The sequence below is a fragment of the Pistacia vera genome, unplaced genomic scaffold (genome assembly GCF_008641045.1).
Source record: "Pistacia vera cultivar Batoury unplaced genomic scaffold, PisVer_v2 Contig461, whole genome shotgun sequence".
Lineage (NCBI taxonomy): Eukaryota > Viridiplantae > Streptophyta > Magnoliopsida > Sapindales > Anacardiaceae > Pistacia > Pistacia vera.
In genome coordinates, this window is record NW_022196292.1 from 1571242 (window position 1) to 1643330 (window position 72089).

General features: G+C 36.0%; 5 protein-coding genes and 2 pseudogenes across 5 annotated transcripts; 5 read left to right on the forward strand and 2 right to left on the reverse strand.

Annotated features, from left to right (window-relative positions):
* Nucleotides 1-11073: 11073 nt before the first annotated feature.
* LOC116145446 (germin-like protein 9-3) lies at nucleotides 11074-11899 on the forward strand (the record flags this gene model as incomplete). Its single annotated transcript, XM_031430902.1, has 1 exon — nucleotides 11074-11899. A coding segment is annotated over one exon (648 nt), but the record flags the coding sequence as incomplete, so codon positions are not given.
* Nucleotides 11900-29694: 17795 nt separating this feature from the next.
* LOC116145316 (germin-like protein 9-3) lies at nucleotides 29695-30315 on the forward strand. Its single transcript, XM_031430763.1, has one exon. It carries the CDS (start codon nucleotides 29695-29697, stop codon nucleotides 30313-30315), a length of 621 nt encoding a protein of 206 aa, XP_031286623.1.
* A 608-nt stretch (nucleotides 30316-30923) lies between these two features.
* Nucleotides 30924-33041, forward strand: LOC116145448 (annotated as a pseudogene).
* Nucleotides 33042-35728: 2687 nt separating this feature from the next.
* On the forward strand, nucleotides 35729-39402 carry LOC116145449 (annotated as a pseudogene).
* A 404-nt stretch (nucleotides 39403-39806) lies between these two features.
* On the reverse strand, nucleotides 39807-42142 carry LOC116145376 (transcription factor DIVARICATA-like). The gene is made up of 2 exons (XM_031430831.1): nucleotides 41678-42142; nucleotides 39807-40403 (listed from the first exon to the last, which is right to left on the reverse strand). The coding sequence occupies exons 1-2, from the start codon at nucleotides 42028-42030 to the stop codon at nucleotides 40064-40066; spliced, it is 693 nt and encodes a 230-aa protein (XP_031286691.1). The 5' UTR covers nucleotides 42031-42142; the 3' UTR covers nucleotides 39807-40063.
* A 14684-nt stretch (nucleotides 42143-56826) lies between these two features.
* Nucleotides 56827-57471, reverse strand: LOC116145450 (uncharacterized mitochondrial protein AtMg00810-like). Its single transcript, XM_031430903.1, has one exon. It carries the CDS (start codon nucleotides 57469-57471, stop codon nucleotides 56827-56829), a length of 645 nt encoding a protein of 214 aa, XP_031286763.1.
* A 6899-nt stretch (nucleotides 57472-64370) lies between these two features.
* Nucleotides 64371-68107, forward strand: LOC116145381 (cationic amino acid transporter 6, chloroplastic-like). The gene is made up of 4 exons (XM_031430847.1): nucleotides 64371-64827; nucleotides 64930-65498; nucleotides 65603-65837; nucleotides 67539-68107. The coding sequence occupies exons 1-4, from the start codon at nucleotides 64446-64448 to the stop codon at nucleotides 68105-68107; spliced, it is 1755 nt and encodes a 584-aa protein (XP_031286707.1). The 5' UTR covers nucleotides 64371-64445.
* Nucleotides 68108-72089: the final 3982 nt, after the last annotated feature.

Genomic DNA, 72089 nt, shown 5'->3' on the forward strand with positions numbered 1-72089 from the left:
AAATTCATCTACAAACTCTTCTACACAGCCACCTGTCCAGTTTGCCTCACCTACATCTCCCACACAAACCTCACAGTCCCTTGCACACTTACCTGTTTTTTCTTCACTTATTGATGATCTACCTTCTCCTCCACAACTTTCTACTTCAACCAACCTACCTGATTGTATTCACCTTATAGTTGAGTTGCCTTTTGAGCCTAAGCCCTTACCTACTCATCCCATGATTACTAGAAGCAAAGCCAAACAACATAGTTCTTTAACTGTTTCCTCCACAAATCACTCTTCCACTCTTGACACAACTGAACCAACCAATGTTACTGAAGCACTCTCTCATCCCTCTTGGAAAGCTGCCATGGAGAGTGAGTTCAATGCTTTGCTCTTTAATAATACCTAGAAACTTGTTCCTGCTGAGTCAAACATGAATGTTGTGGGGTGTAAGTGGGTCGTCTTTCGACTTAAACATAATCCTGATGGTTCTATTCAAAGATACAAAGCTAGATTAGTAGCTAAAGGATTTCAGTAGACCCCTGGTGTTGATTACCTTGAAACCTTTAGTCCGGTTATCAAATCTTCCACAATTAGAGTAGTATTGAGTCTAGCTATTACCTATGGTCGGGATATCCAACAAGTGGACATTAATAATGCATTTTTGAATGGAGAACTAAGTGAGATAGTTTACATGACTCAACCCACTGGTTTTGTTGATACTCAGAATCCACTTCTTGTTTGTCAACTAACTAAAGTATTGTATGGCCTAAAACAGGCCCCAAGAGCTTGGTTTGAAAAGCTTAAGACCGCCTTTCTCAAATGGGGTTTTGTCTCTTCTATAACAGATTCTAGCTCATTTATTTTTAGGCAGAATGCTCAGGTCTTATATGTAATTGTCTATGTGGATGACATTTTGTTAACTGGAAATGATGCTGAGTTAGTACAAAATATTGTCCATAGGTTAAACATTTATTTTGCTCTTAAGACTTTAGGTTCTCTTAAGTATTTCTTGGGTTTTGAAGTCCACAGAACAGATTCACACATCTACATGAGCCAAGAAAAATATGCTAGAGACCTGTTTTCTAAGACTGGTATGTTAGATTCAAAACTTTGCTCTACTCCCATGGTTGTAGGCAACAAGTTAACCTGCACAGATAGTGATACATTTGACAACCTAGCTCTATATAGAAGCACAATTGGGGCTTTATAGTATTTAACACTTTCCAGACCCGATATTGCTCATTCAGTCAACAAGTTAAGCCAATTTCTCAAAGCTCCCACTCAACTTCATTGGCAAGCCTACAAAAGACTTCTAAGATATCTTAAAGGCATTACAAATGTTGATTTTTTAGTTGACTAAAGTTAACATGTTTCATTTGGAGTGCTTCACTGATGTTGATTGGGCAGACTCTATTCAAGATAGAAGGTCCACAAGTGGTTGCTGTTTGTTTCTTGGTCCTAATCTGTTACAGTAGAGCTCTAGGAAGCAAAACGTAGTGTCTCTATCTTCTACAGAAGCTGAATATAGAGCACTTGCCCAAGGGGCAACTGAAATAGCTTGGTTTCGCAGTTTGTTTTCTGAAATTGGTCTAACACTCAATGAGATACCTGTTATTTGGTGTGATAATCAAAGTGCAAGGTCCCTAGCTTCCAATCCAGTTTTTCATGCTAGGACAAAGCACATTGAATTGAATGTCCACTATGTCGAGGAACAGCTTGCTGCTCAACATCTTAAAGTACTCTATCTTCCTACTGATCACCAAAAAGCTTATGTGTTTACCAAGTTTTTGTCCACTGCTAAATTTGAACATTTTAGAACCAAGCTTATAGTTGGAGCTTGCCCTTAGAATACTGGTGAATCAGAATTTTCTCTTTCAACTACTAAAATTGGCAGTTAAAAGGTTATGGTTGTGTTTTTAACTTCTGCTCTTATATTGGTTGTTTTCTGATGAGTAATGAAAATGATTATTTCTGTGGCTGACTTATATTGGTTGTCTTTGATGACTGGTGAAAATGTTGATTTCTGGCTGGTATCCTGTGGTGAAGTAAAAGATAGCTGTGGTACTGCAGTCTGTTCTAACAGACCTGTGAGTATGATTAAGACTAGTGAAATTTATTCAGCAATATTCTAGTGTCATTTGCTCGAGTACAGAAGTTGTTTGTTTGTCCTTAAAAAGAAGTGTGGATGTTGTGCTTGTGAAGAATTTTCTTATGACTAGTGAAGTTAGTTTAGTAATGTTTTGATACAGAAGTTGGTTGTTTGATCTTGTGAAGAAGTTTGGTTGTTACTCTTGTGAAGATGCTCTTGTGAGGAAGTTTGGTTGTTGCTCTTGTGAAGATGCTCTTGTGAGGAAAAGATGCTCTTGTGAGGAAGTTTGGTTGTTGCTTTTGTGAAGATGTTGTGAATCATCAAAGTTGGTTTACTATTAAAAACTATAAATCTATCAATATTAATTCTTGTTTGAAGATATATTTGGGCTTTATTTGGTATGCATACCACACACACACACACACATATGTGTGTGTGTGTGTGTGTGTGTGTGTGTGTGTGTATTGATGTATAGCCAATAGGGTACAATGCCAATGAGTGAGACATGCACTTTTTCTACAATTAATTGATTGTATCATACATCCGTTTTACGAAAAATTATTTTTATCGGATATTAACAGAGTTTGTTATAATAATAAACTAATAATGCTTAAAGTACTATTTTTTTAATTTCCCTTTCCATTTGTGTGATAAGGGCTTCCCTTGTTTACTAACTTTGGTGTTTAACCACAACCGAATATAAGTGCAATTAGCAACTTTGCTAAAAAGGAAAAATAGAGCTTAGCAAGACACTAACAGAAAAACTATAAATTTATGTTCTAGCATGAAATAAATATTACGTTACAAAAACAATAAACAAAAACTTTTATCACAATCATCTCTCATCGTTCTCTAGCTGGCTACTCAATACGTCGTCATGGTCTCAAATTTTCTTAAATCAATTCCGTATTTTATGCAGATATCACCACGGACTTTGTAGTTCCAATGAATTATAGCTGTTGATGGAAATTTCTTTACTTTCACCGGCCTGCGCAATGTAGTTGACTCCGACTACACCCAAACCTTCATAGTGACTAAAGCCAACACGACAAACTTTCCAGCTTTGGATGGTCAAAGTGTCTCTTATGCTTTTTTACAATTTCCAGCAGGAGCTATTAACTCACCTCACACACACCCGCGTTCAGCTGAGCTACTCTTGGTATTAAAGGGATGGCTGAATGTTGGATTTATTGACACCAATAACGAAATTTATAAACAAACTCACAGCTGGAGACATGTTTGTGTTTCCAAAGGGATTGATGCACTATCAGTCTAATGATGATCCAAAACAACCTTCTGTCACTATTTCTGCTTTTGGGAATGCTAATGCAGGCACGGTTTCAGTTCCTCTCAATGTGTTTACTAGTGGCATTGATGATAACATTCTTGCTAGGGCTTTCAAAATTGATGTTGCAACTATCCAAAAGCTCAAGACAGGCCTGACACCCATGGCTTAAATTCAAACTCATTAATTTTTATGTTTTTCTATCCTTATATTTTATTATTTTTACTATGATTTTTTTGTGTTTTATCTCCCAAAAGTCCATAGGGAGTAGCATCTCAAATGTTGGAATCTGTTGCAATAATACACAAATAATCATCAGGCTGGAAAATCAATTTGGATGTCACTTTATATTTATGAATTCCATTGACGTATATTTCATTTGATACAAATTTTCATTACAGGAAGTTTCTCAAATTATTAATAAGATTCTTATTTTAAGTTTTAAAACTTTTCCACGTTAAAGGTACATAAACCAAAGGTTTACATTGCTTTTTTTGTATCTTTTTATGAAAATCTGAATCATTGAAGAAGACTTAACTTCAAGTAATATCAATAAACTTTAGCCATTTAGTTCTAATTTGATTTGGTGAGATGAGATATTGTGTTCTTAAAGGGAACGCCAACCTTAGCTTAGATGGTTGAAGGAATTTCAATATGAACTATGAAGGTACAAGGAAGTATTTATCTGAAAATTAATCAAGATAAAAAGAATTTGAAAGAGTTATTGAAAACATAATAAGTCAATTAGGTAAAAGAATCTGGATGACGAAAAATTGTAAATTTTGCCAAACATTTTCAACTTTGTTTATACTGTTTCATTGGGGTAGGAAACTTTTGGCTTACATGGATTTCCTTCACAACAGTATCTCACTTTGAGTTTTTCATTAATCCAATGTATTCATGGTTGAAATTACATCTTTTATATCCTAAGAGATGTGGTTGGCGGTGTATCGATATTACCACATAAATTATAAGTTGATGTGACAAAACATTTAGTTCATTGTAATTTATATAACGTTTGCAAGTCATCGATCACATTAATTAGGCTGCAAAGTTTGGATCCAACTTTGTATTGAAAAGTCTATGAGTGGCATGCGTGTCAAAAATTGTTAATCTACATGAACTTATCGATTTTAAATTCTAATGCATTGAAATTCAATGCAATGATTGACGATTATATAAGAGAGCAGAGGTTAAGAATATTATCAACCGCATGGAACTCGGCCATGCCTTATGAAAGTACAAAACTAATAGTTTGTGATTTATGAACATATGTGTTGATGCTTGATTTTGACACCAACGACTCGCATGTGCAAAGTGTTAAGCTGTTCTTAAAAATTACACGTGAATGCTGTTCTTAGAAATTACACGTGAATGATTAGGATAATTGAATGCAAAGACTAAATAATAAATGAGAGATAATTTTTAAAGTGGTTTGGATGCTTAAAGCGAATCATATGTCCACTGTTCTTTTATTTATGAGAGGTTACAAGAGGTCGTATATAGCGAACAACGAGCAGAGATACAATAATTGAGTATTTAGATAAAATATCAAGTCAGTCTCTTTCTCGCAGGTTATCTTTACTCTGAAAGTTAAAGATTACAATCAGAATGCGGGTTCAATATCAGAATCCTAAAAATGAGAGGGGGAGTCCTCTATTTATAGTGGAGGAATTCAAGGTAATGATTACAAATCTGCAAGTGGGTAGGTGTCGTGCAAGTCTTTCCTTGCCTCCCATTGGCTGATAACTTAGAAGATATCCTCAAATTACCTAGGGCTTGGGCAAGTGTGCGGCTCTCATTCACTCATAGACAAAACTTGAATCTGCCAAGTTGATGACAACCATATTCTTCCTGTCATGGAGCGACGTGACAACTCCTGGATGGTGCAAAGCCTTTCTAAACTTTGATTGGTGTTTACTGATGTGGGCTTACGCCAGCCTTGATTTTTTAGGCATAATAGAAGCTCTCCAGTCCCAGTTCTTAAGGTTCAAGAATTGAATCTTCAAAACTTCATGATTATGTCGCGACCTGACTTGTTACGAGGAATATTTGCTCAAACCAACAGTTGAGGACAACCATATTGTTACAAACGACATGAGGCTGATGGCTTAACTCGACCAGCGAACTGGGTAAAGGTCTCGACATTAATCTTCAAGAGTTACACAAACGACCTAAGGTAATCATTTTGAAAGGTTCAACGACCCATGTTGGAGCTTACTCAGTGCTATAACGACGTGTTTTGAACTTTATTTGTCTTTCGCGACCTGAAAATACTTAGGACATTTTGCTGTCGAAAGTTGAGAATCACTTTGCTTTGAGTTTGACACGTGCAGAAGAGTGTTTTATTCGAACGACCTCTTCAGATGTTATCCGTTGCGCTTGATAGCTGTTTTGGTCAATAAAATGAGTTTTATCTGACAGACGTGTCTTTCCGTAATAAGTGTCAGCCATGGGCATTAAATGCAAGTCATGCTAAAACGACATTCTCTTTTGGAGCATTAAATGCGAACAAGGGCACATTTAATGTGGAGGAGATAATCAAGCCGAGGTTTGGCGATTTCAATGAAGGGAAACGCTGGTTGATCTCCACGAAGTGTGAAAGTTTCTCTTTACACAAATTGATGACACGTGATCATGATCAATGGCTGTTAACACGTCCCACCCAGACGTCGCTTATAAAAGAAACCAAGCGTCGTCTTCCTCCCTATAAAACCCTAAGCCCATTTCAAGTTTTTCACAAAACTTAAACTTTCAGAGAGAAAAACAGTGTTTTTACACTCAAGAGATTAGTTCATTCTCTTACCGGTTGATGCACACTCGTTGCTATCAAAACACATCCATTCCCAGCAATCAAGAGGTAAAGAAAATTCTTCTCTTTTTCTTTTTTCATTCCTATTAAAAAACTTAGTTATTACATTAATGGTGGGTGTAAATGTCTGGTAGGCTCAGAGAGTGAACATTTCCGGGTAGCGTTTAAAAAGAAACACTCTTAAGAGTTGAAACCTAGGGCGTAGATCCTTACAAAATCACCCTTAAGAATTTTTAGGGTTTTTAGGGTTTTGGCGGCTATGGAAGAGAAACCAGGGTTTCTTTTACTCTTTTGAGTCGTCAGACGGGGTAATGTAAACGGAGACCAACTCACCTCTACATGTCACAAATTTTCATACTCTAAGAGAGATGGACATCCCTGAGGTGAGAACAGCCAGAGAGGGAAACTCTCAACCATCGGGCACCTCAGGAGGTCCTAGGCAGGTGGTACGAATAACAGTTACAAAGAATGAGGTGCAAAATGCGATAGACCAATACGCGTTAAGTGTAAACGTCTTCCAACACAGGTTGCACACTGCTCAGGATCCTCCCGAGGGAATGGTTACGATCTCAGAAGCGATCTTCAAATGTGGAGTGAGGATACCCCTTCACCCCTACATCAGGTCGATCCTTGATCACTTTCAGGTCGTGTCATTCTAGTTGACCCCAAATGCATATATGATAGCGGTCGCTATGTATTTCGTGTTTGGTAAACATAACCTCGGTGGGCAAACAATAGTGAAACTCGGCTGCGCCTATTACCTAAAGAAGAGTAAAGACAATGATTCATACTACCTCTCCAAGTGATCAACGATCGAAGCAGGGATATTTGGTTACCCTAGCAACGTCGGAGCTTATGAAACCAAGTATTTCTTCTTCGAGTATGATGGAGTCTGTAAATTTATGGAGTCGAGTAGGTTTTCCTTTTAATTTCTAGATTACTTATCCTTTATCTTTAACTCTTTCTTAATAAATAAGGCTAACGAATTTTTTTCTTTCTCGCAGAAAACAAAATGACCAGATTGTCGGTGCAAACTGATTTCAGCTACATTGAGGCATTTGGTCGATTGCCCGACCAGAGTCGCGACGCGAAGCTGCTTGTGACTACTGCCAATCTTTGAAAGTACGGGTTTTCAGTCTTGAGGCGTCTTTGGAAGCTCCAGCTCATAAATATTTCTCACGCAGAAAAATCTTAAGTCTTTATTAACAAAAGAAGACTTTCTTTGTTGATGCCTTTTCATGCCATGCAACAACTATGCCACCAAAGGTCCCAAAGACATCGAAGAAATCTGAGGGGTTCACATTCCCCAGGATTAACCCGACTGAACCAGTTGGAGCGACTTCCAGCAATATCCCAGCGAAGGGGATACAAATTGATGTTGAAAGGCAACAACCCCCTAAGCGACGTATGGAAGCTCCCTGGCCCGCAGCTGCTTGCACTTCAAAGAAGAAGACCATGGGCCAGACGACCAAGAAAAGAAAACAAATACCCATCGAAGAAGAAATTGAGTCTAAATCAGAAGGTTTCGAGGTATTGCTAGACAAGCTTCAGCCTTATCAAGTCCTCTCTATGGGACGTCTTGAAGGGATGTTCCTGGGACTTCGACTGCTCTCGATAGTTCGCAAAGGGAAAAGGGAACGACCACGACTACTCAAGGGGAAGCAGACGAGCAACGGGTCGGAGGGGTTCCTACCCGTACGAGGCTAGACCCATTCGTGTTGGATCTATTAGGGCAACTATCGGACCATTTACGGTCGATGGTTTACACCCTCTTAGAATGCCAACTAGCCACAACCTTTGACAGGTTTGTGGCTTCTCGACCCGCCGACCTGGTGGCCACCACACTTCAAATGCAAAGTCAGGTAAAATGACTTGCTCTTTTCGAGAACTCTTCCATACAAGTCGACCTCTTAGTTTTTTAAGATCTTAAAAAACTAGCTTTTTATTCCTTTTCAATGCAGTCTTTGCTCGCCCTAAATGTGGTCCAACAGAAGATAAAGATCGATTATGCTGGCAAACTCCACGAATTGAAGGAAAAAGTTGCCAAATTGAAGCAAGATCTCGTGGCTTCAGATGCAGAGGCAAAGGCTTCCTACATTCAGGCGAACGTGTACCTGACAAAAAGGAATTCTACTATGTGAGCAGTTGACTTTTAGAAGACTGAGCTCGAGAAGAAAGATATCGATAACAAGAAGCTCGAACGGACAGTGGTAAGGCTCACCAAAGAGTTGGGCTCGAGAGAAAATGAGCTGCAACCGAGCTCGGAGCGTGAAAAAGTAGCAGAAAAGACTTGAGCTGAGTTATAGGAAAACTCAGAGAGAGAGAAAAGGGCGTTGCGAGCAGATCTTGAGATAGCTCAAGGGAGAGTCACTTTGCTGACCGAGCAGATGAAGCGACAGAACCTTGAGCTGGAGAGAAAGGCTGCTTATTGAGCACTAAAAGCTATTTATAGCTTATGGGCGAGAAATCCAAACATGGATATCTTCAACCTCCCCGAGGACTACGAAGCCGCTATTGTTTCTATGGTCAAGGTCGCTGAACAAGAAGAACAAGAGCCTGCCCCGGAGGACGATCAGTAGGAATCAGATATCCCTGAAGATCGAGAAATCGACTTGGAGATCGGTAATCAGCGAGACGACCAAGAGGTCTCAACCAGGGATCCTGAAAATGAAGACCAATGATCGTTCTTTTCTTTGCTTGAATAGAGTCTTTTTTGCTTATCTTTTTTATGTGGCTCCTAGTCGTCCCTTGTACTTATTTCTGGAATATATAAAAAGGAATTTTTGACCAATTGTGATAGCACTTTTATAACTTAAGCACTTCACAAAACAAATATAGCATATACGATCATTGAACTTATAAAATGTTACAAATAATAAGATTGTTAAAAACTTGTAATTACGACACAAGTATTTCCTTAAGGAGAATTAAGACAATCTTATTCATGATATTTACAACAATGAAAACTTTATAAGTAAAAAAATGATCAAGCTATAAGCAAGTTCGGAATTACTGATAATAGGGGCGAATATGTTCAGCATTCCAAGCTCGTGACACTTCAAAACCATTAAGCCTCTTAAGGTGGCACGTTCCAGGTCGTATTACCTTAGCGACACGATATGGACCTTTCCAATTAAGTCATAATACCCTTGCACTTGGCTCTTTTGTGCTGAGAATGACTTCTTTCAAAACCAGCTCGCCAACCTGGAAGTTTCTTCTCTTGACTTTAGAGTCGAAGTGTCTTTTAGCCCGCTGCTGGTAGGAAGTTATCCTTAACCGAGCTTTGTCGCGGTCTTCCTCGATTAAGTCCAAACTTGCTCGTAAGAGTGCTTCATTTTCTGTTTTAAGTAGAATTCTCTATAAAGTGAACCAGCTCCTACTTCCACTAGAACCATTGCCTCGCAGCCATATGCTAGCGAGAAGGGTGTTTCTGAAGTAGAGGTTCTCGAAGTTGTTCTATATGCCCATAGAATTTATGGAAGATCATCGGCCCAATTGCCCTTGGTTGCGCTAAGCTTGGACTTCAATGTGTGCTTGATAGTCTTGTTGACAGTTCAACCGGACCATTAGCCTGGAGTCTTGCCACTAAGGCAAATTTCATATGAATCCCCAACTCTTCGCAAAACTGTTTGAATTCCACATTGTCGAATTGTTTCCCATTATCAAAGATGAGTGTATGAGGAATCCCATAGCGGCACACTATATTGTTGAAGACGAAGTCTTTAAGTTTCTTTGTAGTGATCGCGGTCAAAGGCTCTGCTTTGACCCACTTAGTGAAATAATCCATTGTGACCACTGCATATTTGACGCCCCATTCACTAGTTGGCATGAGTCTGATGAGATCAATTCTGCACATAGAGAATGGCCAAGGACTGGTCATCATTGTTAACTGCTCTGAAAGTTAAAGATTACAATCAGAATACGGGTTCAGTATCAGAATCCCGAAAATGAGAGGGGGAGTCCTCTATTTATAGTAGAGGAATTCAAGGTAATGATTACAAATCTACAGGTGAGTAGGTGCAGTGCAAGTCTTTCCTTGCCTCTCATTAGCTGATAACTTATGAGACATCCTCAAATTACCTGGGGCTTAGACAAGTGTGCGGCTCTCATTCATTTGTAGACAAAACCTGAATCTGCCAAGTTGATGACAGCCATATCTTTCCTGTCATGGAGCAAAGTAGCAGTTCCTGGACGGCGCAAAGCCTTCCTGAACTCTGATTGGTGCTTGTTGATGTAAGCCCTGATTTTTTAGGCACAATACGTATTACTAGTTGGGCAACTAAAGACTAGATTATAACAAGATATGTCGAAAATTTTATAAAATATAGTGTAATTATTTGGTGAATGGAAACCCAACAAAATATGGAAGATATTCACTCCTGGGTACTGGGTAGTGATGGGATCAATATAACCTGCAATATATAAATCAATTAATAAAAAAATTTTGTCACAAATATTGAAGGAATAGTAACCGAAATGTATGAAAATTAAATAGCTTTTTCAAGTACAATGTATTTATAAAAGAATAAAAAAAAATCACCAAATAGTTAGGTTCCATTAAGACGTGTCAAATATGTTTTTTTATCCATTAATATAAAAATTATGATATTGATTCTAGAAAATTTTATGTGGATGAATCATCAAGCTATTGATTTTTGAATTTCTTTGTAAATATATAATAAGAACATAGCATCGATTGCAACAAATGTTCGAGAACTTATCACCTAATTTATAGCTATAGTTTCATAAAGCAAACAATCTAGCATAGAAATAATCTTCAAGCTCAGCCGGCCATAAGGAGAAATAACAACTTTGTTGAAAATCAGGAACAAAGCTCAGCAACACAACCACTATAAATTTGCGTTCTACCGTGCATTATTACACCACAAAACACAATAAACCAAAACTTCTCATTTTTATATAATCATGGCCTCAAATTTTCTTAAATCAATTCCATTTTTTCTCTTACTTGCAATGGTCATGGCAGGTGATCCAGATATCACCACAGACTTTATAGTTCCTGCAAACGCTAGCGGTAATTACAACATAGATGGGAATTTCTTTACCTTCACAGGCATGCGCAGTCTGGTTAAGTCTGACTACCCATCAACCTTCACTGTGACTAAAGCTAGTCTTGCAAACTTTCCAGCTTTGGATGGTCAGAGTGTCTCTTATGCTGTTTTACTGTTTCCAGTAGGAGCAATTAACCCACCTCACACACACCCACGTTCTGCTGAGCTACTCTTTGTAGTAGAGGGGAGTCTGAATGTTGGATTCGTTGACACCAATAACAAGCTTTATACACAAACACTTGAAGTTGGAGACATGTTTGTGTTTCCAAAGGGATTGGTGCACTATCAATCAAATGATGATCCAAAACAACCTTCAACCGCAATCTCTGCTTTTGGAAGTGCTAATGCAGGCACAGTTTCAATTCCTCCAAGTGTGTTTACGACTGGCATTGATGACACCGTCCTTGCTAAGGCTTTCAAAACTGATGTTGCAACTATTCAGAAGCTAAAGGCAGGCCTTGCACCCAAGGCTTAAATTCAATCAATCTCATCTTGTTCTATTTTGTTGTGCTTGTTTTTACTTTTTTATTTTTTTAATATTTATGTTGTATTATTCTCTAGCTAGGCTATACGCGTCAGGTCAGCATCACTTATTGGTAAATAAGTGGAGTTTATGTAATAACACTAATAATTTGTCAAAATTAATTGTAACTCTAGATGCCGTTAAATATGAAGTCGATCAATGAAGTAGTTATTTTATCTTGTTCGGTTAAATTTAAGTGGTCCGCGACATTTGATAAAAATATTTGCACGCATAGGTTTATTATTATTAAATTTGTTAAGTTGGTTAGAAATGTGAACATTACTCTAAAAGTATATCGTATAATCTCGTAGGAATTTTTATAAACTTTTCATGAGGGTCGTTAATATAACATACCATGAAGATATATGTGTGCTTTTTATAAGCTTATCATCGAATATTATGAATTTTGTGGTCAATTTGTTATAGAATTGTTATGCCTGAAAAAGTAGGATTGACGCGGAGTCTTGTCAGCATGGGGTGGTCAGAACTTGGGAAGGTTTCGCGACCGTTCAGACGCGGCCACGTCACATAATGACGCAAGTGGCATGCCACTGTCAGTACAGTAGGTGAGTGTCAGGTTAGCGAATGGTTGGAAATCGTCCACGTGTCTGATCCCTGTGAGAGTCGAGGAAATCACTGGGGCAGGTGAGCAATGGGACGCAGAGAAAGATTTGCACGGTATCTACCCACTTGCAGATTTAGTAATCATTACCTTGGTTTATCCCACTATAAATAAAGGACTCCCCTCTCATTTGCAGGATTAGCTAATTTCACTCTAGAATAGCTCTCTCTCTCTCTCTCTCTCTCTCTCTCTCTTTTGTATTCTCTGAGCTGTAACTCAGTTCGTTGAATGCGACATGACCTTACTCTCATTAATACAATATCAGTGGACATATGATTCCTTTTTGAGGATCCAAACCACTTTAAACATTGCTTTTCACTCTTTATTTAACTAAATATTCTCACATCACGTGTGACTTCTAAGTCCACTTAGCATTTCTCACATGCGAATAGTTGGTGTTAAAATCAAGCATCAACAAGAATCAATACTTTGACATGGTACTTGTTAGGTTTAGAGCAAAAATAGAGAAGAAAAACGATAAAGAAAAAGTAAAGGAGAGTAAACTGAATATACTTTGTATTTTGTCTAAGATTCTCTAAAGAATACAGTTTACAATGTAGCTTTTATATGCTATAGTCAGCTTAGTAAAATAGTTGAAATATAACTGCATTTACCGACAGTAACAACCTCTTAACAAACTAAACAGGGCAGTTTAATAACTACTGTAAACAAACTTAACAACTTATTAACAACTTAACAGATTCTTAACTTCCTAACTGATATCTTCCCTTAAACTAAACTGAGTAAGATTCTTCCAATTTCTGATACTAATATCTTCCCTCAAATTAGACTGGGAGGTTTTGACATTCTTCTTATGACAGATATTCTTCTTGTAATTCTTCATAATCTTCATAAGAGTAGAGGACTGCTTGCTTAGAACACACATCATCATTGCCTCAAAGGAAGACCAACAAAGAAGGGCTCACAAAAGCATCTTCACAAGAGCAACAACCAAACTTCCTCACAAGAGCATCTTCACAGGAGCAACAACTCACAAGAGCATCTTTACAGGAGCAACAACCAAACTTCCTCACAAGAGCATCTTCACAAGAGTAACAACCAAACTTCTTCACAAGATCAAACAACCAACTTCTTCACAAGATCAAACAACCAACTTCTGTATCAAAACATTACTAAACTAACTTCACTAGTCATAAGAAAATTCTTCACAATCACAACAACCACACTTCTTCTTAAGGACAAACAAACAACTTCTGTACTGGAGTAAATGACACCAGAATATTGCTGAACAAATTTCACTACTGTCAATCATACTCACAGGTCTGTTAGAACAGACTACAGTACTATAACTATCTTTTACTTCACCACATGATACCAGCCAGAAATCAACATTTTCACCAGTCATCAAAGACAACCAATATAAGTCAGCCAAAGAAATCATCATTTTCATCAGTCATCAGAAAACAACCAATATAAGAGCAGAAGTTAAAAACACAACCATAAAACTGCCAATTTCAGTAGTTGAAAGAGAAAATTCAGATTCACCAGTATTCTGAGGACAAGCTTCAACTGTAAGTTTGGTTCTGAAATGTTAAAATTTAGCAGTGGACAAAGACTTGGTAAACATATCAGCTTTTTGGTGATCAGTAGGAACATATAGTACTTTAAGATGTTGAGCAGCAACCTGTTCCCTGACATAGTGGACATCTAATTCAATGTGCTTTGTCCTAGCATGAAAAACTAGATTCTGCACTTTGATTATCACACCAAATAACAGGTATCTCATTGAGTGTTAGACCAATTTCAGAAAACAAACTGCGAAACCAAGCTATTTTAGTTGCCTCTTGGGCAAGTGCTCTGTATTCAGCTTCTGTAGAAGATAAAGACACTACCTTTTGCTTCCTAGAGCTCCATTATAACAGATTAGGACTAAGAAACAAACAGCAACCACTTGTGGACCTTATATAAAAATTTATTAAGCATTTCTAAGTTTACTAGAGACAATAGTGTAATTGTTGAGTTCTTTGCTGATCATTGTCTGGTTAAGGACAAACACTCCAAAGTTGTTCTTCTTCAAGGAAAGCTTAAAGCTGGCCTTTATCAACTTCAAACACCTGCTGTCACTTCTCCACAGTCCAATCTGCCTGTTGGTCATTCATCTGCTCCAGTCTCCAACTCACTACGATTCACTCAATCTAAAGCTTCACGGTCTTCTAAATCATGTCCTAATAATACTAGTACATTGTATGCTCCTAAAGCACCTGATATTACTAATGCCTTGTCTGATTCTGTTGTTGCAAATAATATGTCTGGTTCTGATATTTCCAAGTTTCCTACATTTGTATCCAATTGTAATATTGCTACTAATGCTAAAGAAAGAAGCATAATTCAATCTTTTCCAGTAGAAAAAACTAATAGCATGCTGTGGCACAAGAGGTTAGGACACCCTAATGCAACTGTTCTTACTAAAATTATGCATGTTTTACAACCTAACTATTATGTAAAAAACACAATTGAATTCTGTCTAGCATGTCAGTTTGGTAAGCTTCACCAATCAGTTTTTCCTCAGTCTAAGTCTAGAGCTTCAGATCCATTAGAATTAGTCTATTCAGATTTGTGGGGACCATCCCCTATTCCATCTCCTGAAGGATTTAAATATTACAAACAGTTTCTAGATGACGATAGTAGGTTCACCTGGATTTTTCCATTGATAGCTAAATCTAAAACACAATTAGTCTTCCAACAGTTCCACAAATTAGCTGAAAGACAATTTAACAAACCCTTGAAATGTGTCCAAACCGATTGGGGAGATGAATATAGGAGTCTAGTTCCTTACTTTGCTAACCAAGGTATTGTCTTTAGGCATCCATGTCCCCACACTTACTAGCAAAATGGAAGAGTAGAGAGGAAACATCGACAAATAGTTGAACAAGGCTTAACCTTGGTAGCTCAAGCCAACATGCCCTTAAAATATTGGTGACATGCTTTTCAAACTGCTACTTTTCTCACCAACAGATTAGCTACACCAGTTCTGTCTAATTCTTGCCCATTTCAGGTTTTGTTTAAGAAAAATCCTGACTACTTTGTTTTTAAAGTTTTTGGTTGTGTTGTGTACCCTTTTATCAGACCATATAATTCTCATAAGTTTGGTTTTCACACCAAACAATGCACTTTTGTTGGTTACAGTATGCATCATAAATGTTAGAAATGTATGGATTCAAATGGAAAGATTTATGTTTGTCAAGGTGTCAAATTTGATGAGTCTCATTTTCCCTTTGCTTCAACCTAATCTGTTTCCAGGGACAGTACCTCTATTCCTTCCTCCTCTTATGATCACACTCCTATTGTTCCATTTTTCTCCCTTCCCAACTTGTCTTGTTTATCTTCTGATGTCGCTACTGGTTCTTCAGACTTATCCATTACTGATCCGTAGAACTCACCAACATTAGAGTCTCTTAGTAATACTTTACCTGCTCATAACCCTAGTGTATCTGCTCCCAACCCTTTGTGCACACTGCCTGTTCAGTCTACTAAGATTGCCTCACCAAACTCTCCTGAATGCACCTCAAATTCATCTACAAACTCTTCTACATAGCCACTTGTCCAGTCTGCCTCACCTACATCTCCCACACAAACCTCACAGTCCTTTGCACACATACCTGTTTTTTCTTCACTTATTGATGATCTACCTTCTCCTCCACAACTTTCTACTTCAACCAACCTACCTAATTGTATTCACCTTACAGTTGAGTTGCCTTTTGAGCCTAAGCCCTTACCTACTCATCCCATGATTACTAGAAGCAAAGCCAAACAACATAGTTCTTTAACTGTTTCCTCCACAAATCACTCTTCCACTCTTGACAAAACTAAACCAACCAATGTTACTGAAGCACTCTCTCATCCCTCTTGGAAAACTGCCATGGAGAGTGAGTTCAATGGTTTGCTCTTTAATAATACTTGGAAACTTGTTCCTGCTGAGTCAAACATGAATGTTGTTGGGTGTAAGTGGGTCGTCTTTCGACTTAAACATAACCCTGATGGTTCTATTCAAAGATACAAAGCTAGATTAGTAGCTAAAGGATTTCAGCAGACCCTTGGTGTTGATTACCTTGAAACCTTTAGTCCAGTTATCAAATCTTCCACAATTAGAGTAGTATTGAGTCTAGCTATTACCTATGGATGGGATATCCAACAAGTGGACATTAATAATGCATTTTTGAATGGAGAACTAAGTGAGACAGTTTACATGACTCAACCCACTGGTTTTGTTGATACTTAGAATCCACTTCATGTTTGTCAACTAACTAAAGCATTGTATGGCCTAAAACAGGCCCCAAGAGCCTGGTTTGAAAAGCTTAAGACTGCCTTTCTCAAATGGGGTTTTGTCTCTTCTATAGCAGATTCCAGCTTATTTATTTTTAGGCAGAATGCTTAGGTCTTATATGTAATTGTCTATGTGGATGACATTTTGTTAACTGGAAATGATGCTGAGTTAGTACAAAATATTGTCCAAAGGTTAAACACTGAATTTGCTCTTAAGACTTTAGGTTCTCTTAAGTATTTCTTGGGTTTTGAAGTCCACAGAACAGATTCACACATCTACATGAGACAAGAAAAATATGCTAGAGACCTGTTTTCTAAGACTGGTATGTTAGATTCAAAACTTTGCTCTACTCCCATGGTTGTAGGCAACAAGTTAACCTGCACAAACAGTGATACATTTGACAACCCAACTCTATATAGAAGCACAATTGGGGCTTTACAATATTTAACACTTTCCAGACCTGATATTGCTTATTCAGTCAACAAGTTAAGCCAATTTCTCAAAGCTCCCACTCAACTTCATTGGCAAGCCTGCAAAAGACTTCTAAGATATCTTAAAGGCACTACAAATTTTGGTCTTCAGTTTACTAAAGTCAACAGGTTTCATTTAAAGTGCTTCACTGATGTTGATTGGGCAAGCTCTATTCAAGATAGAAGGTCCACAAGTGGTTGCTGTTTGTTTCTTGGTCCTAATTTGTTACAGTGGAGCTCTAAGAAGCAAAAGGTAGTGTCTCTATCTTCTACAGAAGCTGAATACAGAGCACTTGCCCAAGGGGCAACTGAAATAGCTTGGTTTCGCAGTTTGTTTTCTGAAATTGGTCCAACACTCAGTGAGATACCTGTTATTTGGTGTGATAATCAAAGTGCAGGGTCCCTAGCTTCCAATCCAGTTTTTCATGCTAGGACAAAGCACATTGAATTGGATGTCCACTATGTCAGGGAATAGGTTGCTGCTCAACATCTTAAAGTACTCTATGTTCCTACTGATCACCAAAAAGCTGATGTGTTAACCAAGTCTTTGTCCACTGCTAAATTTGAACATTTTAGAACCAAACTTACAGTTGGACTTGTCCTTAGAATACTGGTGAATCAGATTTTTCTCTTTCAACTACTGAAATTGGCAGTTAAAAGGTAATGGTTGTGTTTTTAACTTCTGCTCTTATATTGTTTGTTTTCTAATGACTGATGAAAATGATGATTTATGTGGCTGACTTATATTGGTTGTCTCTGATGAGTGGTGAAAATGTTGATTTCTAGCTGGTATCCTATGGTGAAGTAAAAGATAGTTGTGGTACTGCAGTCTGTTCTAACAGACCTGTGAGTATGATTGAGAGTAGTGAAATTTGTTCAGCAATATTCTGGTGTCATTTGCTCTAGTACAGAAGTTGTTTGTTTGTCCTTAAGAAGAAGTGTGGCTGTTGTGCTTGTGAGGAATTTTCTTATGACTAGTGAAGTTAGTTTAGTAATGTTTTGATACAGAAGTTGGTTGTTTGATCTTGTGAAGAAGTTTGGTTGTTACTCTTGTGAAGATGCTCTTGTGAGGAAGTTTGGTTGTTGCTCCTGTAAAGATGCTCTTGTGAGGAAAAGATGCTCTTGTGAGGAAGTTTGGTTGTTGCTCCTGTAAAGATGCTCTTGTGAGGAAGTTTGGTTGTTGCTCCTGTGAAGATGCTCTTGTGAAGATGTTGTGAATCATCAAAGTTGGTTTACTATTAAAAACTATAAATCTATCAATATTAATTCTTTGTTTGAAGATATATTTGGGCTTTATTTGGTTTGCATACCACACACACACACACATATATATATATATATATGTGTGTGTGTGTGTGTGTGTATTGATGTATAGCCAATAGGGTACAATGCCAATGAGTGAGACATGCACTTTTTCTACAATTAATTGATTGTATCAATTTGTGTGTGTGTGTGTGTTGATGTATAGCCAATAGGGCACAATGCCAATGAGTGAGAGATGCACTTTTTCTACAATTAATTGATTGTATCATACATCCGTTTTACGAAAAATTATTTTTATCGGATATTAACAGAGTTTGTTATAATAATAAACTAATAATGCTTAAAGCACTATTTTTTTAATTTCCCTTTCCATTTGTGTGATAAGGGCTTCCCTTGTTTACTAACTTTGGTGTTTAACCACAACCGAATATAAGTGCAATTAGCAACTTTGCTAAAAAGGAAAAATAGAGCTTAGCAAGACACTAACAGAAAAACTATAAATTTATGTTCTAGCATGAAATAAATATTACGTTACAAAAACAATAAACAAAAACTTTTATCACAATCATCTCTCATCGTTCTCTAGCTGGCTACTCAATACGTCGTCATGGTCTCAAATTTTCTTAAATCAATTCCGTATTTTATGCAGATATCACCACGGACTTTGTAGTTCCAATGAATTATAGCTGTTGATGGAAATTTCTTTACTTTCACCGGCCTGCGCAATGTAGTTAACTCCGACTACACCCAAACCTTCATAGTGACTAAAGCCAACACGACAAACTTTCCAGCTTTGGATGGTCAAAGTGTCTCTTATGCTTTTTTACAATTTCCAGCAGGAGCTATTAACTCACCTCACACACACCCGCGTTCAGCTGAGCTACTCTTGGTATCAAAGGGATGGCTAAATGTTGGATTTATTGACACCAATAACAAAATTTATAAACAAACTCATAGCTGGAGACATGTTTGTGTTTCCAAAGGGATTGATGCACTATCAGTCTAATGATGATCCAAAACAACCTTCTATCACTATTTCTGCTTTTGGGATTGCTAATGCAGGCACAGTTTCAGTTCCTCTCAATGTGTTTACTAGTTGCATTGATGATAACATTCTTGCTAGGGCTTTCAAAATTTTGATGTTGCAACTATCCAAAAGCTCAAGACAGGCCTTACACCCAAGGCTTAAATTCAATCTCATTAATTTTTATGTTTTTCTATCCTTATGTTTTATTATTTTTACTAAGATTTTTTTGTGTTTTATCTCCCAAAAGTCCATATGGAGTAGCATCTCAAATGTTGGAATCTGTTGCAATAATACACAAATAATCATTGTTAGGGCCAAAAAATGTCCTTGGCCCAAATAGGATAATACATCTGACAAAGAGGAAAACCTAAGCCCAGTCCCGATGCGGCCCAAGCTAGAATTCCTTAGACGAGGCCCATTAGGTATGAAGTGCAGTCGGTCCATACCATCTGGACCCAGTCCTCCTAGTCCCAGCACACCTTCTGGGGCTATGGTCAAATTCAGAGCCCACGGTCACCTACGGATCACACTCCTATTTGAACTCTGATAAGGCAGTCCACTACTATCCCAAATCCTCCAAGGTCTGTATCCGAATCATACTCGGACTCCCTTTCACGGCAGGATAAGGGGGCTAAAGGGTACACCCCTGGGGGGAACGACTACTACGTACGAGGACTCCCAGTCCCACCAGGATTGGGAAACCATACAGTCACTATTTAAACAGAGGTCAGCCCTCTCACAAAGGATATTACATTACACCTTCAGACCTCGAAGTTCCCACTAGAGAACTTCGCATTACAGCCGTAGTCACAGTCATCGACTAGACTTTTGGTAACCTCTCTACTCCCTAGCCCTCACTAAATTAGCCTCTTTCAGCCTTGTTGACTTGAGTGTCGGAATGCTTACGGCAAACACTACCCTGGTGTTTTCCGTCGATTCACGTTTGTTTTCTTACGTGTGCAGGTGCAGCAGATCTCTAGTGGCCTCAACCTCACGTAATCAGTCCCTCCTTCCATACAAATAGATTTTTACGTCTACAATCATCAGGTTGGAAAATCAATTTGGATGTCCCTTTATATTTATGAATTCCATTGACGTATATTTCATTTGATACAAATTTTCATTACAGGAAGTTTCTCAAATTATTAATAAGATTCTTATTTTATGTTTTAAAACTTTTCCACGTTAAAGGTACATAAACCAAAGGTTTACATTACTTTTTTTTTTTTTCTTTTTATAAAAATCTGAATCATTAAAGAAGACTTAACTTCAAGTAATATCAATAAACTTTAGCCATTTAGTTCTAATTTGATTTGGTGAGATGAGATATTGTGTTCTTAAAGGGAACGCCAACCTTAGCTTAGATGGTTGAAGGAATTTCAATATGAACTATGAAGGTACAAGGAAGTATTTATCTGAAAATTAATCAAGATAAAAAGAATTTGAAAGAGTTATTGAAAACATAATAAGTCAATTAGGTAAAAGAATCTGGATGACGAAAAATTGTAAATTTTGCCAAACATTTTCAACTTTGTTTATACTGTTTCATTGGGGTAGGAAACTTTTGGCTTACATGGATTTCTTTCACAACAGTATCTCACTTTGAGTTTTTCATTAATCCAATGTATTCATGGTTGAAATTACATCTTTATATCCTAAGAGATGTGGTTGGCGGTATATCGATATTACCACATAAATTATAAGTTGATGTAACAAAACATTTAGTTCATTGTAATTTATATAACGTTTGCAAGTCATCGGTCACATTAATTAGGCTGCAAAGTTTGGATCCAACTTTGTATTGAAAAGTCTATGAGTGGCATGCGTGTCAAAAATGGTTAACCTACATGAACTTATCGGTTTTAAATTCTAATGCATTGAAATTCAATGCAATGATTGACGATTATATAAGAGAGCAGAGGTTAAGAATATTATCAACCGCATGGAACTCGGCCATGCCTTATGAAAGTACAAAACTAATAGTTTGTGATTTATGAACATATGTGTTGATGCTTGATTTTGACACCAACGACTCGCATGTGCAAAGTGTTAAGCTGTTCTTAAAAATTACACGTGAATGCTGTTCTTAGAAATTACACGTGAATGATTAGGATAATTGAATGCAAAGACTAAATAATAAATGAGAGATAATTTTTAAAGTGGTTTGGATGCTTAAAGCGAATCATATGTCCACTGTTCTTTTATTTATGAGAGGTTACAAGAGGTCGAATATAGCGAACAACGAGCAGAGGTACAATAATTGAGTATTAAGATAAAATATCAAGTCAGTCTCTTTCTCGCAGGTTATCTTTACTCTAAAAGTTAAAGATTACAATTAGAATGCGAGTTCAGTATCAGAATCCTGAAAATGAGAGGGGGAGTCATCTATTTATAGTAGAGGACTTTAAGGTAATGATTATAAATCTGCAAGTGGGTAGATGTCGGGCAAGTCCTTCCTTGCCTTCCATTGGCTGATAACTTAGGAGATATCCTCAAATTACTTAGGGCTTGGACAAGTGTGCGGCTCTTATTCACTCATAAACAAAACTTGAATCTGCCAAGTTGATGACATCCATATTATTCCTATCATGGAGCGACGTGGCAGCTCCTGGACGGTGCAAAGCCTTCCTGAACTCTGATTGGTGCTTGCTAACATGGGCTGATGTCAGCCTTGATTTTTTAGGCATAATAGAAGCTCCCCAGTTCTTAAGGTTCAATAATTGAATCTTGAGAACTTCATGATTATGTCGCGACATGACTTGTTATAAGGAGTATTTGCCCGAACCAGCAATTGAGGACAGCCATATTGTTACAAACGACATGAGGCTGATGGCTTAACTCGACCAGCGAACTAGGTAAAGGTCGCGACATGAATCTTTGAGAATTACACAAGTGACCTGAGGTAATTGTTTCGAAAGGTTCAGCGACCCATGTTGGATCTTGCTCAGTGCTATAACGATGTGTTTTGAACTATATCTGTCTTTCATGACCTGAAAATACTTAGGACATTTTGTTGTCGAAAGTTGAGAATCACTTCGCTTTGAGTTTGACACATGGAAAAGAGTGTTTTATTCGAATGACCTCTTTAGATGTTATCCATTACGCTTGACAGCTGTTTTGGTCAATAAAATAAGTTTTATCTGACAGACATGTCTCTGCGTAATAAGTGTCAGCCATGAACATTAAATGCAAGCCATGCTTAAACGACATTCTCTTTTGAAGCATTAAATGCAAATAAGGGCACATTTAATGTGGAGGAGATAATCACGCCGACGTTTGGAAATTTCAATGAAGGGAAACGCCGGTTGATCTCCACGAAGCGTGAAGGTTACTCTTTGCATAGATTGATGACACATGATCACGATCAATGGTTGTTAACGCGTCTCGCCCAAACGTCACTTATAAAAGAAACCAAGCGTCGTCTTTCTCCCTATAAAACCCTAAGCCCATTTCAAATTTTTCATAGAACTTAAACTTTCAGAGAGAAAAATAGTGTTTTTACACTCAAGAGATTAGTTCATCCTCTTCCCGGTTGATGCGCACTCATCGCTATGACAGAACATCCATTCCAGTAATCAAGAGGTAAAGAAAATTCTTCTCTTTTTCTCTTTTCATTCTTGTTAAAAAAACTTAGTTTTTACATTAATGGTGGGTGTAAACGTCTGGTAGGCTCAAACAGTGAACATTCCTGGGTAGCGTTTAAAAAGAAACGCTCTTAAGAGTTGAAACCTAAGGCGTAGATCTTTAGAAAATCACCCTTAATAATTTTTAGGGTTTTGACGGCTATGGAAGAGAAACCAGGGTTTCTTTTACTCTTTTGAGTCGTCGTACGAGTAATGTAAACAGAGACTAAGTCACCTTTACATGTCACACATTTTCAAACTCTAAGAGCGATGGACATCCTTGAAGCAAGAACAGCCAGAGAGGGAAACTTGCAACCACTAGGCACCTCAGGAGGTCTCGAGCAAGTGGTACGAACAACAGTTATGAAGGATGAGATACAAAAAGCGATAGACCAATACGCAATCAGCGTAAACGTCTTCTAACATAGGTCGCACACTGCTCAGGATCCTTCCGAGGGAATGGCTGCGATCTCGGAAGCAATCTTTAAATGTGGAGTGAGGATACCCCTTTACCCCTATGTCAGGTCGATCATCAATCACTATTAGGTCGTGCCATTCCAACTGATGCCAAATGCGTATATGATAGCGGTCGCTATGTATTTCGCGTTTGGCGAACACAACCTCGGTGAGCCAACAGTGGAACTCGGCTGCGTCTATTACCTAAACAATAATAAAGACAAGGATTCATAATACCTCTCCAAGCCATCAACGATCGAAACAGGGATATTTGGTTACCCCAGTAATGTCGAGGCTTATGAAACCAAGTATTTCTTCTTTAAGTATGATGGAGTCTGTAAATTTAAGGAGCCTAGTAAGTTTTCCTTTTAATTTCCAGACTACTTATCATTTATCTTTAACTCTTCCTTAATAAATAAGGCTAACAAATTTTTTGCTTTCTGGTAGAAAACAAAATGACCAGATTGTCGATGCTAACTGATTTTAGCTGCATCGAGGTATTTGGTCGATTGCCCGACTAGAGTCACGACATGAAGCTGCTTGTGACTACCGCCAAACCTCGAAAGTACGGGTTTTTCAGTCCCGAGGCGTCTTTGGAAGCTCTAGCTCGTAAGTGTTTCTCACGCAGAAAAACCTTAAGTCTTTATTAACAGAAGAAGACTTTCTTTGTCGATGCCTTTTCATGCCATGCAACAATTATGCCACCAAAGATCCCGAAGACATCGAAGAAACCTGGAGGGTTCACATTCCCCAGGATTAACCCAACTAAACCAATTGGAGCTACTTCCAACAATATCCCAACGAGGGGGATACGAATTGGTGCTAAAAGGCAACAACCCCCTGAGCGACGCGAGGAAGCTCTCTAGCCCGCGGTTGCTCGCACTTCAAAGAAGAAGACCATAGGCTAAAAGACTAAGAAAAGAAAACAAATACCCACTAAAGAAGAAACCGAATCTGAATCAGAAGGCTTCGAGGTATTGCTTGACAGGCTTTAGCCTTATCAAGTCTTCTCTGCGGGGACGTCCTCAAGGGATGTTCTCGGGACTTTGGCTGCTCCCAGGAGTTCGCAAAGGGAAGAGGGAATGACCAGGACTGCTCAAGGGAAAGCAAACGAGTGTTAGACCAGTCGTCACAGTCACAAAATTAAACCTAAATACCGTAGTTAGCAGTAAGCAGGATCGAATCCACATGGAGCAAGACTAACAACCTAATGTATTTTAAGTAGCGGAAATGAAATTGACAATTGATTACTGAAACTAAATAGACTAAATGCAAATAATTAAAGAGTGAAATTAAAACTAATAAAGACTTTATAATAAAAAATGTTGCCGTTACGATTTTGGTTCGACACGAGACCGACTCACACAATTCTTCTCCACCCTCTACGATCCCCTAAACCTACAAGGCAAGGTAAATCAATGAAATGGCTTCCCGACACTCTAGGTATAATCTATCCTGTCTCACCCGATCACTCAAGTTCGATTGGTTAAAGACTATCATTGAACGCCGATAAATGCTACAAAGCAATACCACTAGTTGGTACACGATTAACAAATACAATTTATCAACACGTAATATCCAATCAACCAACTTCACAATAAACGCAACAATAGTAGAAATTAAATTAAATCCGAACACAACTCAATTACAATCGATGCGAAGTAATGAAAAGCAATATTTATCATTTAATTATTTCAAACCAACGTTTATCATTCAGCAAATTCTATGAAAACATTAAATCATAATGGACAACAATATTCATCACAAGTTATGCTCAAATCATATTAAAGTATCGAAATCAATCATGAAACGAAAACAAATATAATTCGAAGCACAATAGTACCAAATGTCCTATAATCGGGCTCATCCAACTAGTCGAGAGCTGATGAGGGGAGTTGTGGAGTCAATCTCGATCTCGCCTATGCCATAACAGACAACCAGGAACTTAGCCGCTCATGGTGGTGATGACAGAGGCCGAAACGGTGCAAACGAAGCTGACCATGGTGGAGAGGAGGTAACCAACAGTGATGTGATGTGAAGAAGGGGCGAAAACGACCAACGGACAGCCCGAAATACGAACAGCTGCACTCGCCGAAAAACGTTAATTTTTCGGCGGGTCTTCCAGAAACGGTGGCAGAAATGGGATCCGAAGGTACCGATGGAAAGCTCTGGTGATGGGGAGTTCAGATCAGGTCCTGGGGAGGTGAGAAGTCGTCAGAAATGAGCAAGATCTGGGCTGGAAGATGAAGAGGTGTGACGGCAATTTGGTGGATTCCGACGGTTTTTGCGGCGGCTGAAGCTAGGGAAGTGTAGATCCGGCCGTGGGGAAGGAAGATCTACTCTTAGGGAGTTGAAACGTCGTCGAAAAACGGCCAAAACTGGCCTGGAAGACGAACAGTCACAGTGGTGGAGGACAAAATGCCGTGGCTACGTTCCGTGATTCACGGTGGTGGTCCGGGTCGATGGGGATGACGACGATCTATGCACGAGGAAACCGAAGAGTGGTCGGAGGTCACCGAAAATGGAAGACGAAGGGTCGCCAGAAAAGATGATGAACAGCGCCTCCTGGTTCACGCGAACTTCTGTTTTCTTTTATAGAACAAATTGCAAAATATCAGTTTGGTCCCTGCATAATTGAAAAGTGACAAAATCAGCCCCTTAAAACATGACATTTTACCCCCTAAACAGCATTAATGAGACAAAATCACCCTTAATCCATAAACCACAACCTAATATCAACTCATATACTTTCCAAAATCATTCCAAACACGTTAAATTCATAAGAAAAATATTAGGAAGCGATTTTCGTAAATAAATTCATAAATTCTTTAATTGTCTCAATATACTTCAATTTAATCACACATAGGGTACTTTTATCACCAAAATAGAGTCACTTTCATGACTCTAACAACGAGCAATGGGTCGAAGAGGTTCCTGCCCCTAAGAGGCTAGACCTATCCATGTTGGATCTACTAGGGCAACTAGCAGACCCGTCAGAGAGAGAGAAAGGGGCGCTGTGAGCAGATCTTGAGATGGCTCAAGGGCGAGTCACTTCGTTGACTGAGTAGATGAAGTGATAGAACCTTGCCTGGAGAGGAAGACTGCTCACTGGGCACTAAGAGCTATTTATAACTTACGGGCAAGAAATCCAGACATGGATATCTTCGACCTCCTCGAGGACTAACAAGTTGCTTTTGTTTCTATGGTCGAGGCCGATGAACAAGAAGAACAAGAGCCTGCCTCGAAGGACGATAGCAGAAAATGGATATCCCTAAAGATCGAGCAATCGACCCAAAGGTCGGCAATCAACCAGACAACCAAAAGGTCTCAGCCAAGGATCCTGAAAATAAAGACCAGTGATCGTTCTCTTCTCTGCTTGAATAAAGTCTTTTTTGCTTATCTTTTTTGATATGGCTCTTGGTCGTCCCTTGTACATATTTATGAAATATATAAAAAGGAATTTTGACCAATTGTGATAGCACTTTTATAACTTAAGCACTTCACAAAACAAATATAGCATATATGATCATTGAACTTATAAAATGTTATAAATAATAAGATTGTTAAAAAACTTGTAACTACAACACAAGTATTTCCTTGAGGAGAATTAGGACAATCAGGACAATCTTATTCATGATATTTACAACAATGAAAACTTTACAAGTAAAAAAATGATCAAGCTATAAGCAAGTTCGGAATTACTGATAATAGGGGCGAAGATGTTCAGCATTTCAATCTTGCGACACTTCAAAACTGTGAGACCCCGTCATCTTGGACCATGGGCTATCCCAATCTTGGCCTACTGCGGCTTCATGGGCTTTCCACATGCGCCCCTTCATCTTGGGCCTCACTCACCCGGATATCCCCACCCCTGCAAGTGGGTTTCTTTCGCCTTCCCCATCTCTCGAACACAAGACTTGCAGGCTAAGTACTTGTGACAAAAGAGATGAGTACCATCAAGCTAGCGCCTTTTTATTGTGAGACCCCGTCATCTTGGACCATGGGCTATCCCAATCTTGGCCTACTGCGGCCTCATGGGCTTTCCACATGCGCCCCTTCATCTTGGGCCTCACTCATTTGGATATCCCCACCCCTGCAAGTGGGTTTCTTTCGCCTTCCCCATCTCTCGAACACAAGACCTGCAGGCTAAGTACTTGTGACAAAAGAGATGAGTACCATCAAGCTAGCGCCTTTTTATTGTGAGACCCCGTCATCTTGGACCATGGGCTATCCCAATCTTGGCCTACTGCGGCCTCATGGGCTTTCCACATGCGCCCCTCATCTTGGGCCTCACTCACCCGGATATCCCCACCCCTGCAAGTGGGTTTCTTTCACCTTCCCCATCTCTCGAACATAAGACCTGCAGGCTAAGTACTTGTGACAAGAGAGATGAGTACCATCAGGCTAGCTTTAACCTGACCATTAGCCTGTGGTCTTGCTACTGAGGCAAATTTCTTATGAATCCCCAACTTTTCACAAAATTGTTTGAATTCCTCATTGTCGAACTGTTTCCCATTATCAGAGATGAGTGTATGAGGAATCCCATAGCGGCAGACTATATTCTTGAAGACGAAGTCTTTAAGTTTCTTTGTAGTGATCGCGATCAAAGGCTCTACTTCGACCCACTTAGTGAAATAATCCACTGTGACCACTTCATACTTGATGCCCCCTTCATTGGTTGGCATGGGTTCTATGAGATCAATTCCCCACATAGAAAATGGCCAAGGACTGGTCATCATCGCTAACTGCTTTGAAAGTTAAAGATTACAATAAGAATGCGGGTTCAATATCAGAATCCCGAAAATGTGAGGGGGAGTCCTCTATTTATAGTAGAGGAATTCAAGGTAATAATTACAAATCTATAAGTGGGTAGGTGTCATGCAAGTCCTTCCTTGCCTCCCATTGGCTGATAACTTAGGAGATATCCTCAAATTACTTGGGGTTTAGACAAGTATGCGACTCTCATTCACTCTTAGACAAAACCTGAATCTGCCAAGTTGATGATAGCCATATTCTTCCTGTCATGGAGCGACGTGGCAACTCCTGGACAGCATAAAGCCTTCCTAAACTTTAATTGGTGCTTACTGACGTGGGCCGATGTCAACCCTGATTTTTTAGGCATAACAATATGTATTACTAGGTGGGCAACTAAAGACTAGATTATAACAAGATATGTTGAAAATTTTATAAAATATAGTGCAATTATTTGGTGAATGGAAACCCAACAAAATATGGAAGATATACACTCCCGGGTAGTGATGTGATCAATATAACCTGCAATGTATAAATCAATTAATAAAAAAAAATTTGTCACAAATATTGAAGGAATAGTAACCGAAATGTATGAAACTTAAATAGCTTTTTCAAGTACAATATATTTATAAAAGAATAAAAACAAAATCACTTAAAAAAGAAATCTAGTAATGGCATTACCGTCACTGATAAGTGAAATGATGTGTCTCAAATTACAATAATACTATACTTACAAAGAAATCCTACAAAAATTTCCATACAAAGTGAGGTGGTAAAATATGAATGGAAGAGTGAAACAAAAAGTTAAACTCATTAAATTCACTCTTCTATTTATTTTTTGTCATACCACTTTGTATGGAGACCTTTGTAAAATTTCTTTGTAATTGTAGTATTACTTCTCAAATTATTGTAACAGAATTCTTACTTCTAACAAAAGCCACGATGGTTTTTTTATTTTTTTATTTAGTAATCTTTAGAAGGTGGATTTGTGACCCTTTTCTTTTGGGTATTGTATATGACATTATGTATCAACATAATTGTTAGAAAAACTCAATTTCCCTATGGTGATCACATGTTTATTTAATTGATTAATTCATTTTTAATTCTTCTTTCTGATATATTTTAGCTCAACCATTTTGCACCATTGGTAATAGCAGAGTTTGTTGTAATAATATACTAATAATACTTAAAGCAATTATTTTCACAGCTTGTCAGTAACTTCCTTATCCTTTATTGTCGAGTGTTGCGCCATAACCGCCCATCAGGGCAATTAGAAACTTTGATGAAGATGAACAACAAACCTCACCAAGACACTAACTCCTCGATTATAAATTTTATGTTGTAGCACGCATTTTTATCATAAACAAACACTTCACTCACAATCATCTCTCATTCTTCTCTGGCTAGCTACTGATCAATACTTCATCATGGTCTCAAATTTTCTTAAATCCATTCCATTTTTTTTGTTTCTTGCAATGGTCATGGCAGGTGATGCGGATATTACCACGGACTTCGTAGTTCCAATGAATTATAGCGCTAACAAAGCCGTTGATGGAAATTTCTTTACTTTCACCGGCCTGCGCAACGTAGTTAACTCCGACTACACACAAAACTTCACAGTGACTAAAGCCAACACTGCAAACTTTCCAGCTTTGGATGGTCAAAGTGTCTCTTATACTTTTTTACAGTTTCCAGCAGGAGCTATTAACCCACCTCACACACACCCGCGTTCAGCTGAGCTACTCTTGGTATTAAAGGGATGGCTGAATGTTGGATTTATTGACACCAATAATAAAATTTATAAACAAACTCTTACAGCTGGAGACATGTTTGTGTTTCCAAAAGGATTGGTGCACTATCAGTCTAACGATGATCCAAATCAACCTTCAACCTCAATCTCTGCCTTTGGAAGTGCTAATGCAGGCACAGTTTCAGTTCCTCTAAGTGTGTTTACTACTGGCATTGATGACACCATCCTTGCTAAGGCTTTCAAAACTGATGTTGCAACTATTCAGAAGCTAAAGGCAGGCCTTGCACCCAAGGCTTAAATTCAATTAATCTCATCTTTTTCTATTTTGTTGTGCTTGTTTTCACTTTTTTTTTTTTTTTTTTTTTTAATATTTATGCTGTATTATTCTCTAGATAGCCTCTCTCGCGTCAGGTTAGCATCACGTTGATAAATAAGTGGAGTTTATGTAATAATACTAATAATTTGTCAAAATTAATCGTTACTCTAGATGTCCTTAATAAATGTGAATTCGATCAATGAAGTACTTATTTTATCTTGTTCGGTTAAATTTAAGTGGTCCGCGACATTTGATTAAAATATTTGTATGCATAGGTTTATTATTATTAAATTTGTTAAGTTGGTTGGAAATGTGAACATTAATGTAAAAGCATACTGTATAATCTCTTAGGATTTTTATAAACTTTTCATGAGGGTCGGTTAATAATATACCTTTTTATAAGCTTATCATCGAATATTACGAATTTTATGGTCAATTTGTTATAGAATCAATACTTTAATACGGTACTCATCGAAGTTGGTTTGCTATTAAAAATTAAAAATCTATCAATATTAATTCTTGTTTGGCGATATATTTGGGCTTTATCGGTTTGAATACCATATATATATATATATAAATCATTCTTACAAATGACGTATAGACAATCAACCAATTATAGGGTACCATGTCAATGAGTGAGGCATGCACTTTTTTTACAATTAGTTGATTGTATCATACATCCGTTTTATGAAAAATTATTTTTATGGGATATTAGCAGAGTTTGTTATAATAATAAACTAATAATGCTTAAAGCATAGTTTTTTCATTGCATTTTTTTATTTCCTTTTCCATTTGTGTTATAAGAACTTCCCTTGTTTACTGACTTTGGTGTTTAACCACAACCGGCCATCGGTGCAATTAGCAAAAACTATAAATTTATGTTCTAGCATGCAATAAATATTACATCACAAAAACAAAAAACAAACACTTACCTCACAATCATTTCTTATTCTTCTCTAGCTAGCTACTCAATACGTCGTCATGGTCTCAAAGTTTCTTAAATATTCCATTTTTCGTCTTTCTTGAAATAGTCATGGCAGGTGATGCAGATATCACCAAAGACTTTTTAGTTCCAAGGAATTATAGCGCTAACGAAGCTGTTTATGGAAATTTCTTTTCTTTCACTGGCCTGCGCAACGTAGTTAAGTCCGAATACATTCAAACCTTCACAGTGACTAAAGCCAGCATGACAAACTTGTTAGATGGTCAAACCCACCCTCACACACACCTGCGTTCAGCTGAGCTACTCTTGGTGTTAAAGGGATGGCTGAATGTTGGGTTTATTGACACCAATATCAAAATTTATAAACAAACATGTTAGAAATCGAGCCTACACAATCAACCTTATTGCTAATTGTTGTAAACTAAGTCTAATTGAGCAAACCTAAACACTATTTACTCAAACACAAATAGACAGTAAAGAATCAAGAATCAACACAACAATATACTGTGGTTCACTTGTTCAATATCGAACAAGTTACGTCCACGTTGAGCTCCAGAATATGGAGACTCGCTGCACTATGATTAAAGCCTCAAGATTACAGATTACAATCAAACCTCTCTCATTGCAATCACCACAATCACTCACTCACCTTTGCCCCTTTTACACCGCAAACCTGAAAATCCCTAGAGAACTCACTACCCTTGAAGGAACTCACAACCTTCAACAAGACTCTAGACAGATTCACACAAGAAGAACAAATCAAGTGACAAACCCTAACAACCAGGTTACAATCGCGATTTACGGAGAGAGAAAAACTGAGACTATTCACAAATGATAAAAGGAGGTTCTTTTGTATCGTTGATTGCTGGGTGAATTGGAGCTGTCAGATCTTGCATTCATCGAAGGGCTGAGCTTAATTTGAGTTTACTGAACAAAACGATAGTGTTTCACTTGACTTTAAATGGTGTCCCAGACTTCACCATTTAACACTAATAAACAACTATAGATCAAATCAAGATCACCAACACACAATCTTTTACCGTGGTTCATTTGTTCAAGATTGAACAACTACGTTGACGTTGAGCTCCAGAATATGGAAGCTCACTGCACTATTATCAACGAGTATCACAGAGTACAAACTTAACCACAAGCACTCAACTAATCACTCTCAACACCTTAATCCTTCAACCCTTTACACTGTAAATCTGCAACCCTAGAGAAAACTATTCATGCTTCTCTACCCTTGAAAGATACACAACTTCCAATCAGATTTACAACAAGATTTACACAAGAGATATGAATAGAATCAAGAACCCTAGCAGAGAGAATACAATCGCAAAATACACAAAAGACCAACTATGCAAATTGGGCAATTCAGCTTCTTTTATACCGTTGACCAGCAGGAGTGATTTCAGCCTTGGATCAGTCACAAATCAAAGTCAAGATCGCAAAGGATAATAACCAAAACAGCAGCGTGTTACTAATGCTCAAAACGACACCATCGTGGGCTTCATATGTTAACAAAACTCTCACACCTGGAGATATGTTTGTGTTTCCAAAGTGATTGGAACACTATTAGTCCAATGATGATACAAAACAACCTTCTGCCGCTATTTCTGTTTTTGGAAGTGCTAATGCAGGCACGGTTTCAAATCCTCTCGATGTGTTTACTAGTGGCATTGATGATAAAATTCTTGCTAGGGCTTTCAAAATTGATGTTGCAACTATCCAAAAGCTCAACACATGCCTTACACCCAAGTCTTAAGTTCAATCTAATTAAATTTTCTGCTTTTCTGTCCTTATATTTTATTGTTTTTATTATGATGATTGTGTATTTTATATCTGAGTAATCCTTATGCAGTAGCATCTCAAATGCCGGTAAAGAGTTGGAATCTTCTGTAATAATACACAAATAGTCATCGGGCTGAAAAATCAATTTGGATGTCCTTTTATATCTCTGAATTCCATTGATGTACATTTCATTTTATACAAATTTTCGTTACAGGAAATTTACTCAAATTATTAATAAGATTCTTATTCTACGTTTTCAAAATTTTCCACGTTAAAAGTACATGAAACAAAGGTTTACATTTTTTTTTTTTAATAAAAATTTGGGTTATTAAGGAAGACTTAACTTCAAGTAATATCAATAAACTTTAGTCATTTAGTTTTAATTTGATTTGGTGAGATGAGCTATTATGTTCATAAAGGGAACGCCATTTGTAACCTTTGTTTAGATGGTTGAAGGAATTTCAGTATGAACTATGAAGGTACAAGGAAGTATTTATCTGAAAATTAATTAAGATAAAAATAATTTGAAAGAGTTATTGAAAGCATAATAAGTCAATTAGGTAAAAAAATCTTGATGATGAAATATTGTAAATTTTGGCAAATATTTTCAACTTTGTTTATACTGTTTCGTTGGTTAGTGATAGGAAACTTTTGGCCTACATGGATTTCTTTCACCACAATATCTCACTTCGATTTTTCCTTTAATCCAATGTATTTGTGGTTGAAATTTCATCTTTATATCCTAAGAGATGTGGTTGGCGGTGCATCAATATTACCACATAAATTATAAGTCGGTGTGATAAAACATTTACTTCATTGTAGTTTATATTAGATTTGGAGGTCATCGACCACATTAATTAGGCTGCAAAGTTAGGATCCAACTTTGTATTAAAAAGTCTATGAGTGGCATGCATGTCGAGAATTGTTAACCTACGTGAACTTATTGGTTTTAAATTCTAAGGCATTGAAATTCAATGCAATGACTGATGACTATATAAGAAAGAAGAGGTTAAGAATATTATCAACTGCATGGACATGCCTTATGAAATTACAAACTAATAGTTTGACATATATAGTACTAGGTGGGCTACTAAAGACTAAATTATAAGTTTATAACAAGATATGTTGAAAAGATTATAAAATATAGTGCAAGTATTTGGTGTATGGGAACCCAACAAAATATGGAAGATTTTCGCCCATGGTTAGTGATATGATCCTCCAGTGTATAAATCAGTAAATAAAGAATTACTATCACAAATATTGAAGGAACAGCAACCGAAATGTATGAAAATTAAATAGAGTTTTCAAGTACAATATATTTATAAAAGAATTTAAAAAAAAAAAATCACTTAAAAAAGAAATCTGTATTAATCGGTGATATAAAAATTTCAATAAAAAATTAGTTTGGTTTGCTCATTTGGGGTATTTGTGTCTTATATTAATGATGTGTCATATGATAAGGCTTTAAAATCAGACATCCTAACAACCCAAATTAAATTAAGGCGTGTGTTGCACTTCAAGGGCTTATTAAAATATTTAATTTGGAACTCATCTTTCTTTTCTTGTAATCACATGTTTATTTAATTGATTAATTCATTTTTAATTCTTCTTTGTGATATATTTTAGCTCAACCATTTTGGACCACTAGTAATAGCAGAGCTGCTTGTAATAATACACTAATAATACTTAAAGGTTAAAGCAATTGTTTTCGCAGCTAATTGTTAGTAACTTCCTTATCCTTTGTTGTCGAGTGTTGCGCCCATCAGGGCAATTAGAAACTTTGATGAAAATGAACAACAAACCTCACCAAGACGCTAATTCCTCTATTATAAATTTTATGCTGTAGCACGTATTTTTATCACTAAAACAATAAACAAACACTTTCACTCACAATCATCTCTCATCGTTCTCTGGCTGGCTACTCAATACGTCATCATGGTCTCAAATTTTCTAAAATCCATTCCATTTTTTTTTTCTTGCAGTAGTCATGGCAGGTGTTGTGTGTGATTTTTCCACCAAGTTCGGGATAGCGCGAGGATATAGCTCAACCCAGGACCAGTCCAACTCTATCGGTTGTTTGACCCAGCATAAGCTCATCAACACATAGCTCGACCCAGCATGAACTAGTCGCAAACAACGTGAATGATCATTCAATCAATTCCCAGATATCTTAAGATCTCAGATATTGCAGGAATGACCAAATCAACATCAATCTCTGCGCAATCACAGCACCCAATCGCAAAAATATCGAAATTGCAATTCAGATCAATTGTAATCTCTTTATTTTCGCTCTATCCTTTGTACAAACCTTGTATATAAACCCCCACAAATGATGAAAAAGGGGTTACGACTTTAACACATAATTCTCATTGTAAGCCCTCACAGCAAATACAAAAAACAGTGGACAGAGGCTTAAGAGTTTACCTCGCCGAACCACTTTAAAAATTCTCGTTGTCATTTATTTTATTGCACTTAATATTTGTCTATCGCTGATTACCCGTAATCACGCACACATCCATTCTAGTCCCATCAAGGTCGATCAGAATTCTCTAGTTAGTGCAGATTTATGTATCAACTTTTTGGTGCTAGAAGGAGGGCCTCTGCCAACATCACAGCAATTTTTACGAACAATCGCGATAATCCACCCAATCCATGGCCATAATGGTGCACACCAGATCAAAGACCACCACTGGAAACCTTAAGAATGTGGAAACCACCTATCAGGAGGTACAACAGGACGTCGCTAGACACCAACTACCTATGCCGCCAACCAGCATGTTGCGAATAACCAAGGAGCAAGGATGTCAAACCCCAAAAATGGCCAGCTAGTGGAAATTATCAAAACGATGGTTGCACAGGGTGTACAACAAAACGTGGCTGAGCTGAGGAATCAATAACCACCCACACAAAATCTTAACCAGCCACACTTCACTAGTGCCACCCCAACAAGTATGAATTTTGCAGGCGGCCAATCCGGTTCATCGACGCCAAGAGGCGGCCAATACCCCAACATCACAAGTTGCACTCCGCTCACGAGTGCGAGGCCTGAGGGCAAACTAACCTCGGGAGGCGGCCGGGGAAACAGCCACTGGGGAGAGTGAAGACAACGGTCATCCCCAAGACACTTGGTGATATCCCCAATGTCAGCGTGTTGGTATTAACCCATGCCCAAGACAAGATCGATCCCCGCCAACTTAGGAGACGAGCCATGTGCGTCAATTTGGCAATGACCGACATTTCAGTTATAATCGACGTCGCAAGCAACAAACCGACAAGCATGATAACATTTATCAGCCTAGCTATCATGACTCAACTTAGCGCATCAATACGCACAATAGAAGGGCTTCGTAAGAGACGGATTTGCAAACTCATTTGCTCGAAATGAGGTTGAACAGAGCCAGCCACGGCAACCACAACAACCACAACAAAGACTTAGATCGTGTATAGAGAATGCTTGACGATCTGAAAGCTTGCCAGAATGGCATGGCCGAGGAAATAGTAAGTTCTCCATTTATAGAGGAAGTTCGCCAAGCCCCACTTCCACAAGGATTTTGAGCGCCAGAAAGTAAGTTCGACGAGAAAAGGGACCCAAGAGACCACCTCGATAATTTCAATGACTTGATGAAGTTACACCAGGTCTTTGATTTGGCGAAATGCAGGTGCTTCGCAATCACACTAGTAGGGGATGCCAAGAGGTGGTATAAGAGACTCAAGGCGAACTTCATCAACTCCTAACAACAATTCTCTTCGCTGTATTTACAGTAATTTCAAGCGAAGAGGCAATGAGGTTTGTATAGATGGACAAGCTCCTCGACGGATAGCTCACCCAACTCGACGATCATGTACGCTATGTACAGAGCAATAATAATTACGTAGGAGTTTGCAGAAAGCTAGAGGGGGACGATGTCGAACCACCTCAACACATCATCAATAAAACGATGAGGGGGAATGGGTACCCCACATCTTATGAGGGTCTCAGAGGTCACCACCCATCCAGGCGGGGGATTCTTTCGAGAATGTCCCCCGGGGCCATCAAATTTAGTTGCGGCACATAGACTGCTCTTATGCGTACTAGATCCCCAACGGTAATCGAGGATTGTGGCTCTCTTCGTAGCCTATGAACTTGAGACCGTGCGGGTTGAGCCAACTGTATCGAGGCACGGTCGGAAGAGCCCGTCGCATCGGGGTCTAAGCTTCGTGCAACAATTTCCTCCTAAACCTCGGGAGTTGAATCCCCAAGGACTGTCGAGCCCACAGGCGAATCGAACATGCGGTCGATTGTGTGACTATTGGAGGAAGACATGGTTATAGCTCGCTTTTGGGTACTTAAAACAAAAGTGAACATGTGTTAGAGCTCGACGATTTCACACTTGCTTTTAGTTCAAGCACCCAAGATAGCTCGCGCCACACAACAAGCGCACGTGACCTACCTTGGGTTCCCGCGGCCACCGCGTTAAACCCTCCTTAAACCTAGGACCACCGGAGACGTATTCAAAAACCCTACTAAAGCCCTTGAACATCCAATGTGGCCACGACAGTAGCCACCCTTTGACACAAAAATGGGAAAAACGAGTAAATGAGGGGAAAAGAACCTTACCGAAATGAAAGAAATGTAGAAACGCCCCAAAAGAGCATCGTGACGATGACAAAACAGCAACAAAGTGGACAAAGATGTAAGAGAAATTTCATGGACTGAATGAGCATTCTGACGACTTTGCCACCTTTTTATAGTGGTTTTCATGGAAGACGAAAATGCGGGATTTAATCATAGCCGTCGATCTACAGTGAATCTCGACCCTTCATTCGTCAAGCAATCTCAGCCCTTAGACGTGGTCACGCATCATTCATCCGCAAAGGGCGACAAACTGTCAAACTGTTACACTGATAATCGTCGCCTCGACTTCACACGTGGACAGTTATAGTCGCCCACGCGCGACAAAACATGACTGACAAAGGCAATAGCATTTAATGCGATATAACTGCTTGGAAATTACGTTTTTGCCCTAACTTTTCATGTTTTAAGTTTGGCAGGTATCACAGGAAGTAAACAAGTGTGAAGCATGTCGACCGGACATGAGGTCGACCTTGGGAGCTCGATCGAACCTACATCCAAAGACCTGTTGGTGATGCCGAGTTTGGCATCAAATTGAGCAATAGTCTTCGAAGCTTGAAACGAGCATCGAACACTAGGGGGCAGACGTTGTGTGTGATTTTTCCACCAAACTCGGGATACCGCGAGGATATAGCTCAACCCATGACCAGTCCAACTCCACTGGTTGTCCGACCCAACACAAGCTCGTCAACACATAGCTCGACCTAGCATAAGCTAGTCGCGAACAACGCGAATGATCATTCAATCAATTCCTAGATAGCTTAAGATCCCAAATATTGCGGGAATGACCAAATCAACATCAATCTCTACGTAATCATAGCACCCAATCACGAGAATATCAGAATTGCAGTTCAAATCAATTATAATCCCTTTATTTTCACTCTTTCCTTTGTATAAACCTTGTATATAAACCCCCACAAATGATGAAAAAGGGGTTACGACTTTGACATAGAATTCTCATTGTAAGCCTCACAACAAATAAGAAAAACAGTGGACGTAGGCTCAAGAGTTTACCTCGTCGAACCACTTTAAAAATTCTTGTTGTCATTTATTTTATTGCACATAATATTTGTCTATCGCTGATTAATCGTAATCACGCACACATCCATTCTGGTCCCAGCAAGGTCGATCAAAATTCTCTAGTTGGTGCAGATTTCAACAGTAAGTGATACAGATATCACCAAGGACTTTGTAGTTCCCATGAATTATAGTGCTAACAAAGCCGTTGATGGAAATTTCTTACTTTCATCAGCCTGCGCAACATAGTTAACTCCGACTACACATAAACCTTCTCAACGACTGAAGCCAGCACGACAAACTTTCCAGCTTTGGATGGTCAAAGTGTCTCTTATGCTTCTTTACAATTTCCAGCAGGAGCTATTAACCCACCTCACACACACCCGCGTTCAGCTAAGCTACTCTTGGTATTAAAAGGATGGCTGAATGTTGGATTTATTGACACCAATAACAAAATTTATAAACAAACTCTCACAGCTGGAGACATGTTTGTGTTTCCAAAAAGATTTGTGCACTACCAATCTAATGATGATCCAAAACAACCTTCTACCGCTATTTCTGCTTTTGGAAGTGCTAATGCAGGCACGTTTCAGTTCTTCTTAATGTGTTTACTAGTGGCATTGATGATAACATTCTTGCGAGGAGGTTCAAAATTGATGTTGCAACCATCCTAAAGCTCAAGATAGGCCTTACACCCAAGGCCTAAATTCAATCTTTTTCTGTTTTTCTATCCTTATATTTTAGTATTTTTATTATGATTCTTTTGTATTTTATCTCCAAACAGTCCATATGGAATCTTCTGTAATAATACACAAATAGTCGTCTGGCTGGAAAATCAATTTGGATGTCCTCTTATATTTATGAATTCCACTACTGTTTTAGTTTTCAATTAAGCTTACTTCCATGATATTCGGTTCAATTTAGTTTTCAGACCTCAAATAAAGGCCACATGAACTATCACCAGTCCTCGATATTTTTCAAAAAAGTCAGCAGAAATAAGAACTATACATAATATATACTCAATGCTAGCAATAATACATTCAGATCAACCAAAGGGTATATATAGTATCTAAACAAGAAAGGTTTTCAACTCATATAGTAAAATGATCGAAGAACTAAGAAAAAATTGCCTATCCCTATTGAATTCAATCTCAGTTTTTGTACATAATCCAACTAAACTCTTCACCACTTTGTTTCCCTACTATCCACAGATACTTCAAAACGCGGCAACCTAGATTGTCAGATTTACTTTCTCAATACTGCTAATCCCCTACTAGCTAAAAAGAACATGAACATGACTTTACAAATTGGACTGTTAAAGAGCATGCTATTGCTTTATATACAATGTGTGCACCTCTAATGTATCTTTACATGGGGAAGCCATAGTTTTGATACCCCATTGCGCCTCCTTGACCGGGAAACTGGTTTGGTGGAGGAAACTGTTGATATGTAGGTGGTTGTTGGTGACCTGGAACTCCCGGGGAAGGATTCCAGTTCTGGTCAACAGGAGGCGTTAATGGCTTGGTATCCACTGTCGTAATGTCATGGATGCTAGCCCTTTTCCGCTCTTTCTTCACAGAAGTCTGGCGAAGGAAATACTTCTGGGCATGACTAGCCACCTGAGTTGGTGTTCTTGACACCACTACATTCCTTGAAATACTCCTCCAATCACCCTTTCCAAATTTACTCAATCCAATCAGAAATAACCTGTTACAAGACCCGCTGAAAATTAGCTAGAGACAACAATGACACAGGGCTGACAAAAGTTTGATAATTCATGGGTATACAACTCCTAGCAGTGCCACATCTCAAGCACTGATATAAATTCATCTCTGGCATGTAATTGCATTATGCAATACTACGGACAGAACAATAAGTTAATTTATGTTGAAAATAATCAATCAGGAAATCCATTTTTGTTAAAAAATTCACTGAAGTAATCCGAAAGCATTTAATCTGCAAGCTATTATTGTTTACTCGATAGAAAAACTGCGCTCCTCAAACAAATGAACTCTGTTTCAGAGTAATGAAATGTAAACTTTTTGTCATATTTCACGAAACTTTTGTTATTCTTAATGAAACCACAAAGTTTGATATAAAATAAAAATATGCACTATGTTTTGCTGACAAAAAATTTTAAAACATAGTAGGAAATCAGTTTATAAAAGATAAACATATCCCCTAAGTCTCTTAGTTTGAAACCTCATAAACCTAAAAATCTCTGCTCAACCACATAACACTTAAAACTCATTAAAATATGAACATAAAGGTGAGGAACTCTATTTGTTGGGAATTCATATAAAAAAAAACCCAACCCAGACAGAAAATTCCAGAAATATATCGGATGAGTTTGGAGTGTTTTTTTGGAAAGCACTTTTAATTAGTGCCTCTAAGTTAATGCTCTTCCAATAAGTTAAAGCTCTTACCAATTTACTGCTTCTAATGATGCCAGAAGCGCTTGTAAACACAGTAGGCATATTCAGAATCATATTGGGGTTTAGCAATATAACATTTTAACAAAATGCAGCGTCCAAGCACCAATTAAACATAAACACAATTTAATAAGCTTAACGACATAAAAAAAATTTATCCATTTGATTCAATAAACTTTTTCAAAAGCAATGATTTGGGTATATTATTGTTGGTTTATAAAAACAAAGAAAAAAGTAATTGATTGCAACAGACGAAAATATTGCCCCTTTTCTTTTTGCTACACATTCGGAGCAGCCAAACAAGTCAAAAAAAAAAAACCCCTAAAAATAGATTTTAAAATAGTAATAAAATTATATGAAATTAAAAAATATTTATAGTTCACCATTAGCTGTGGTTAGTTTCTTCACTTTGAAGAAACGAAAACCCAGAAATTTAAAAAAAATAAAATAAAATCATCTTCAAACAAGAAATCATTCAAAATAAAACCGATACTCAATCATCATTCAATAACAAGAAAAAAAAAAAGAAATTGAATCTCGAAATCATACCTGTGTTCTTCTTCAGTCCAGGGAGTACCCTTCTTCCTCTCAGGCTCGCCCTGCTTTACAGACTTAGAGCCAAAGGAGATCTGACTGGCGGAGTCCCAATCAGGCGACTCATCAGAATAACACGGCAACTCAACTCGGCCGGAGTCAATCTCAGCGACGTCATGAACAAGCACCTCATAGTGTTCCTTGACATCGAGAGGAGACTTCCCGGGAACTTGATCGGCGATCTTTTGCCAGCGATCGGGAACTTCATCGGGGTACAAAACTAAAGCATGTTCGAAAAGCTTGTCCTCAAGGCGGTTCCAGGGAGTGGAGGGAGAAGAAGAGTGAAAGGAGTTGGGGTCTTGATACATATGGAAGTAAATGGAAAAGAAAAAGGATTTTGATGGATTAATTGAATGGGGAAATGGGGTATTGAAGTGAGTTGAGTTTGGTGGGAGATTTGATTTTGAGAGTGAGTTGAGGTATTTATAATGAGTTCAAGGGGGATTTTGGAGTTTTGTTTGGTTATGGAAGCAACAACTAAAGACTCCTAATTTCACACGTTTTTTCTTTTATTGGACATTTCTTTTGTTTATACCTGTTATTTCCTCTCTCTCAACACCTTCTCCTTTCTTCTTCCTTTATTTATTTTTTTTTCTTTTTTCTTTTTTCTTTTTCCAAATTCATATAAACTCTTATCTATCACGTTATTTGTACACCACTTTAATAATATCTTAAACTTTATATCCACCTCATCATAGTAATTAATAAATAAATAATGAATTAAGATGAAATAAATAATTAAATATCTCCTCAATAGGCATAGTGATTGAAGCATTTTCAATATAATTTATACCTTATTTGTGAATTATTTTAAAATAAATTGACAAAAATATTCTGTAGACAAATTAAAAACACCATTTTCATTTTTATGTTATGTATTTCATTTTCGTAATATAATTTTTAGATTTAGCAAAAAAAAAAATCTTTTTCAATTTCTAAATCCTGGAAGGGCAGTCCTTTTCCCCTCTAAGTAAAGTCCAACTCTAACCAATTACTATTTTTTTTTTTTTTATGATCAAGACATCTAAATCAAATTACATGTACTTTAACTAATCTTTTAAAACTCTAGAATTATCGATTGAGTAAGACATCTAGTAGTTACCCTATTAGTAATCGAAAAGGAACTCAAACTCATGTTCTTTTGAATAATAAACCTAAGAGTCCTTATCGAACTACTCAAGCACCTAAAGATAGTTCTCTCATCTAATTAAACAATGCTTTAGGTAATTAATAATTTTGTAAACAAAAATTCAATTAAGTAGAAATTTTAGGGTTCACTTGAGACAATTTAAATTGTTCACTTTTCTTTAATAATTTTTTTTTAAATTACAAAATAAATTAAATGGTTGTGAAAAATTATGTATTGGTATTAGAATGTTGAACTTGTAAACAAACATACAGGAATATAAGAGTTTATAATGAACTTATAACAGTAAACAATAATGAACAGATTATTGTTCAAACCTTGAATGGTGTGTATTTACGATGGACTTGTAACTAAACATACGTGAATAATAACAGTGTGACTAGTATTATTGTACAAAAGAGGACTTATCAACTAAAATTAAGGGAGAACGATATTTTCCCACCCAGGTTTGACGAAACGGCACTTTTTTCATTCATCAAGTTTCAAAATGACATTTTTCCACCTTCGTTATGTTCTATTATATTTTTCGTTATATTTATCTGGAAAGACGAAAATACCCTTAAATATTTTACTTTATAAATTTTTTATTATTTTTTAATTAGCCAAAAAGTAAATTTTAAAAATTTTAAAAAGAAAAATAGTTAACCCACCTAAAAGTTATGAGTAATGTTATAAAATTATTTAAAGTTAAATAATCTTAATATTTATTTATAATGTATCAATAATCACATCTTATTTATAATGTTTTTCATTTTTACTAATTAACATAAAAATCAATATTCTTAATTAATTAAATAAACAAGAAAAAAAATGTATATTTATACTTGGACTAATAAATAATCGAATAAAGACTTTGAATTAACTAAATTTTAATTTATAATAAACCAATTAAAAAATAAAATATTAAGGGTATTTTCGTCTTTTCATTTAAATATTAATAAAAAACACTAACAAAACTTAATGATGGGTGAAAAAATGTCATTTTGAAACTTGACGGACGGGAAACTATTGTTTCATCAAACTTTGGGTGGGAAAATGTCGTTCTCCCTAAATTTATAACATTTAACAGGGAATGAACTTACCAATGGCCCTGTCGTATAAATTTTTAAAATTTTATGCATAAATATATTAATTTCGTCTCCTAAACTTTATTATTTTACACTTTTGACTGGATATTTTGAAAAAGTATACATATCTTTTTTTTAATCCCAAAATTAACCTTTGTTTTAGTATTGTATCCAACATGACTAATTCATCAAAGTCAAAAGCTTGTAATTATCAACATTTGGTTTTATATTTATTTAATTATGATTGATCTTTTTTTAATTGACTTAAACAAGACCTATGCTTAATAAAATAAATAAATAAAACGAAAAAGAAAAGTAAGAAAGAAAAAGTCCCAACAAACCTTATAATAATATTTAATTTTTTCTTTTTTCCAATTAAAGAACAAAAATTTTAATTTTATATCAATTTTTAGGGAGATCGATAGATCTCAATTATTTCAATAATTTTTTGAAATTATTAAATATGCTCTATTAAGGATTTTTTTATATTTTTGTTAAAAAAAAAAAATTTGATAATCTCAAGAGGATATATATATATATATATATATGTATATTTTTTTTTTTTTTTAAGTTTTTGAAAACGACTTAAAACTAATGGATTTATGATTAAATTATATATGCTTAGTTACATGCATTAGATATTAAGGTTTTTTTTTTTTTAATTTCATTTGGATAAAATTTGTCTCCAATATTAAAGGATACTATTAAAAGTGTGGCTTGTAACAAGTTATCAATATGACGTGACGTTTTACAATATCATTCACCGTATTTTATCTTCAATTTATATTATCTAGTTTTATAAATCAATTGAATATTGTTGATGAACTTTGTAAATCCATTTAAAAAATATATATATTAAAAGTAACTGTAAAACAAAAATTAGAAACAGACATATTTGTTTGAAAATAATATTTTAAAAATAAAAAAATTTATTATCTACACAATTGATAGATTCTCTCATATTGTTATTTATTTTTATTCATTTTAAAGTAATGTACCAATTTTTTTTAATTTTCATTTGCAATTTTTGATAAAAAAAAATTATTGATTAGAAACTAAATTTTATTCTATAGAAAATGAGAGATTATTTAAAAAAAAAAAAATTGAATTATGTAAACACCTATTGATTAAACTGAAGTTTATCGTCCCTACTTCTAAATTCTCCTTTTTGTGAAAATAAAAACAGAAATTTCATATTTAAACACCTATTTTATGAGGTAAAAAAAATGAAAAACATAAAATAGGTTCATAAAATAAATACAACCAAAAATCCTCAAATATATTAATGCTAATTTATTAAGTAATATCACTTATCAGTTTGTGGTTAAAATTGTTGGACTTAATCAATAAGAATTCATATGATTGGAGTGAAGTGGCATGGTGTGGTGGTGTGAACTCGTGATGTCGGCAACCGCCTGTCGGAAGGTGACGTTTATACAGCGTTGTCACCTGTCTGTCATTTTATAACTGCTTTTTGAAGATCCAAGCCGCCTCGCTCCTCCCTCCTTTGCCTTTTTCTAGAAAGTGTTAAAATGTCTTTGGATGTATCGTAACTTGCAGGTTTCCATCCGCGTGGCGGCTTCCTTAGTTGACACGTAAACTGCACTCCAGTTTTGTGCTAAAGCAGTCGTAGTCCAACAAAGTTTTGGATAAGATTAAATTTCCGCGTCACCACAACAGTTTTCTCATAATAAAATAATAAAAAAAATATCATTGTTGAGCTGGATTTCAATGGGGTTAGGGTGGGTGTTGGAAGGACACCTGAGAATGAATGAGTTTTTTTATAGTGGAAATGATTGGTTGACTAAATGCCACCGTCAAATTAGGGATTTATTAGTCTTTGGTCAATTTGTGGACCATAATTTGAAGATTAAAATTTAAGTAATCTTACCCTTTAGTACAGTAGTTTTATAGTTATCTTTTAACTTGTAATTTGAGAATGTTTTTGGTGGGATTTAGATTTAAAAAAAGGATTGAACCTATTGTGAATAATGAAGTAAAATCGGGTAAACTTAGTAGGAAGTAAGGCGATGCCCAATGAGTCTTAGTGTCAACTGTTGTCCTTATAAATAAGAAAATTATATATACAGTATTTTTTTTGGGTCGTATTTAAAGACCAATGTTCCTTGCTTTTTAAAATTATATATTGAATTTTTTACTCTATTTCACAATAGATAAATTACTAAAATAAATTTGATATTAAATAATAATAAATAACTAAATATAAATAGATAGTAGAAATTGAAAATTAGGTGAAGTGACTATAAAAGAAAGAATAGGCTGAAAAAATAGCCTGTATTTCTTGTGTCTTGCTTGAATTACAATTTCAACATATATAGAGAATTTACATGAAAAGATAAGTAGCAGTTGTACAAGATAATAACAAGAATGAGATAACAAGATAAGAAACCCAAAGAAGATAGAGATAAGTAGTTGCTGAGATTTGAATGAAGATAGATAAAGATGCTGTGATTTGAATGAAAATATAGATAAGGCCCCCTCAAGCTGTCGATTCTGTAGGCAAAAGTCGCAGTTTGTCTTGGAGTCGTTCAAAGAGTCTGCGTCCTAGCGCCTTGGTGAAGATGTCAACAAGCTAGTCACCACTCGAAATAAGTTTAACTTGAATCTTGCCTTGAGCAATCAGTTCGCAAATAAAATGATAGTCTAATTCAATGTGCTTTATACGAGCATGAAATATAGGATTAGAAGTTAAGTGCTCCAATATTATCACACCATAAAGTTGTACACAACGTAGCCATTTGTAGAGTGTCTATCATCAGGGCAACCGCCAACACCCCCCCCCCCCCCCCCCCCCCCCCAAATCGCTATTAGCAAAACTTTGCAATTGCAAATTTGAATCCTTGGAGAGGGACAGGCCGAGTGAAATAGTATGGTGAAGATACCACAACAACCTTTTGAGAGCTTTCTATTGATCTTCATTAGAACAATGCATAAATTGACATAACTTGTTAACAAAAAATGCTATGTCCGGTCGTGTCAATGTAATATACTGAAGAGCTCTGATAACTTTGCGGTAGGACTCTGAATCCGAGATTGAAGGAGCAGAATATTGACTGAGCGGAGGACTGTTGGCCATAGGAGTGGCACAAGGTTTACTAGCAGACATCCCTATCTAGTTCAAAAGATCCAACACATACTTCTGTTGGGACAACCGTATTCCTTGTTGCAAATATTGTACTTATATTCCCAAAAAGTAATGAAGAGTTCCCAAATCGCGGACAAGAAAGACTACTTGAAACTTCTGAACAAACGAAGAAATTTGTTGTGGATTAGAACCTATTACAAGAATATCATCGACATAGACCAAAACAAATAATTTTGATTTGTCAGTATTCAAAATAAATAATCAGGCATCTGCACGTGAAGCCACAAAACCAATTTGTAGTAGGAATTCACCAAGGCGATGAAACCAAGCATGAGGGGCTTGTTTCACGCCATAAAGAGATTTATTCAACTGACACACAAGGTCTGATTGGACATGATCAACAAATCCAGTTGGTTGTTCCATGAATATTTCTTTAGCCAGAAAACCTTGAAGAAAAGCATTTGATATGTCTAGTTGTCGTGTTTGCCAACCAAGAGAGTAAATAAGGCCAAGACTGTGCGGATTGTGGTTGTTTTTACCACCAGACTAAAAGTTTCAGTGTAGTCAAGCCCACTCTGTTGTTTAAATCTTTTGGCAACCAAGCGTGCCCTATAATGATCAATTGTACCATCCGACTTTCTTTTAATTTGAAACACCCATTTACTGTCTATGATATTTTTTTTTAGGGGTATAGGTACTAAATCCCATGTTTTATTGGCAAGGAAAGCATTGATTTCTGCTTGCATAGCCTCACGCCATTCAATATATAGTCAGGCTTGAGTGTAAGAGGAAGGTTCGGTTTGAAGAAAATCAGGTTTGAGTGAGGCAGTTGTTGCTATGAGATTTGTACGTCTTTTGCATGGTGCTTGGTCTAGAAACAATAGCATGGGTAAGAAATAAAGTAGGTGAAGGCGATGATGTGGGTTTGGATGGTGGGGAAGGATTTGTTGGCAGTGAAATAGTATCAGATAGTGGGTCATGTGGGGCAGAATTAGAAGGGGATAGTGTTTAAGTGAAATTAGAATTAGTAAGAGGAGGAGGAAATAAAGGAGTTGGATTGATACCTAGAAGTCTCGATGGAACCAAGTGAGAGTCCTTATGCCCTTCTAATTCAAGCCATACTGAAGTTGTAGGCTACACCGGAGTGCAAGTAGCAAGCTGTGTAATAAAAGGAAAGAATTTTTCATTATATTTAACATGACGAGCAAGATAAACATGATGATTTTCCAGATCAAGACGATATGCATGATGAGAGGGAGAGTTACCAAGGTAAACACACAATCTTGTTCTATATGAAAATATATGGTTGTTGTAAGGAAAATTGCACAGCCAAAAGGCTTCATGGCCAAGTAATTCGGGGTGGCGTTAAAAAGAACCAAATGTGTAGGTTTATTTTCTTTTATTGGAGTAGGCAAAACATTAATGGACATAGCAGCAACGTTAAAGGCATAATGCCAATATTTAAAGGGAACATGACTATGAGCAAGTAATGTCAAGCCAGTATCCACTAAATGTCTTATTTTGCGTTCGGCAATGCCATTTTGTTCATGTGTATATGGACAAGCAATACGATGAATTATGCCAACAGATTGAAAATATTTATTTAATTTTTGGTGATCTCATCCCCAATCAGAATGGAAGGCTTTAATTTGTTTGTTAAATTGTCTTTAACAGGAGACTCAAAATTATGAAAAATAGAAAATACCTCACTTTTATTTTTAAGAAAATAAACCCAAGTATGTCAGTTAAAATCATCAATAAAAAGAACAGCATAATGATGTCCTAAACTAGAGAGCATTGGATTAGGTTCCTAAACATCAAAGTGAATGATGTCAAATTGTTCTTTTCTCGAATGCTCGACAGAAGCTAAGGGAAGACGAGCTAATTTTCCTAAGAAACACGAGGAACAAATAGAATTTGATTTGCTTTGAGAAGAAGGTAAGCCAAAATCCTTTATTATTTTATTGATAATGTGGGAGTGAGGGTGACCAAGACGAACATGCCAATCCTGATCTGTGAGTTGTTCACTAGCAAATGCTTGTTTTGGATTCGATGGTTGACAAAGGGCATAAATTATGTGCTCACTTGGCCCGTGAAGGAGAAGCTTTCGAGTTTTCTTATCCTTTATAAAAAAAATGAGAAGGCCAGAATTCCAAAAAGAAATTATTTTTAGTTGTGAATTTTTGGATAGATAATAAAATTTTCACAATATTAGGGACATGTAAAATATTATGTAAATGTAACTGACCATTAGCTGAAGGGAGAGAGGCATTGCCAATATGAGAAATGTGCAAACCTTGTCCATTACCAACATGGAGTTTATCTTTAACCTTGTATTCATGGGTCATGCTCAAATTTGCAAGATCCGGAGTAACATGATGATCGACAGCAATATCAACAAGTGATTTGGCGCACTGAAGGTATGCACTGACAGATAATTCATTTTTTTTCAATTCTTGAAGTTCTATATTTAATTGCAATTGGCGGTTTTGAGAAACAGAACCAAAGGCATTGGAGAAGGCTTGCCAGACTTGGGAGGAGGTAGAGAGATTGATGACATAAGGGAACACTTCTTTTGTTAAAGAAGACAATAACCAAGAGAGAAGCATTTGGTCCTTTTGGAACCATGTTTGATATGCAGGGTTAGGAATTTCTTGTACTAGTGTGCTGGTAGAAAGAATTGTTTTTGGTGGGGCGTGTGAGGAGCCATCAATAAAATTGTTGAGATTTTGATAGTTTAGGAGAGGAATAAACTGAGTTTTCCAATCTAGAAAATTCTTTGTATTAAGCTTGACAGATAAGGTGTGATGGGCATTTGGAGAAGAAACAATAGGATTGGTCATAGTTATTTGAGCGTGTTAAGGATCTTGAGATGCAATACTTACAACTCTGATACCATGCAAAAGAAAGAATAGGTTGGAAAAATATTCTATATTTCTTGTGTCTTGCTTGAATTACAATATCAACATATATAGAAAATTTACATAAGAAGATAAGTAGGAGTTGTACAAGATAATAACAAGAACAACAAGAATGAGATAACAAGATAAGAAACCCAAAGAACATAGAGATAAGCAGTTGCTGAGATTTGAATGAAGATCGATAAAGGTGCTATGATTTGAATGAAGATATAGATAAGGCATAACAGTGACCAAAAAAAAAAAAAACCTCTTAGTCTTATCTAAGAGAGGGATTGTATGAAAAATGAATTTGATTCTTTCTTTTTCCTCGTTTCATTCACCATTCGTAAGAAATTTGAGGTTTAATATTGATATTTTAGCAACAAATCCAACAAATCTAAGTGTAGTGCTTGTTGTATTGATTTTTTTGGAAAGGGACATATGTGTAAAGTTTAATAAACGGAATAGAGTAAAGGACATGTTCCCACTCAAGGTTTGGCGAAATGGCAAGTTTCCACCCCTGGTTTCATAAATTCTAGATTCTCACCCTTAAATTAACAGAAAATTGATTAATATAACAGTTAAAGGGTAAAGTGGTCATTTGCACTACATTAAATTTGAAACGAAAAAAGGAAAATAGTGCAACATAATCGGGTTGGTGGTGACTGGCAAACAATTGGTTCAATCCAATGTTCTAAAACCCGAACTGGGGGTGACCCAGCTAGGTGGTCGAGTCCTAGTTTGGGCGGTCCAACCCGTCAATCAGACTGATGACATCAGCAAAAAATAACAATGCAAAACTAAATAGTTGAAAACCAAACAAAGCAATATTAACTGTGGAATTTGGAACACAATCGTTTGAAAATAGTTCTAAGTTCTCAAATCTCAACAGTGAAACTAAATATACAAAATTCATCATTATAACAGTCACAAGCCATGAAAAATGAAATCAATCAAATAACTCGACTGTGAGCAAAAACATAATAGAATCTCTAGCAACTACAAGTCACAACTCAATATCAATCGATTCAATCTACCAAAAAATGTTTTCAAAGGATACAACTATAAGTTCTCTATCTTTAATCTACCTTTCAGATTTCAGAAATCTCCAAAAAAAAAAAAACCCATTATCCTAAGGCTTTTCCCACAAGATTTGAACACATTGTCGACCTGGAAAGTGGAAACACTCTACCATCAATGTCCAAGTGCACACAAAAATTAACATGAAGAACAAACGATTACGAAGAAATAACGAAGTAGGATTACGAAGAAGAAAAAACGGTTCTAAACATAAGATACAAACTTTGCAAAGGCATCGAATATTGACCTCAAGATTCAAGAACAAGCAATTACGAAGAAGTAATGAAGTACGAAATTCAAAATCCAACAGAATATTTTGAACTTTGATATAAACAACAACTGGCAGCTGATGGTAGATGGAGAGTAGCAAGATGAGTTCTCAAATCATTTGTCAACAGTTTTCCGATAGGAAGGGAAGAAGAACAAAGATTGACGAACTCAGGAGAATTAAAAATCGCAGAATTGAAGGTCAAATGGTGAATGGATTGGTTTTTGGGACGCTAGGGATTTTGTTTTATTTGAACTGCTTTTGCCCCCGAGCCAGTTGGACCGGCAATCTGACACTGTTACGCTGGTCTAACAATAGTCCATACTGAGTTATTAGGAAAAATCGGCTTTCAACCTTCTGTGAATCGGACAAATGACCAAAACCCGGTCAGACCAATTAGACCGGTTGGTCCAGTTCGAGTTTCAGAACCCCCGTTCAATCGGTCAGGAAAGTTGGGGGTTTTGAAGGGAGTCAAGGACGTGAAGATGGTGGGGTCGTGGGGTATCAACAGTGTCGAAATCACGCCGATTTGGCCTAAAAATGATAGTTGTGCTGTGAGGTAATGGCGATAAGAAACGACAAAATTTGGTCAAAAAACCAGTTAATTGGGGCTAGGAAAGGTGCAATCAAGGATGGGAAGGTGTTTGAGCCAAGATGCGCTTCTCTCGTGTGCGTGCTGGGGAGGTTACGTGCACGCAATGACTAGGTGTTCATTGAGGCAAATCCTCAAACACCTGCTGTGCACAGAAAGGGATGGTGAATGCCATAGTCAATTAGGGATTTATTAGTCTTTGGTCAATTTGGTAGACCATAATTTGAAGATTAAAATTTAAGTAATCTTATCCTTTAGCATAGTAGCTTTTTATGGTTATCTTTTAACTTTTAATTTGAGAATGATTTTGGTGGGATTTAGGTTTAAGAAAAGGATTGAACCTATGGTGAATAATGAAGTAAAATTGGGTAAACTTAGTGAGGAGTAAGGCGCGGCCCAATGAGTCTTAGTGTCAGTTGTTGTCCCTATAAATAGAAAATTATATATATATATATATATAATATATATATATATATATATATATATATATATATATATATATATATATATATATTATATATATATCTATATATATATATATTATTTATTTATTCATATTTAAGGAATAGTGTTCCTTGCTTTTTAATATTAGATATTGATTTTTTTACTCTATTTCGCAATAGATAAATTACTAAAAAAACTTCAAATTTTAATAATAAATAAATAAATATAAATAGATAGATAGTAAAAATTGAAAATAAGTGAAGTGACAAAAAAAATAAAAAACTCTTAGTCTATCTAATTGTATGAAAAATAAGGTGCAATCAAGGATGGGAAGGTATTTGAGCCAAGATGCGCTTCTCTTGTGCATGCGCTATGAGGTTGCATGCACTCGTGCAGTGACTGGTTGTTTGTTGAGGCAAATACTCGAACACCTGGTGTGCATAGAAAGGGAAAGGGATGGTGAGTCGTCGGCGAGAGGAAATCGGCTAGAAAAAAAACACCCAAACAACCCAAAACACTACAAAACAATCACACACTCCAAAGACACAACCAATTCCCCCAATCTACTCTAGAAAAACTTCAATTTAAACCCAAATTCACAAAAAACTGCAGGAAACCCTAGAGGAGGTCGTTGGCAATCAAAGAGCTAACACGGTTTGGGCTATTGGGGCTTCTAAAGAGGAGAGTCCAATGAGTCTATGGGTGGTGAGAGGGTGGATTTTGGTGGTCAAGATTGGTCGAAACGGGAGGGATGGATGTGCGAATCACAAATCGGTCTGAATCTGGCGATTTGCGAGGAAGGGATGAGTGGGGTTTTGGTGTGTGAGGATTGGGGAGAAGTTTGGTGGTGACAAGGAAAGTTGTTGTCGCTGTAAAACGGTAGAAAAAGCAGGTGCCAACGTTTGCTAATATGTGACGCCTCCTACTAAAATGCATCGATGCACTTTGGGTTGTGGATTGATTATTAATTTTTTGTCAAGGGCAGTATGGTAATAACACTCTCTAGACTTGTGTCAGAACCTAAAAATCTTTAACTGTATTGGTTTAAGGGTGAAAATCTGAAATTTATGAAACTAAGAGTGTAAACTTGTCATTTTTTCAAACCTTGGGTGGGAACATGTCGTTTACTCTAATGGAATATAATATTAAATTCAATTTTGCACACATGACCCAAGGACAGTAGTGATTGTTGTAGTAACACTATGCTAGTTTTTTTGTCAAAATAAGATTGCCTGATGGATAATATTAAGCACAATAGGATAGGAGAAAAAGGATTTATAACATGACAAAACTCAAAAGTAGTACAAAAAGTATTCTTAGGAATAGTATATGAAATGACAACCTTTTGTTTGAAATTTTTCTTCAAGACTGTACGAGGAAGAATATCAGTATTAATCTTATTTCGTTAGTAGAAACTCTCTCTCAACTTTCTTTCAAATCAAACAGTCTAAATTCACCGAATGTTCAATGATTCAAATGTTCTACCGACATGGTTAATATAAATTTCAATGATTGCATCGACATCATTGCAAGAATAAGTTAGAATTAGTAATTATATTAGATTGGAAGTATTATACACAGTTCAAAATTCCACTTCAGCCGTCAATTACGATCCAATGATTTTATTAGGTTGAAAATCTAGCAATCTTCGCTGCAAGGACAGCATCAATTTGACAAAACTGAGTTTTTATAAAGAAAAGAAGAAGAGTAATATTATATCCATAATCTCTTTTTACTATTTTGAAGTGATATTTTATAATTGGTGAATCGTAATTTATCAGGTGAGATTCATTACGAATTAACTAATTACAAGTTATCACATCGGATTATGAGAGAAAGTTTATGAAAAGAGATTTGGGGGTAGCATATTTGAAAATAGAAATATGGAGCTAAGACTAAGTTTCTACACCTTGAAATCTCACCTATTTTAGCTAGATCCGTTTAGAACCGACCCATTTTAAGTTAGTATCCATTGGATTCATACTCCTTGGGCTTGACCCGTATCCACCCTACCCGCCCATTTTGTTAGGTCTAATTTTAGCAAAAATCTGAAAAGTTTTTTTTTTTTTTTTTTTTTAACGTTTAATATTATAAATATGACATTATATATACAAATTCTGATTTTATGAGTTATAAAAAATATATAAATTTTTTCCCATTATACTACCCATTTAATGCAAATAGACTAATTAAAAATAAATGTTTTGTCAAAGTCTACTTGTGCGCTGAGTATGGACCTTTAAGTCTCATTGGATAATTGATGTTAGGCTCATGATCTACTGAACATCTGAAGAACAATGTTGAGAAATCCAACCAAGAGGCCCAATAGTCTCCAAGGCCCATTGGCCCAGAAAAGTATCATAGACAATTAGAAAACGCTATGATTTTCTCCAAATTCTACATGTTCTTTCTCTCAATCCAAACACTCAATTTCCATGAATGAATTAAACTTGGAAGAATCATTGAAGACCCAATTCTTTTCGGATATTAACATGAAGATAGTTTTGATAAGAACATATAAAAGTCTTCAACATAATATATATACATAAGTGTTAAATTCGATTCAAATATTATATATATACAAACCACGAACGTAAATATAACATACTGTGATCAGACAAACACACGTGCTCGTATATTTTGTTCAAATGGTTTAGATTTTAATAAAAAATTTGTTAATCATATTTTAATCAAATGTGATTAAAGATAATCTCAAAGGAAGTACATTTAAGCTACAAATTAAAGAGATATGAAGAAAGCACATGAACTTTGATGAAGAGACAAAACAGGGGTCATTCATGCACTAATATTATAAGCAATAAGTCTTTGCCTAACATTATTTGACCTTACCTTCCATTCCATAGCAAGAGATTAATATTAATTTAAACATGATAAATTTTGTTCACAGAATTCCGTTTGTTTGTGTAGTTTGACTGGGCGACCACCTTTTCAATGACCCATAATTATATAATTATTTGGTCTTAATTAGATGAGCTTATGCACATAATTAGAGTATTGAGAAGAATTTTCTTAGGTCAAAACAATTTGAAAAAAATCTTAGGTTAGATTATCAATAGGACAGATACGGAGACCATGTGACACGCAATTGCATAAAAAATTTGAAAATATCAGACACATAAGAGCCAAAATATGAAACTTTTTTTTTTTTTTTTTCAATGGAGTGTTCGGGTCATTTGTACGCATCTCGACTAATCTTTAAAAGCTTAAAAGTTCGATTGGATAATCATCTAGTGGTCACTCCTATTAGAGTCTGAGAGACCTCAAACTCAAGAATTTGAAGAACATTTTTTTTGTTCTTTGACCATTAAACTAGTCAATGGTGGTTTAAATATGACATTTGAAGTTTGAACTAACGCAAATCCTAATAAAGCAAAAGTTTAATGGATTGTTCTGGTTCTTCCAAGTTGGGGACGGACAAGGCAATGAACCCAGCGATGAATTGAATGTGAAATTTCCGTCAACTAAGGAAGACAAACTGGTAAATAAAATAAAATGCATTGGGGACCTAAAGAAATTATTTATAATATTGTTGAAGGCATAAGTTGAGGAAGTATGGGTTAAAAAAATTGAATGTTAATTGAGAAATTTTGCATTGGTTATGAAGTGATGAGATATTTGTGCCCATACTGATAATGTTGAGTAGCCCATTGGTGGTGGAATGGATGAAGGCTGACACATTTTTACAGAGAACACAACTTGGCTTCCCATTCAATTTTATCTGTTTTGGATAAAACTGACCTCAATGCCAGTTATTACACACCACACCAATATTAAAATTATATTATTCATTCCCACTTCAATATAACAAATATGTAATAAACTTAAGCCACCAAAATAAAAAATATAATGGAGTAATTATATATATTCATGAGTAAATCCACCCAAAGTTGATATTCCATTACTACCTAAGCTAATTCCGGCCGATTTCGACAGCTAAAATTCTCTATATTACCACCATTTGAACTTCCAACCTTCTCTCTATAAAATCACTCTCACTCTAACACCTGATTTCTCGCCGATTGTTGGCCATTGTAAAGTTAAGGTTGTTAAACAATCCAAAGAAATAAAAAAAAGAGGAAGCTAGGGTTTCATTGATACTGCACAATGCAATCAAATACAAAAGAATGATTTAACTTAAATACAAAGAGACTATATATAGGCTAAACAGAGGAAATAACGAAAAGACTATTCTACCCTTAATAAACAATAAAACAAAATAACCCTATATTTCTTAACATCTCCCCTCAAACTCACGATGCAGCGACTACAAGCATCGAGAGTTTGCCAACTAAAAAACAAAAACGAGAAATAGAATGCGACTTGGAAAGAAATCTGCAATCTGCAATAAAAAAAAAAACAAAGGGCAAGGTAATGGTGCCATGCTTGAGATGATGACGAGTAAGGTGACAATCGATCTCAATGTGCTTAGTTTGTTCATGAAAAACCGAGTTGTGAGCAATCTGAATAGAACTCTAGTTGTCACAATGCATAGGAGTGGGATGAGAACGAGAAACTCCCATATCTGCAAGTAACCAACGTAACCAAACAATTTTTTTTGGTAGTAGATGCCATAGCAAGATATTCTGCTTCGATTGAAGATTGAGAAACAATAGATTGTTTCTTGCTTTTCCAAGAAATAAGAGAATCACCCAAAAATATACAGAAACCAGTAATAGACTTGCAATCTATGGGATCACTGCCATGATCAGCATCAGAGTATGCACGTAGCTCCAAGGAAAAGGTGGATGGAAGTAAAAGACTGTGAAAGACTGTACCCCGAAGATACTGCAAAATATGAAGAACAACTGCCCAATGAATGGTAGTAGGAGAAGCAACAAACTGACTAACAACATGAACAATATATGCAATATCTCGACGAGTAATAGTGAGATATACCAAGCTCCCAACAATAGTACGGTATAAAGTAGGATCTGACAAAGGTAAACCATCAGAAGAATAATACTTTGCGTTAACCTTTATCGGAGTATCTATAGTCTTATTATCAGTAAGTCTAGCCCGCTCAAGAATATCTGCAACATGTTTCAACTGAGAAAAAAGATAACCTCTAGGGGAGTAGGCTACCTTAATACCTAAGAAATATCGTAGAGAACTCAAATCCTTCATTTCAAACTGTCTAGCTAACTCTGTCTTCAAAACTGAAATACCATCAATATCATCACTAGTAATAATCATGTCATCAACATATAAAGACAGAATGATATGACCTGCATCAGTGCACTTAACAAAAAGAGCATAATCATGACTACTAGAAGCAAATCCAAGGGAAGAGATCACAATAGAAAATTTCTCAAACCAAGCACGAGGTGCTTGTTTAAGACCATATAACGCTTTCTTTAGCTTGCAAACATACCCAGAATCATGTGAAACACTAGGAGTGGTGCCATATAAACTTCTTCTTGAAGATCTCCATTCAAGAATGCATTTTTAACATCAAGTTGAGAGATATGCCACTGACGAACCAAAGCTACCGCAATAAGAGTACGAATAGTAGTCATTTTGCAACAGGAGCAAATGTCTCCTCATAATCTATACCATACTGTTGAGAGTACCCTTTTGCAACAAACCTAGCTTTGTATTGCTCAATAGATCCATCAGAATTAGTCTTGATCTCATACACCCAATGACAACCTACAACATTCTTACCAGGAGGTAGAAGAACCAAATCCCAAGTACCTGTCTTATGCAAAGCAGAAAGTTCCTCATCCATAGCTTGCTGCCAAAGAGGATCAAGAATTGCCTCTTTATAGGAAGAGGGCTCAGAGAGACAATGAATAGAAGCTAAAAAAGAAGTAAAAGATGAAGAATAACAAGAATAAGCAAAATCTGGTAACTTTGTGGATTTACGAATGCGTATGGATTGATGTAAAGGTGGATCCACAATCTCGGACGGAGCTTGAGGGACCATAGAAGAAGAGGGAACTTCAGGTGTGCCAAAGAGTAAAGTGTCAGTACCTACAAAATGATCAGTACGAATTGATCGAGTATAATGTAAAGCTAACAGTGTAAGAACATGAGAAGGGGTATTTGAAGTACTAGGAACCTAAGATGAAAAACTATTAGAATCCTTAGAAAAATGATCTATACAAATAAGATCAGATCTAGTCAAGTTATGAGTAGTGGATGGAATAGAAAAGAAAGGTATATGCTCAAGAAAAACAACATGACGAGACACATAAAGTTTCTGAGTAATTGGATCAAAACAACGATACTCCTTTTTACTTTCACCATAACCAAGAAAGACACAAATAGCAGATCGAGAGGACAACTTGTTGCGTTCTACATGAGGACGAAGAACGAAACAAGTACAACAAAAAACTCTAAAGAAAGAATAATTAGGGGCATACCCATACAACTTTTCGAAAGGAGAAAAACCTGAAATATGAGAAGATGGAATTGTATTAATCAAACCTACAATAGTAAGAACAACTTCACCCCAAAACACACTAGGAACAGAAGCAGACAACAAGAGAGAACGAGCAGTTTCAACAATATACCTATGTTTTCTTTCAGCAACACCATTTTGCTCAGGAGTATCTGTACACGAAGTTTGGTGAACAGTACCATCTAAGGCAAGCAACTCACAAAATTTATTACAAGTGTATTTCCCACCCAAATCACACCTAAAACATTTGATAACAACAGAATGTTGAGTTTTGACAAGAGCTCGAAAGGCTGTATATATCTCAAAGAATTTAGAACGGTGTTTCATTAAATAAACCCAACAATAACGAGTATGATCATCAATAAAAGAAACATAATATCGAGACCCTCCTTTTGTGGCAATAGGAGAAGGTCCCCATACATCAGAATGAATCAAATCAAATGGAAAAGAAGAAACAGAAATACTTCGATTAAAAGGTAAAGCTGAAAATTTTGCCAGTTTACATCCACTACAATCAAAAATATCACAAGTTTGCAAATTTCCTAAAGCCCCTGTGAAGGCCAAAAATCTCAAACGAGAAGACGAAACATGACCTAAACGAGAATGCCATAAATAAAAAATAGAAGAAGAAGGACTCAAATGAAAAGAAGACAAATCAACACTAGTAGCAGTAGCAACTGATACTTTTAACTCATCCAAAATATATAGTCCCCCCTTCCTACGGCCTGTCCCAATCAGCTTCTGAGACTGTAGATCCTGCACATAACAAGAAGAAGAGGAAAAGGTGACTAAATTACCAGAATCACATAACTGACCAACAGAAGCAAGATTTAATGTGAGTTTCGGAATATGATAAACATTAGGAGAGACAAGTGAGGTGTGATAATAGAACCAACACCTGCTAAAGGCATATGAGTGCCATCAACAGTCATAACAGGAATAGAAGATGAACGAGACACAGAAGCAAAAGATGAAGAATCTGGAGACATGTGATGTGAAATACCAGAATACAAGACCCATACAGAATGTGACATACCTGAAGAACTATGAGAGAACTACCCTACAGAAGAAGAAGCAGACATAGCTTGTGGTTGTAAAGAGAGAAACTTATGAAATTGCTCAACCAGAGTACTAGGATCGGTGAAAGGACCCGATGAAACTACTACTGCAGTATTAGACTGTGGTGGTTTGTAACCCTGAGGTGGTCTATGAGCATTAGATTGTGACCGGTTGCCAGGCTTCCAAGCTTAAGATTGCTGTCGCGATTGATTCTGCTGTCTCAACTTAGGACACTGAGCCTTCCAATGACTTTTCTGCTTACAAAAACTGCACTCGTCGAAGGCAACCCTTGTGTAAGGCTTATTCTAATTATTAAAGAGTGGCTTAGAAGGTACTACTAACACAGAAGGATTAGAAGCAGAAAGAATTTCCTTTTCAGAATAAGACTTAAGACATGTTTCTTCAGCCAAAATCTCACTGACAATTGAGTCAACAGAAGGAAGTGTAGAACGATGCAAAATTAAACCTCTAAGTCCTTCAAAATCACTGCGAAGTGCCATTAAAAATTGTACCAATCATTGCTGCTCTCTACGAGCAATATAAGCACCACATGCCTTTAATTATGTAGATTCTGTAAGAGCCAATTGATCCCAAAGATCTATCATAGCAGAATAAAACTCTTGAATACTCATATTCTTCTGCTGAAGAGCTCGTATGTCATTCTCCAATTGATACTGCGTTGCAAAATTTGATTGAGTAAATAACTTTTGCAGATGATCCCAAACCTCCTTTGCTGTCTCATACTTCGCCAATTGTGTACCTATGGAATGCTCAACAGAATAGTTAATCCATGCAATAATTTTTGCATTGTTTGCTTCCTAGGCATCTATCAAAGCAGCATAACCCTCATCAGTATTCCTAGGTTTCACAGAAGTTCCAGTAACATATCCCCACATTTTTTTACCCTTAAGAAAATTTCTCATCACATAACGCCAATACGAATAATTCTTTCCAACTAACCCCACACTCACAAACTGAAGCGAATCGTCTCTTTTAATAGCCATAATAAAAAAACAAAGAAAACCAGAATGTAAAAGAAAGGAAAATGAAATACTAGACTTCAGAAACTGAATGAATACCCTCTCGAAAACTGAACAAATACCCTCTCGACACTGAACGAATACCCTCTCAAAATACCAGTTGGATCCGCGTAAGCTGTGTTTAAGATTAAGCCTCGTCCCATGAAACTTGGCTCTGATACCATGTTAAACAATCCAAAGAAATAAGAAAAAGAGAAGGCTAGGGTTTCATTGATACTGTACAATGCAATCAAATACAAAAGAATGATTTAACCTAAATACAAAGAGACTATATATAGGCTAAACAGAGGAAATAATGAAAAGACTATTCTAACCTTAATAAACAATAAAACAAAATAACCTTATATTTTTTAACAAAGGTTTCCTATTCTTAGCTACTTTCCACTTGATTTCGACTACGAATATTCAATCGTTCACCACCATTCGATCCACCGACCTCCACTCTACAAAACCTCTCTTACCCTGACTCTTGGTAACTCGTCGAATGCTAGCTGATAAAGTGAAGTATATTTTGAGTATTAACGGAATATAAACTTTGGGTGAAAAAGTGATATTTTAAAACTTTTTAGGCAGAAAAATATCATTAAGGCAAACCTTGGGTGAGAAAAAGTGGTTTACTCTTTATATTCACCCCACTCGGGTTTCGGTATGTAGTTTAAAGTATTAAAACATCTTTAAAATATTCTTTATATGACCCAAACTCTTTATTATAAAGAGTCTATCTATAAAAACAAGAGTCTAACAGACTCTTTATCCTTTAAATATAAATTAAAAAGTGAGTTTAACTCTCCATATTTAAAAAGTTAAATTTCACTCTCTATCCTAATTTTAATTAAAAAACCTATAAATTTATATGCATTTTATTTATTAATTATCTCTCTTATTAATTTTTTTTTTTTTTTAAATAAAGAGCATCTTCATTAAATTTAAAGATTGCATTGGATTTAAATAAAAAATTTATTTTTTATATTTATAAATTAATAAAAATATTTTTTATTTATATAAAATATTTTCTTTAAAATAGAGAACATTATTAGAGAGGCGCTTACCTTCTTAATTCTAATATAACATAACCTCTGTGAGGATAGAATAGATAATCCACTCGTACACGTAAGGATAAAACAGGTAATTTAATTTTAATTTACTCATCTTTACGTAAAAAAGTATTTTCAAATTTCTTCAATCCCAAATCCCGAGTGTCTCATGCTTCGCACTGTCACCAAAAGCACTAATAAATCCATGATGCTTATCTTAAAATTACCCATTTTTTTTTTTCCAGGTGTCAGCCTATGATACACGTGTTAGTCTTCAATCTTTAACTACTGATTTTGGAGGGTTTGGTTGGCCAGATTTTCTGCTTAGATTTCAACGATTCTGGTTTGGTTTGAACCTTTTTCATTAATGCTCCAAATGAATGCCGTTTCGGTTCCGTTTTCGTAAGTAATTGTATGTGTAATGTAACGACCCCCTCTGCCAAGTGGCCTCCATTTCCTTTGCTTTGCCTTGCGTTACGTTTCATTTATATAATATGATATCACACCATTGCCTTATTATTATATATAAAATAAAAATTTTAATTTGTAATGTTTAATGAATGAAGTTTTCTACTATAATAATTTTGGTATAAAATCACTAATCCAACTTATTTATTTCTGATAGTAGAATTATAATAGTTACTTTCATCTAATGCGACCGTCTTCTTTATCTAGTCATAGAATATTTTTGTCTGATTCGATACTAAGTTTCTATCTAACTAATTAACGAGTGTGTGATGTGAAAAACAATAATTCATATAACGAGTTTCTATCATTATACGATAATGATATCATATCATTTATATCAATTACTCGAAGAATATAACCCTCTAAGTAATGTCTTATATTAATTACTCGAAGAATATAATCCTCTAAGTAATGTCATTTATCTTTTATTTTTAATCCGATGTAACTATCCGCGCTTTATAGATGCACTTAAAAAAGGAAAACCCACTTTCAAGAATTTCATATAAAATGTAATGACTGTTACACCCTTATAATTGATTTGATAAGTTGATGATGAATGAGATAGTGAAATAGACATATAACCCCAACATTTAAAGATCATAAATGAAAAAATAACATAAATAGAGCGACACATTCTTACTAAATTGAAGCATTAATCATACTATAAAAATGTTAAATTATGGCTTAGACATTGACATTTTCCATATAATATAAGGTTTTAATGTTATAAACTATAATCTACCTCAACTAAATGATCCCTTAAAATTATCAACTACCTGTTTCTAAATTTTTTTTTTTTTTTTTTTTTTTTGGATATTAGATGTATCATTTGGTCACGTTAACAGCCTCAACAAAATTATGAATTATCCCCTAAATTTTTTTTTTAAAATTACTGAAAAAAGCAAAAACAAAATCCACCATTGATTTAATGCAGATTACGTGGGGTCATAAAAGCTCGTGCTTCTCCAATTAATTTATCTTTCTTCTCTTGGGTAAAAATTAAAAATAAATAAATAAAAATCCAGTATATATAAATGCATACAAACCATAAGCATAAAAGTAAATTAAAAGCATATCAACCCTGTCTGTCAGTCTGCACTCTGCACACTTATTCAATTCCAATCCCAAAATTATTTTAAAGGTTCAATTTAAAAATAATCATATACTTAATAATTATCAAATTATCTCAATATTTTAATAAAAAATTTGGATTAATATAATCTAATCCATTTACACCATTTAACTATATCTTTTACCAAAATAACTATACGGCGTGTGTGTCTATATATATATATTTGAATTGATAAATGGTATTCAATAATTGAGGGAATGTCTAATATATGGTCTTAAACCCAATAGGGGTACCTTCATGAATAAATGTGAATTAATGTATGATAGATATTTGAATGGTCGCTTGGGCCAGTGGAAACTCTATTAGATAGACATTATCGAATAATATCTTTTGATGAGAGATATGAATAAGAGCTTTCGAGAAAATTTATGTTTTAGAAATTATATGAAACTAATATGTAAATAAAGAATTTATAGTTATTTGAATCCTAAAAAAGCAGAATATTCGTTCTTTTGTTTTGACGGTTAACATTATAGATGTTACTTAATAATTTTATTTACTAAATTACTAAATATATCAAATATAATAAGAGTACACGTCAAGAATATGTTATTTTATTATAACACTTGATGATACACTAATAATTATATAATCAAATATTTAAATCATCGTTTTAAAGAGGATTTTTATCTTCGTATGTCAAATTATAAGTATATAGACAAATATTTAAATTATTATTTTAAAGTGAATTTTTATCTTAATAAGTTAACTTTTATTAGACATGAAAATTTATATTGATATTATATATAATTATAAAAATATTAAAAACTTACTAAATATGGTTATTTATATTTTTTAGTTTAATTTTTAACTTTAATTTAAACCCGAAACTTTATTCACCGTCCATTGTCAGAACTCTCTGCTTCCTTTCATCTTCCTCACTCTATAAATCACACTTCACTCTTCGGCTCTTTCATTCCTGCAACAGGAAGCGGAAGAAGAAACGAAGAAGAAGAGGAAATATGGAGACCCATAATTCCTCTTTCGCTAACTTTTCTTCTTACCTTCGCGCACTTGCCCAGACACCGGCCCGTTTCGCCCGACGGGCCTTTTCCGCAACCACTTCTTACGAGGAAATGAGTCGGGTACGGGCCAAGTCCGGCTCAAATATGCGCAGAACTCTTCGTTGGTACGATCTCATCGGACTCGGCATCGGCGGCATGGTAGGTGCCGGCGTTTTCGTCACCACGGGTTGGGCCAGCCGCTCAGACGCCGGCCCCGCCGTAGTAATTTCCTATGCCATTGCTGGTGTTTGCGCTCTTCTCTCCGCCTTCTGCTACACTGAATTCGCCGTTGATATGCCCGTCGCCGGTGGCGCCTTCAGCTACCTCCGTGTCACTTTTGGTAGCGTTTTGCTCAAAACACTCACGTTGTTTTTTTTTTTTTTTTGGGTTCTTTTTCTTTTATACCTTCCCAAATTTTGTACTGATTTCAAACCTTTCACAGGCGAGTTCGCGGCATTTATAACCGGAGCCAACCTCATAATGGAGTACGTCATGTCAAATGCCGCCGTTTCACGGAGCTTCACGGCGTATGTTGGCGCCGCAATCGGCGTCTCCGCTCCAAAATGGAGATTTACCGTGCACGGACTCCCTAACGGCTTTAACGAAATCGATTTCGCCGCCGTGGCCACCGTTTTATTTCTCACTTTCATAATCTGTTACAGTACTAGACAGAGCTCAATGCTGAACATTGTTCTCACTGTACTGCACATTTTGTTCATCGTGTTCGTGATAGTGATGGGGTTTTGGAGAGGGGATACTAAGAATTTGACTGAGCCAGCGAATCCGAAACACCCGTCCGGGTTTTTCCCGTACGGAGCTTCTGGTGTTTTTAACGGAGCCGCCATGGTTTATTTGAGTTATATTGGATACGACGCCGTTTCAACCATGGCTGAAGAAGTCCAAAATCCGGTTAAGGATATCCCTGTCGGGGTTTCGGGTTCCGTTGTTATCGTTACCATTCTTTACTGCTTAATGTCTGCTTCAATGTCCATGCTTCTCCCTTATGATATGGTGAGTAAATGAGACAATTAGTTAATTAGTTTTTTTATAATTTTTGTCGTGTTTTATTTATTTATTTGTTTTTTTTGTGATCGGGTGTGGTGGGGAACACGAAGATCGATACGGAGGCGCCGTTTGCGGCGGCGTTTAGTGGGAAATCGGACGGGTGGAAGTGGGTGTCAAACGTGATAGGAGTGGGGGCCAGCTTCGGGATACTGACGTCGTTGTTGGTGGCGATGCTTGGACAGGCTCGGTACATGTGCGTAATCGGACGGTCGGGCGTGGTCCCTGAATGGTTCGCTCGGGTCCACCCTAAGACATCTACGCCTGTCAACGCCTCCGCTTTTCTTGGTACGTTTTTTTGTTATCATTTCATTTCATTACTCTGTTTTCGCCTTGATCCTCACGTTATTTCTGTGTTGTGTTGTGCCAGAAAGTTTGTGTATTTGTTGTGTTCAAGATCTGTTATTTGTTTGTTACTCAACTCAAACAAATTCTGTCATCTTCCTCCAATTTGCAAAAAAATTATAGAAGAATCGGTAAAATTGTCGAACAAATATTAAATTGATTGTAAGTTTCGCATGTTCTTACATGGATTAACATTTTTATCAAATGCTTTGTTGGGTTTGTAGTGGTTAATATATACAGGACAAGGAAGGATGGCGAAAAATTTAGTTTTAGGAATCTTGATTATGCGAACTATAGATTGCAGGTTGTACGATGTTGATATTGTAGAAGAATAGAGATGTCGAGGAGGAAACTAAGTGGAAGATTAAATTTCTTTTGTTTGTTTTTTATTTAGTTATATTTGTCTTTATCAATGTGTGATGATGTGTAGTACAAGGGGGGGAAATGCATTTTTGTGAATTATTTATGATGATTTTATATTATTTGTTCTTCTTCTTAGTTTTTAAATGTCAATTCAATCATGAATTACTTTTTGGGTTATAATACCCCACTGTGTCGGGTCAGTTCATCTTTGTTCTTCTATGTTCTTATTATGGGACCCTATGTGATGTTTTGTGATCATGAACAAATTTTCTAAATTTAGCTTTCATTTGGTAGCCCACATGGATTACATAAATGCAATTATCAATGATTTGGGGTATCGATGTGATACACATTTTCATGAGATATTGTGTTTTTAAGAGATGTAAAATATTTATGGCATAGAATCACTGGGAACAATTTTTTTCACTTTGAAATAGTGAACATCTTGTGGTGATGTTTGGGATGGAACTTCTTACTTTTCACTATAGGTACTAATTTTGAGACTATTGCCTTTCCTGTCTTTTAAGTACAACACTTGGGTATATCTTTGTGCGATGTTCATTGTCCTTCTAGTGTTCGTACAGAAAGCAAACTATGTTGTGGTCCGGTAATATTGTCGGGGGCTAACAATCATTGGTTTTACTCGGATTAGTACTGTGCCCTTACATCCGAGTCAATCCAATGGTTCTGATTGTCCAGTATATCTAAGGTTGTTGCTCCATTGCTTGGTATTTGAAATATGGGAACTTTATATTGGGTGTAAAATTTGTGGTTGGGGCATATACGAAAATAGGTGAGATTTTGCAGGCAGATTAAGCATGTGATCTGAGCTAAAAGTTTGATGTGTGCATGAACTAAAGAGGATTGCTCATGGAAAGTATTATGGTTGCTGATTTCAGCACCTTCTTTGTTTAGTCCTTTTAGTTTTGTTTTTGAAGTTGTAAATTTATCTGGTTATATATTCAAGTGGTCTAGATTGGCCTGACTGTCCTCATTATACAAGGATAAAATCCCTTGGTCAGAGCTATTGATTGAAAATGACCTTTGCTCACAAGTTCACCGGGCGAAAGTTGCATTCATATGTTGCTAAGGGCTGACTTGGATGTATTTGGTTCATAGACTTTACTAGAAAAAATAACTTTCTTCCCTTGAATTTTTTTCATCTCTGCCTAGCATCATATGCTTTGTCTCTCGTCTGACTCCTGTCATGAGCTGCTGAACGCATATACTTGGGTAACTAGTTTCACACTTCTAATATATCTGCATTCTCTTCTTTTTCAGGAATCTTAACTGCTGCTATTGCTCTTTTTACCGACCTAAATGTGCTACTCAACCTTGTATCAATCGGGACACTATTCGTCTTTTACATGGTGGCAAATGCCGTTATCTATAGACGTTATGTAAAAGTGGGGACGACAAATCCATGGCCTACATTATCCTTCCTGTTCTTGTTTTCGGTGACCTCTGTCATATTCACCCTGATATGGCGTTTTGTCCCACCATACAAGTCTAAAGCCTTTATGCTCGGATCATGCAGCGTAATCGCCATAGCAGTACTGCAGATTTTTCATTGCATGGTTCGACAAGTGAAAAAGCCGGAGTTCTGGGGTGTCCCTTTGATGCCATGGATACCCTGTATATCTATCTTCTTGAACATATTTTTACTGGGGTCACTTGATGGACCATCCTATGTCCGATTCGTATTCTTTACGGTTTTGGCAGTGCTTGTATATGTTTTATACAGTGTTCATGCTAGCTTTGATGCTGAAGGAGATGAGTGTTTCGGTCAAAAGAATGGAGAAATTGTACATGAATCTACAGAAAGTGAGGACCCTAGATTTAAAGTATAACAGTAAATTACATTTTCTTTAAATGCAATGACCTCTCTACTTTTCTGCGTTGTTTGATGGATAGATACTTAGAAAAGTGGAGTGGGAAGAAGCAAAAGGAATAGAACTGAAATTGACCTCTGCAGTATTTTTGTAGAAATTACAACTTGTATAGTTGGTCTTTGTTTAGGCTCACTCTTTCTGTGTTAGGTCACTTTATCCATCTACTTTTAGTATGACATGTGACCTTAATATACAAAATATAATATAAATTATCGTGAAATATAATTATGTTAAAACTATTATGTAAATGGGAAAAGAGATGAGATTCTGTATATCGTTAATGGGGATAAGAATATGCTAATATAATGAAATTGGGAATTATTGAACAATTTTTGAGCACGAAAGATAGAAGTTTTTACATGGATACCCTTGAGGTTTTTACATGGATGTCTATGGGTGTTTTTGGAATGAAATACTTACATCGTTATAATTATGAAATACTTTGTAAAAAGTTAATTCGGACATATAATCTTAGTTCTACAATTAAAAGAGGTTAATATCTTATTATTTGTCACATGATTAAAATATTATATAGTTACTACCAAAAATATCATTCAATTATAAGGGTGTAAGTGTTCTATTTTAACCCTAAATGATTAACTTGATGGTTGAGGAGGTTTGCTCATTCTTTGAGTTCCTGCGTTCAAATCTTAGGATACCTACCACAATAACATTGTGGTTTATCTGGTCCTTTGAGCTTGTAGGGTGTTTAATAAACTCTGGAGATTAGTTGAGGTGCGTGTAAACTGGCTCAGATACCTCGATTACAAAAAAAAAAAAAAAGTGTTCTATTCTAAAACATATGAGTCTCTTTGTTTGTTCACTAAATCTTAGGGGTGTCCATGTAAAAACCTAGTAAAAGAGGCATGTTTAGGAAGAAAATAAATAATAAATTAAAAAATTAATTTATGAAGTGGAGAAAATCAGAATCTAGAAAGAGACCTGCCTTATCTAATTTTCATAATATGACCAAATAAAAGTGGGCCACCTTGTGTGTTTCATGTTTTCTTTTTATCCCAATTGAATCCTTTATGTCTATTGCATTGTGTCAATTGCTTTCTTTTTATTATTATATTTATTTTTCTTGCAATTTACAATTTTGTTGGGAAATTATTATTTGTTTAGGCCTCCTAAATAATACATAGTACTAGTCACATCTCTTAGGCCTTTGAAAATAGTCAAAAACAATCAAAAGAATATAATATGTACTATTAAATTGGTATTTAATAATTTTTATACATAAATCTTGACCTTAATTTTTTAATATATGGGTTGATATTTCAGACAAAATATAACTTTTTTTTTTTAAAGAATAAATTTCATTCAACTTGAGAAGTTTTGACTTAATTAGTTATATGTTAGTTTATGTAGGTGGGAAAATATTTTAATATATTTTATGAAACTTTAGGAGATGCATTTTTGAAACCCCATTTAATTTTAAGCTTTGTTGACCAATTAGATACTCATTGAATAATTTTTTTTCAAAGTAACAATTAGAAAAGAAGTTTCATTAATTAGCCTTGTAGAAAATAAGCTTTATTTTTGTCATTTAATATTCTATTTTTGGAGTGATGAAACATAAATACATCATTTCCCACCAACTAAAAAAAAAACGAGATAAGGTATGATTGGTTATGGAGTGAATTAGGATAAATTTATGCTCCACAAGCATCTTTACTGAGTCATGGGATTTTGGTTTGATGCCTTCTTCAAGTGGAGTTGCCATTGGTGATTTCCACTTCCTTCATTCTTTGTCCATCAATAATCAACAACACCAAACACCCACTTCAACAAATTATATTTTACTTTCTTTTTTTCTAAATCCATAAATTTTCCGGTCTCGAAAATGAAATTAATATGCCAAGTTTTGATGAATTATTTAAAGATTTAAATACTGAAATTCGTCATAATATTTTCTTTAAAATTTTATAAAATGCATAAGGGATAGAGAAGAGATATATGTTAATAAAACAAATAATTTTAAAGGCTCTAATTGGATCAAATCTTGAGTGATGCGAATAGTTTGTCCTGGGGGGCCTCATAGAATAGGGGCCATGGGCTTACCACAATCCCCACCACAAAACAAAAGTCCTTGCAATATCTCTCTACTTATTGATAACATTTAAAAAGTAAATTCCAAAGAGGGTGCTCTTTTCTTCTTTCTTTCACTTAAGATATGACCTTCACGTGTGACCCAACTCTTCTCACTATAAACAAACCAATCAAACCAACTTTAAAACTATATGATAATTTAATCTAATAAGAAATTTTCAAACTCTTTGAACTTTGACCAAATTTCTTTTGATTCTCAAACAAGATTTGATTCCAATATCTCTTTTACAACTCTAAAAGACTCGATCGTCTGAACTAGTTAATACCCAATTACACAAATGGTTAGGATTTTTTTTTTTATTATTGGTCTTGTTTACACAATTTTTTATTTACCATTTCTATTTTGAGTTTATTACGATTTTTCTCTTAGGTATCATAAAATAATAGGTTTCTTCCTTAAGTATTTGAGCAATTTTACCCCTTATAGTCACACTTTCTTTAAGTGTTTCAATCATCTAACTAATACATTTTATACTTAATCCATTAAATTAACCAATAAATCCTAAAGAAAATATCAAAGGTAGGGGGTAAATTGTTCTTTATGGTATTTAAGAGAGGAAAATGTTATTTACTGATACCTTAGAAGAATATTTTAATAAACTCTCCTACTTTTTAGTTTACTGAGTATTGAATGTATATAACTAAAACCATCATTGATGACTTGATGGTAAAAAAGTAAAAAAATGTTTCATGAGCTCCTTAGTTTGAATCCCATTTGATATTACTGGAACTCTTATTCGATTGGTAGTTTTAAAATCTTAAAGGATTAGTTGAGATCTGCACATGCTAGCATGGATACTCAAGGTGATAAAAAAAAAAAAAATTTCATATAAAAATGAGAAAGAGCAATAAATGGGAAAATGAATGGACAGGGGTTGTCATGTATTTGTCACAAAGGCCAAAAAAATAAAAAGGGTCCACACTATTTGTATCTTACTGTAATTTGAGACCCTTTTTGTCCCTTTGTGGCTCTTCAATTTGATTACCCATATGTCAACTTGATTGTATGTGTCTCAATTCTCCATATGCATATCTTTTTCAAATCGCACCATAAATTTTCCATCTATGGACTTGCTGGCCAGATTTTTGCCATTTCATTTCAATCACTCGCTTCTTTCTTAAAAAATAAAAAAAATGAATCATTGAATTTATTGTAGTTCTTTACCTTGAATTGAATTTAGATTTAAGTAATTTGATATGACACAAAAAATGATATGACTTGCAACCACCATGGATGATTTCAAAAGTGGTTTGAGGTGTGAAGAACAAAGCTGGCTATTCCCCTGAAAGAGCTGGTTGGAATGTGCCCACTTTGCATAGCCGAATAACCTCTGTACTTTTCCTTTATTGCTCAAAAGAAAAGGAGAGTCGCACGAACTTATTACGAATATGGGAGATGTGTTTTGAGCCTTCAAAGTATCATACTACTTGCGGGATAGACATAATATAAAACAAATTATGATGTGTTGAATATGACATGTGAATAGATAAAACAAACGAAGAAAAATATTTTTTTTTTCTTATCTTGATTGAGCTTTGATGTCAATCAGAAGGAGTTTTGTGCCTCCTCTCATGTTGCAAGTTGTTTGTGGATGGATGATTGTCAGGGGCCCCATGGTGGACACTAAACTGTAGATGTAAAAAATCTATTGCTATGAAAATATGGTCTGATCCTGTGAGGTTGAGGCCACTGACAATCTGCTAGACCTGCACACATGAAAGGACAAGCGTGAAGTTTTCAAAAAACACCGGGGTGGTGTTTGCCGTAGGCACTTGTACGCTCAAGTCAGTGAGGTTGAAAGAGATTATTTGATAAGAATTAAGAAGA

Coding starts and splice junctions, on each gene's coding strand:
- LOC116145316 (XM_031430763.1), top strand. CDS start 29,695: ATGGTCTCAAATTTTCTTAAATCCATTCCATTTTTTTTGTTTCTTGCA.
- LOC116145376 (XM_031430831.1), bottom strand. CDS start 42,030: ATGTATCAAGACCCCAACTCCTTTCACTCTTCTTCTCCCTCCACTCCC. Junction 40,404..41,677: donor TGGACTGAAGAAGAACACAG/GTATGATTTCGA, acceptor GTCTTGTAACAG/GTTATTTCTGATTGGATTGA.
- LOC116145450 (XM_031430903.1), bottom strand. CDS start 57,471: ATGAAGGATTTGAGTTCTCTACGATATTTCTTAGGTATTAAGGTAGCC.
- LOC116145381 (XM_031430847.1), top strand. CDS start 64,446: ATGGAGACCCATAATTCCTCTTTCGCTAACTTTTCTTCTTACCTTCGC. Junction 64,828..64,929: donor CTACCTCCGTGTCACTTTTG/GTAGCGTTTTGC, acceptor AACCTTTCACAG/GCGAGTTCGCGGCATTTATA. Junction 65,838..67,538: donor CAACGCCTCCGCTTTTCTTG/GTACGTTTTTTT, acceptor CTTCTTTTTCAG/GAATCTTAACTGCTGCTATT.